The sequence below is a fragment of the Phyllobates terribilis genome, unplaced genomic scaffold, assembly GCF_046119375.1.
Source record: "Phyllobates terribilis strain yellow unplaced genomic scaffold, ASM4611937v1 Scaffold_5__5_contigs__length_657084704, whole genome shotgun sequence".
Classification (NCBI taxonomy): Eukaryota; Metazoa; Chordata; class Amphibia; order Anura; family Dendrobatidae; genus Phyllobates; species Phyllobates terribilis.
Window position 1 is genome coordinate 246,161,346 of NW_027362765.1, and position 72,089 is coordinate 246,233,434.

A 72,089-nucleotide genomic window follows, 5' to 3' on the forward strand; every position below is an offset into this window, starting at 1 on the left:
CATCATGAATCGTGGTATGTGTTAAAGGGGCCCACTTTGACTCTTTCGCCTGGGGCCCAGAAAAACCTGGAGCCGGCCCTGCCCCTGCCTATATACAAGCGTGTAAACCCGCAGCACGGCAGGAGGAGTGAGCCCTGCGCTAGAGATCCCACACAAGCGACATCTCATCCCCCTGCTACACTTTCCACCTCAGCCCTCATTCATATAAATACAGCAGCCAGCACGTCACACAGGGAGGGGCCCAAACTGTAAATAGCTCCGCCCACTGACTGATGTCTGACACCACGTGACCAGGACCTGGAATGTGAAGAGTAGAGCAGTGAGTGGGCGGGACGGTGAATTCTAATTATTGACGTCACTTGTCGGGTGTCTGACGCAGGCGCAGTCTGGATCTATCGGTGGCCGGTAGCACAGCGGGACCGGAGCCCGGTGGGGCGGACACGGACCCGCAGAAGCTTCAAGGTGAGATGGGATGACCGGGGCTTGGTGTGGTGATGTATGACAAGAACTTTGTGCCGGTAAATAGAGGCCAGTTCCGGTTATATAATAGTGCAGGAGCTGCTTATGGATGCCTGGTGTCCGCTGTCATATATAAACGTGGGTATACGTGTATATGTATGTGTACATCTGACAATACACAGCTGCACATTGTGTAATCTTCCTCTGCATCATTTCTGGGGAAGTATATGTATGTATGTGTGTGTATATATTGTAAAGCGCTGAGGAATATGTTGGTGCTATATAGAAAAAATATATTATTATTATTAATAAATATATATAGTGATTATGATTTTTTATTTTTTTTGCTACCTGATTGCCGCCCTGCCCAGAAGTCTGTGTTCCCCGTGTGTAATTGCTGGTTGTTGTATGTTGAGGTCGATATGGTCGCTATACGGGGACGATATTCCGCCCTTGCAGCCATGTGCGGCCCCCCGTATCCCCTGGCAGGCGGACACTGTCCCATGGGAGGTCACTGGCGGCTGTCGTTGTCCCCATGCGGTGCGCTCTGTAGTCGCTGAGCAGGAGGCGCGCTGTGATCATATGTAGGTCAGTGTGACTTCTGCAGATCGCTTCCTTGCAGTTATTACATAAAGATGACTGGGAAATCTGGAATCAGCATTTCGTTATCTCAGGGCACCGTCACTCACCGCCACATTGATTGCACTGACACTTACAGTGTTGAAGTGAATGACTATTTCTGAATGATCAGGGTAAGAGGGTTTTTCCATTTAGTATCTTTATTTATCTGCAGCGCTATAAATAATAAACTCAATATTATTTCTCTTCCCCCTACTCCAATGACCACTCTAGACAGGCTGCAGCGGTGACGCCACAACTACACCACACATAACCCCTGTAACCGCTTCATACACCAGTAGCCCTGTTGATGTTGACGACGCACGTTGCTGACCCCTATGACTGGCATTTAAAGGAGTTGTCCATCACCTCTAACACCTTTTTAAATGAAGTAGTCCAACTTTAAAAGAAGAAAAATCAACCCTTTAACAACTATAAATGAAAAACCTCAACATAATTTCTCTGTGAGCTACACCCCCTTGGTAAAGAACATGAAAACGTGCATGTATGTCGTACTAAATAGAAAGGTGGTGGCAGATTAAAAATTCCTGGAATACTCCAGCGAGCACAGGGAGTGAAATAAGGGCAGCACTGGTGGTCACTGCAAGAACCAGAAGTGATGATTATGTCCAGTCTTTTCCGTTGCCTAACCCTGAAATAAGTGGCCTCCACATAAGTAATACCCCACCCAGAGTGCCAGGGAAAGGATGGATAGGTAACGTTTATTTTTCTTTAATGATCCCATCCCTCTTGCCAAGTCGTGTCTGTCCCTGTGGCCACAAAAGCAGGAGGCAGGCTTCTCTCCTGCTAGTCTGTATTGGACCCTACTTATAACGAGTTTCTTAATGGATATAGTAGTATATAGGGTTAAAGCAATATATGAAATCTGCCACTGTGTAAGCCAAGGTTTCCGGAGGTGAGCCTACTCTTCATAGTGGTGGTTCAGCATTAAACACCTTTTTATAGCCTAGTCACTTTGTGAATACTGCACAGTGAGTTACTTATCCCATACCGGTCCTCACCTACTGGAAACTGTTACCAAGCTCGTTGTCGAAGCAGATTCCTAGTTTAATTGAGCCTCTACAATACAGGGGTCTTTTACTTATCAGCTTACTGTAAGTTGGCACAGAATGGAAATCACAAGAACCAGTGTTGTGTAGAGTTTCAGCAAGCAATTCTGGGGAGATTTCAGCTCTAAAGTCTGAATCGTTAATGCAGCTCTTGGCTGAAACTCATGGTGTATCTCCTGAACAGACACAAATTCTTTGTACATTCTGATCTAAACTTCTGTAGACTTGATCTATATATAAATGATAGAATGGCTTTAAGGCTCGGTCCACGCCCTGAAACGTGTCAGGAATTGAATGTTGGCACTCTGTGTTATGATTGGGGCTGACGTCTCTAGAAATGGTATAGGAGCTGTAGTCACAAAAAAAGCATGACTCCAGTACTGCACTCATGGCGAAGACGAGGGGGCTCGACCAAGCACTAGCCAAGGATCGTACTGCCCTTTTGAGGTCAATCATGGAGAAAATCTGAAAAGTGACCATCTGTTATTTACTTGGGCTCCTAAGGGTTTTTCTACACCTGTTTCCTCCATTTCTTGCCACCCTCTGTGCCTAAATAGAAGACCGAGAGGTTAATGACACCTCCAGTAGAAGGACTGGAGGAAGCAGGCAGGGAAAATCATTACCGATAAGTAAAATGTAATTAGTTATTTCTTCCCTTGAGAAGATGTGGAGACAAGGCTAATTACCAACTGTAAAGTGTCCTTAAGAAAGCCTCCTCCTCTGAATGGAAGCTTGTCCCTAATCTGGACCATAACCAGAGGTTCTCCACTTTGGTCATCCCAGTAAGCCGATCCTAAAGTTATAATCTGTGGGTTACCTGGCCGTAGCTGTTCAATTTCCCTGCAGCACCCCCACAAGGCAATTATGCATTGCACAGTGTCTTTTAATGGGTTATTTGTTTAGTTTAGGACAGGATTAGTTCTCCGGAGCGAGACACTTTTTGTAACCACTCTTCACTTTGGCCAAAAGGTGATGATCCTGAACACCTCACATTCCCCTATTAGCTCCAAAATTCCTAGTTGACTATCGGAAAACAGTTTTTTTTTTAAAAAGACCATGGTTATATTAATATGTTGTTTTGGCTGTTTGTATGGCTAGAGATGGAGATTTGTTCCTGGTGGCCATGTGGCATAATGGTTGAGGCGATATCTTCTATAAGTAACAATAAGGCTGTGTTCACATCACGTTTTATCCGCACGTCAGTGGCTCCCTCAAGGCTTACATCTGAAACACGGGTTTCGATATTTGTACTGACAGGGCCATTGACTTACTAATGCAGCCGGAGTCACTTTGTCGGACATCGGTGGAATGTCCGTCCACTGGGCATAGTAAGTAGACAGACATAATTTTCTCCTTACGACACACAATAGGGCATTGCCACGAGGTATGTGAAATATCGGCTGGCTGGTCACAGCCTCTCATGTTGAAAATCGGTTTTTGGAAGTCGAGACAGCATTTTTTTCACTCTAACCTCTGCTTTTATGCAAATATTCCTTCATTTAACCAGACTATAGGAAATGTATCTCATTTCCTTGTTCCATGTCTAGGACATGTGATGAGTGTGATGGATAGATTAGCGACCCTGTTGACTAAATAATATTTTAATCCAAAAGGCCACCTGTACTGTAAGTAATTTACTATAAAGTGCTGTGTCATTTTAATATAAGCTGTCATGTATATAGTCGGGCAGCACCTCCGTTATGATTCCTAATAATTGAAGGATGTTTACTGGTGCAGATAGTAAGGTGACTTATTTCTTGGGTCCGCTTTACCGCGTCTTTTAGATATCCTTTGACCCCCTTCTATTAGAGACAAAGGACAGTACATACAGGTCTTTAAGTTATCCTACAGATGATGTGTTCCACCATGACAAGCCCTTCTCGAAATGAAACTATGCTGGTGAACAGCTGACTACCGGCTGGTACCTCCAGACCGTTCTTGATGGTTTTTCTCAGGCTTTCATATGAGTTCAGCCTTTAGTGATCATATACTATCGATAATAGTTATGTCATTTAAAGGGGTTGTCCACTATTGGACAACCACAGCTTCAACATTTCGGGAGCCTGATTAAAATAAAAACAATGGATACTTGCCTCTTGAAATTGGTGAAATGGCACTGATGCAGGGGACGAGTATCCATTGGTTTTATTTTACTTGAGCACCTGAAATAATTAAGCTTGGGTTTTCCAGTAGTGGACAAACCCCCCCCCCCCTAAATTTTTATATTTGAAAGTTTCCGTTTACCGTTTTGTACTTCTACAGCGATTGACATTATTAATATCGGAGCTGGACAATTCCATGGGTTAGAAGAGCCAATATACCTTACCAAAGGTGGCACATTCATGTACGTCCTGTATTTTGAGATTGGTGGATCTTCACGTAATCTTCCAGATTTTACTGCCCCTCTCCCAATCAGTTTGTCAGGTTTACTGCAGTGTACGGCTGGTTCACCCTCCTGCCTTTTTCAGGACAGGTCCATTGTTGCCTGATAGAACAACTAGGTGTTATAGCGCTACTACTACATGCCACTGTGTGTTATTCTGTAGGTTGATGTATAACCAGCGTATACCTTTTATGATGAAGAAATTATCTTCTGTAAGAGTAGTAGATAAAGGTACAGAACACTGTAGATGATGGGATCTAGTTTAACCAGCCTGTCAAATTAACTCACCTCTAAGCCTTGGTAGGAACAACACAAAGATAAGCCCATTGGTAAATTGACTCCTGAGTAAAATCCCGCTGTTTATCGTATAAGCCAGACAAGACTGCTAAAGAGCTTCACCTGATACCTTAATTTTTTCCTTTTCTACCATAATCCCTTTTTCAGTTGAAAGACAAGAAAATAAAGGGTCTGTTTTGAAATTAGAAGAAAGGATCTGTTTATTGATTTTCAGAAAGGCGCACCTCTCTTATCCATTGGTTTCTGGGTTACTTTAACCCTTCTGAAGTTTTGCCTTGGTGTGACTCATATATGAACATGTATACACACTGGTGCTTGTGTCCTGTGTCCACACTGGGTATTGGATCTTCTCCGTTGGATGACCACAAATTTGCCCATATACTTTTTGCCCTTAGAGAATATCGCTGATGTACTTTTAGTGTTAGGATGAAATACATCTGAATCCTGGAGACCCAACTTCTGGACCAACACCTAAGGGAAAAAAAGTGCTGTCTATTCATAGTATGGAGTAGAAGGTAGATGAAAAAGGACTGCTCACTTTTACAACTTGTGCAATGGCCACAACATAGTATACGTTTGTATGATGTATAGGAGTCTTCTTCAAGCCAGTGCTGTTGTCCTATGGTGTCCTTCCAAATGGTACCTAGTACACGTAGAGATTCGACCATAAAGAGGAAAACTGTTCAGCGTGTGTTTGTCGTCGGTACTGAGAGATGTATTACAAGCTGGATTTAGTTGGAATAACTAAAGGTTACGCGTTTCAACACTGAATTGGGGCCTTCCTCAGGCCACGACCTGAGATGATGGTGTTTCCTGTCTCCACGGTCAATTCTCTAGTATCTGATTTTTCTTACTTTAGATGAGTGATATTATTTGGGGACCAATTTTTTAAAATCAGATAACCCCTAGTTTTTCACTATCGTAAAGTGCTGCTATTTATGGACCCCCTCCACTGGATCCATTAAATCCTTTATGCCTCACTGGTGCCTTAGGAAATATCTGATGGACCTTTAGCGGAATCTCCAAAAGCCCGTGAACATGTGAATATCCGGGGCTCTGTTCATACTGGCTCCCTGGATGCTCTTTGATCCGACGCATCCGATTATGATCCGTCTGCTATCCTCTGTATTGACTTCTTGACAAGTGTGAGCCTCCCCTTACATAATCCGTCCTGTGCTTAATAACGCCCTCTCTGTTTTGGCCATGGTGGTGAATTCTCCATCGTTTGCACAGTACTCCCTGAAGATGGCTGTGTGTGTTATAGGGGTGGGGAGCCGCATCTGTGTGTGTTCTGGGCAGGGTACATATGTGTACAGGCTTGCACGGGGCGGCTGCTCGCGGCTAGCAGGGCTCCTGATGTTTTGGATAGATTCCTCTTATTTCTATGTCAATAATGTTATCTCTTCTCTCTGCAGATGTTTTACATGAACCCTGCACTTTCCAGAGCGCTGTGCGACGTCTCCATATAGTCTAGAACTCTGCGCTTTCCTTTTTCTCTAGGTAAGATATATATGGTAACAGCTAATTAACACTTTCAAGATTTTGGTGCTGAGGATGATGTGATGGCTCCATATCTAACGTTTCTGGTGCACGTCACTTATACTGTGAGTCGGACCTAACCATGCGTTTCTGTGCATATCAGCAGTCATTCGTGTCATCCCATCCACAAGCGCACTGCTATAGTCACTGTTTCCATTCTACCATGAAGTAACAAGCGGTGTCCTACCTATTCACACACAAGGGGGAATGCCTCCAGGAATTTTGTATTTTATGTTCTTACGGTGGATCTGTCAGCCTAATGTGCAGCCCTATGTAATGGTGGCGTACTACAGCCACAGGTTAGTACTTCTGGTAGCCACAAGGCAAAAAGAACTTGTGCTGTTTGGCCAACAAGAGCGCTCCCAGAATATAGTGGATTCATAGATGGCTCTCATGGACTTCAGGGTGGATATGGTGTATATGTGCGCACACAATATCCACTCCGAGGGGCACGGGGCGCCCTCCCTATAATATACCGTACTCATGTCTGTGTGTGCTGTGTTATTTTACCGTTCACATTTTTTGTGCTATTTTCGCTGCTAATAGTACAGACTTGTCACTAATATTCTGCCCTCACGTACTAAACAGACATCTGCTTTAGGAGAAGCATGGGAGGGTTATCCACACTTTATTAATGTGACCCAAAGTTTGTAGTTTTGTACGCCAATGTAGCTGGAGTAAGATGCATTAAATTGAGACGTGGGTCTCTTTATGATTTTTGGCGTACATTTGTTTTAATTTACGCCTTTTTTGTGGTGTAAATACTGAATAATTTTTCGGTCTGTGCTCGGCTATGCGTTTTCTCACTAAGCTCTTCACGTTTTGCAAAGTTGTAGCTGGCGCAAGAATGGCAAAACTTACAACATTTCAAACAGTTCTGCGACGGATTGTTGGGGCAGAGTATTTGTTTTTAAAGATAAAATGTCACACAATTCATGCTGCCCAAGCCACGGGCAACTGCAATCGTGCAGCCACACGTGTTTGTTTTTTGTTTAAAAGCCAGCTGCCGACTATGGGTAGACCAGTCCTGCGCCACATCCAGCCAGCTTCTCCCTGCACAACTCCAGTTGATTGACAGGTCTCTCATGTGTTCACATCGGGAAAGACCTGTCAGTTGCCTGTAGCGTGGTGTAGAGAAGCTAGCCGGGGGCAACACAGGACTAGTCTAGTCTTTCCTTCTAGTGCTCAGCATTCAGAGAACTAGTAGATCTGCAGCAGATAGTGATTTTATCAAAACTGCAGCAAAATAAGTGAAACATTACTAGAGTCATGGTCTCTGCCCCTACATCATGCCGATCTCAGATGGGATCCATCCAATCTGGGCCCTTCCCTCCACATTAGCATTACAGATCTGTGTCCTGCCTTGAACTCAATGCTGATGATTCTTACCAGCACTGATACCTTTTACTAAACCCTCAGCTGTGGCAATGAAGTTCCAGGAAAGCCCCTGAATGTACATCTTTTACTAACAGCAAGTAGATATCTTGAAACTGCAGATGAATTGATGATTCCTACTTGATCAGAAAAAAAGCATTAAAGCAACATGTTAAATTTCTGCTGTTTTATGGTATTTAACACTTCTGGTAAATGTTACTAAAATGACTCCGATTAAAAGCTGCATCTGCGACAAAACGGCACGTCCTGGCCTTAAAACTGATTTTGTGAGCAGGATTATACAAGCCTTCGATCACTACAGTGACATATCTGGCTGCTGCTGTATATTGATAGCAGTGCTGAGCCCACGTAAAATACCGATACATCGCAGCTACCCAGAGTGACTGTGTCCCCGCAGCAGATTTATCCCTGGGACAATGTTTTCCCCATTCATTATTTTCTATATAAGACTGTTGTGCAACCTCTTGTTTGCTAATCCTGAGATTTAGGAAGGAAAGCTTTTCCTAGGAATGAAACATTCATGAAGCTTTCAGAACGCCATGTACTTTACTAGAAATACGGAAACAAATTGTGCTTTCTTTTTTTGAGGCTGTTAATCACCTGAGATGCCTTTTTATATATGAGAACAATCATCCAGCCTACGCGGCATTTACTGGGAGACCTGAATAGAAAACGGTGTTCTCACATAAGCTGCAGGTGTATGTCGCCTGCTCCATCAGGTCTTGGCAGTTAAATGTTGGGGTCAGGGATCACTGGTACCTAACCTGATTACTGTGGATCTGGCCGCTGAAACTCCCAATGGTCTCGTTATCACTGGACAAGCAGCAGATCCTCTCTGCACGGGATATGGGGTATTGTATGGCGACCATGTAATACCTGATTAAGCTGGAGCTACATGGCAACAAGTCGCATGACCAAAAACCATCTGTGCAACTTGTCTGCAACTTAGTGTCTCGTGACTACTTTACAGATGTGATTGCGGTTATTAAAAAGGAATCACAGATGAGTCTCTCAGATTAGTCACATGTGACTTACAATTGAAGTTTATGGCAAGTGAGTCATGTATGACAGAAAATCCAACATGTTTGGAAACATTTGCTACTCTAACGGAGGAGCTCGCAAGTCGCAACGTGGCACCATAGGAAAGCATCAGATGTGATGTCACAAGGCAACAGTGATCCTTGAGTGTAGCACGGCGCATGTCGCTGTGTAGCCTTGGGCAACTGCAGTCCTCGGACAAGTTACACGACTGAAAACATTTGTTCATTTTGTTAGTTACTATAGCTTAACTTTTTTTATTTCATAGCAAAATCACAGCTTTAAAATAGTCACTTTGCATGTCACGTGCAACTGGCGACCAGCCAAGTCTGGCATATTTGGAAACGTTTACCGTATACTGCTCGTACTTTTTTTTTTTTTTTTTAGATGATAAAATATAACTTTTAACATTTACTCAGAAGGGATAGCTGCCGAGGAGTGGGAGCGCCATCTGCGTAGGAATTAGGTTGCCAACCTCCACTGATAGGCAAGGTAGACCAGGAGCTTTAATAGGGATAACACAATTTAGGAGCAGTTGCCAGATAGTGATTTGATGAGCTACATCCTGATCTTGTATATTGAAATCCCCCCATGAATTTTTGGTATGCTTTGATAATGACTGTATAGTGATATCCCCTTGTGAATGCTTGATGGCATTCTCTGATACTTATACCTCTGCATGGCAGTTCACTTTTGCATATGGTGTATATGGACGCATAGTCAACTGGCATGATTTTGGTCTGCTACACACTCTCCGCCGCCCCTAAAACATTAGTAGTCCCTGTGCATGTTGTATTGGAGCCTACAGCCCCACAAACCTTACAGAAGCAGGGCTTCTTGTGCATGAATTTGTTGATATTCTGAGTTTACAGCACTAGAACTTTAGGTCGGTCCCTGTAAACCACTAGGGCTTGATAGGGCCAAGAGGGATTGCCGCTGAGGAAAGTTGGTTGCCACTGGCATAGCAATAGGGTGCCGACCTCTGCAGACAGGTAGGGGGCGAGTGTGATAACTTTATAAGGACATGGTTTAGTCTGTTTTATGTTGGGTCTTTGAATGTTGATATTTTAATGAGTAAATATTAAGTTTTATTTTATTATCTAAAAAAGAAAAAGTACGATCAGTATACGGTGATCTCTTTTTCTAGAGAGTGCGTACTACATTTGATTTGGAAACGTTTGCAACTTTGTGCCGCAGTAAGTTACAGGTTGCAGTGCCAATTAATTTTGGCCTATCGGTAGCCCTAAGACTACTTTGCCACCACGATGAGCTTTTAGTGAGTTTTTGATGTTGGAGATTTTCTGCACCCATTAATTAAAATAGGTTACTTAGATTTTTTTCTAAAATACGCAACACAAAATACTCCATGGAAACGTAACCTTAGTGATAATCTTTGATATGTCTTGGCATCTGTGTAATCCCATAAAACGGAGCTATGTAAAGCAAGGCGTACCCTTAACAATAGTCATAAAACTCCCCAAATAGATTAATTATTCCACAGCTCAATAGTGAGCAAAAAACTGCAACACTGCGCTAGGGATATACAGGTGCATCTCACTAAATTAGAATATCATCAAAAAGTTAATTTTATTTCAGTTCTTCAATACAAAAAGTGAAACTCATATATTATATAGAGTCATTACAAACAGAGTGATCTATTTCAAGTGTTTATTTCTGTTAATGTTGATGATTATGGCTTACAGCCAATGAAAACACAAAAGTCATTATCTCAGTAAATTAGAATACTTTATAACAACAGCCTGAAAAATGTTTTTAAAATCCGAAATGTTGGCCTACTGAAATGTATGTTCAGTAAATGCACTCAATACTTGGTCGGGGCTCCTTTTGCATCAATTACTGCATCAATGCGGTGTGGCATGGAGGCGATCAGCCTGTGGCACTGCTGAGGTGTTATGGAAGCCCAGGTTGCTTTGATAGCAGCCTTCAGCTCGTCTGCATTGTTGGGTCTGGTGTCTCTCCTCTTTCTCTTGACAATATCCCATAGATTCTCTATGGGATTAAGGTCAGGCGAGTTTGCTGGCCAATCAAGCTCAAATCTGAGAGCAGAGCTAGCTGAGAAATGCCCCAAGCTAAAACCTTTCCATAGTAGATCCCTACTGTATCCTTATTTCTCCCTGTTCGCAATTTAGTTGACTCTTCGGAGGACGTAGGTGAGAGAAATGCAGTGCAATATTAGGCTTGGTGCACGCGGTGTCTTTTAGATGCCGATTCAGCCGCCGCCCGGCGTCCTCTTGAAGTGCCATCACCAGCAGTACTGCCGTTGTTCTTCCGGCGGCTCTGCTACAGGCCTTTTTTACTCTATACTGTGAAGTATAGAGCAGGTCACTTCTTTTAACCACATCCGGGTCTTTGAAATGACGGGACATGTGCTGCACAGCGATGTCGTTTTGACATTGTAGTGCATTCTGCTCATTTTATGGGGGGCTTTTGCATAACTTTTTCAGCTGGATTCCTGGCTGAGTCTGCCTGAAAAAGATGTTGTGTGCGCATGCCCTTAAGGAACCCACCTGAAAAAGCGCTCAATAATTAAAAATAATGAACATATGCACCGCATTGTCAGTACAACTTACCAAGCACATGTTGTGTCTTTAACTCCTTTTAATCACTTTGGGCTTTGAAAGCCGTGAAGCGACTAAAAGAAATGACCTCCCCATTCTTCAGATGGCTTCCTGAGGCATCTTTCTTCTAAAACAATGCGGGTACACCGGCGTCTAGAACACATGGAGTGCACATACCCTTAGGGAGCAAATGGAGAGGAGAGAACAAAAGTTTAAAGTAGGTTAAGGCCTTATTCACGCACCATTGTATTTTCACGTGTGTAGAAAGAGGCCTGTTTTTCTTCATTGTCTTGAATCTGTATTTCTTTGGGTTCATCTTTAGCATTTGTTTGTTGCCAATCTGACCCCTGTTAGTATACGATCACCAATGATGGAACAGCTCTTTAATTTCTATGAATAAGTATGAGGATGTGATCGAAAGACATATTCTTTCATATCACACTAACCAGGGATGTCAAACTGAAAGACAGAGGGCCAAAATGAAAAACTTGAACAAAGTCACGGACCAACCAGTGTACAGAATAATGGGGACCCCCCCATAGTCCTCCGTGCAGAATAATGGGACCGCCCCCCCCATAGTCCTGTGTACAGAATAATGGGGACCCCCCCCCCCCATAGTCCTCCATACAGAATAATGGGGACCCCCCCCCATAGTCCTCTGTACAGAATAATGGGGACCCCCCCCCCCCATAGTCCTCCGTACAGAATAATAGGGACCCCCCCATAGTCCTCCCTACAGAATAATGGGCCCATATAGGGGTGGCCGTTCTGGTGTCGGGGGCCACATATAACCACCCCAGATTTGGCCCACAGGCCGGAGTTTGACACTTATGCACTAACCTATTTCTCTTCCACTGCAGGTTCCTGACGTTCCACAAGACCCCGTCACCATGGTGCAGAAATACCAGTCACCCGTCCGGGTGTATAAATCCAGCTTTGAATTAATTATGGCGGTAAGTCTTCATGCTATATCTACTCGTCATGTGGTATTTGCCTATTCTGGAGGTGCCAGCAGCTGGCATAGACTGTCTGTATGGACTTTAATCAAGTCGTTCTGCAGATTCTCCAGGCTCCCTGTATTAATGTACATTTAATTGCATGTACTATTAACGTTTTCTGGGAGATGTCCAATATTGTGCACCATGAGCTGACGATTACTGTATCTACTACTGCCGAGTTATTTCTGTCCCAGCTCAAAATAATACAGGCCTTTAGGGTCTACATCCAAGATCTGCCTGCTTTGATGTCATGTAAATCCATCGCGCAGCCAGGAAAGTAGATTTGCAGAGCTTTTCACTTGGGTTTGAGACTACAAGGCTTTTTCCCTGTAATAATTTGCCATGAAAATCCCCTGCAGCTTTAGCAATGGGATTTTTCTCTACGCTGTACTCTTTAGGTGCCAGTGAAATGTGCTGCCTTACTAAAATAGATTTTGATAATAGCCACTTTTTTCTGCTTTCTATTACATTTGTTGTAAGAAAAGGGGGTTTTGACTTTTTTTTTTTTTTGTTCTTTTAGCCTCCCAGTAACAGTACTAATTTTCCTATTGGACTGCATCTGATTTTACAGCTCAGTCTTTATGTAGTTTCTTAAAATGTTGTCCCATTTGGAAAAATTCCTCTCTAAATGAGCATTCTGTTAGCGACTGGCTAACTGCAGGTCCTGCAGCCGAAATGGCCAGTGATCAGCTATTCTTGCCAGAGCATTATGAAAGCAACTGTGACCTCTGTTGGAGAAATGGGGGATATGTTGGCCAGATTTCTCCAGAGAAGGGTCTCATTTTTGCAGTTATTCTTCACTTGGTGCTTATGGACGGATTTTGTAGTAATGGGGCTCGCTTCATTTTGGCATATTTACGCCTATGGTTTCATCTTGTATGTAGCATGTGCCACACTCATTAAAGAGAATCTGTCAGCAGGTTTTTGCTGTCTTTAGATTACATGGCATGCTGTAGGGGTTAAAACACAGATTTCAGTGATGCCTCTCTTATCAGACGCCATGGTTTTGTTGGCTTGCAATGATTGTTTTAGCACCAGGAGCTTATCATTGCTGGGACACAACAGCGGTGCCTGCTAGTCCAACACGCAACCTCCTGTGATGGGTGCCTCACTGTCTATGGACATTGCATTGTATATACAGAGTCTGGTGTGGGTGGGGTTAGCTTCCTCAGCTCTGCTGCATTCCTAAATCTAAAAACTGATTGTGCAAGAACGGCTGCACCCAGTAATCTAAGTGATATATCATTAGATTCAGCTTCTCTTTGCTACCTCATCTGACAGCAGTACAATGTAGGCAAAATCCTACTGACAGATTCTCTATAACAAAGTCACCAACATATTTTCTTACCCCTAGTACAGGGTCTGATTTTCTGCAGCTATCACCACACTTCTGTATCTCTTATAGCATGTCTTATCTTGTGTCTTATCGGCCTTTTACTTCCTATAGTTCTAAGCATAATGGCTTCATGTGATCTGTATAAAATAACTTTGCTGCATAAATGCATCTTTCCTTTCCATAAAGTGATGGCACAGGGTCCTACACTCAAACTAAAATAGTCACCAGCGCAACCAAGTATATCGCTTGGCTCCTAAATTTTTAGATTTAAGAGACCAGGTCCCCCAAGTAATATTTGATGGCATATCCCAGGCAAAAAAAAACTTTGTTGGGAGTCTCGCCTTTTAAGACCCTTAGCAATCCTGAGTATGAGTCCTATATTTAAAAAAAAAAAATAGCACTCCCAATTATCCAGAAGTGCTGGAAACTGCATTGCTGCCCCATTCAATTGAATGGCAGTGTTCACTGAATCTGCACTGTAGCCCTGTTTATTATCAGGATTGTGGTTGAAAAACCCTTTAAAGAGACTGTATCATCAGGTTTTTGTTACCCCTCCTGAGAGCAGCATGATGTAGAGGCAGAGACACAGATTCCAGCAATGTTGCACTTATGAGGCTGCTGTCTGTAGTTTTGATAAAATCACTTTGATCTGTAACAGATCTACTAGTTCTCTGAATGCTGAGCTCTGTATAACCCCACCTACATCACTGATTGGCCGCTGTGTACACTGTGCATAGGCTGAAAGCTGAAAATCAATGGTGTTGGGGGCGGGGTTATACAGCGCTCATGAATATGGAGGACTATATATCAACAGTCTTACTAGACCTCTGTAACGGGTCTGGGAGGCGGAACCTCTGAGCTACTATACAAGGGGGTGGTCCTTGTAAGGGAGCATGTGGCGACCAGGCAGGCAGTCACAGCAGATGACCGGGACAGTCTCTGGAAGAACGGGCAGGAGGTCACGGCAAGTGACCGGGGCAGTCTCTGGATGAACGGGCAGATGGTCACGGCAAGTGACCGGGGCAGTCTCTGGATGAACGGGCAGATGGTCACGGCAAGTGACCGGGGCAGTCTCTGGATGAACGGGCAGATGGTCACGGCAAGTGACCGGGGCAGTCTCTGGGTAAAGGGTTGGTACGACCTGTGGCGGCTGATGGTAGACGTGAGCTCCCAGGTGAGCAGGCGAGAGTCTCTGGATAAACGGGTGGTCACGGCATGTGACGGCGGAGCCTCCAGGAAGACCAGCAGACAGGCGGCAGATGAGCGCTCCCAGGTGAGCGGGCAGAAGTCTCTGGACAGGCGGGTGGTCACAGCACGTGACGGCAGAGCCTCCAGGTAGGCTAGGAGACAGGCAGCAGATGAGCGCTCCCAGGTGAGCGGGCAGGAGTCACTGGACAGGCAGGTGGTCACAGCACGTGACGGCGGAGCCTCCAGGTAGGCTAGCAGGCAGGTAGAAGATGTGCGCTCCCAGGTGAGCGGGCAAGCTGGTCCTTAGACAGACTGACAGGAGTTGTAAGGCAGACTGTCGGACCTCAGGCAAGCAGGCAGGTAGCTGATGTGCGCTCCCAGGTGAGCGGGCAAGCTGGTCCTTAGACAGACTGACAGGAGTTGTAAGGCAGACCGTCGGACCTCAGGCTAGCAGGCAGGTAGCAGAATATCAGGCAGGAATAAGACAGCAAGCTGACAGGAATCTGGCCGGTATCTGGCAGGTAACTGGCAACGGGACCTGAGGGCTGAAGCAGAGTAGTGAACAGTGCAACAACATTGCTCGGGCACCTCCATTTTGGAGGAGGTGCCTTATATATGGTGAAGTCCTCCGGCCATTGGCCGGGGACTCCTTAGGACGGCGCGCGCGGCCCCTTTAAGAGGGAGGGAGAGCGCGCGCGCGCGCGCCCTAAGCACAGTGGCCGGGAAGGAGCGCGCGCTGCCAGCAGAGCGGGAGGAGGACGCCGGGCATGGAGCAGAGAGGTGAGGGGAACAGCGTCCCTGCCTAGCAGAGGGCAGGGACGCCGGCGCTACAACCTCTAGTGATCATCTCCTGCTGATGAAATGCTGTTTTTTTTTTTTGTTTTTTTTTAATAAAAATTACAACAAGCAGCCCAGTAAATGACACATCGCTGGAATCAGGGTCTCTGTCTCTGCATTATGCTGCTGTCAGATTAGGTAGCAAAAATCCTGTTGACAGATTCCCTTTAATACTCTCTGTAATTGTAGTGGATCGGACTAGTAAATAATGCATAGTCTCCCATTAATGTGTGCAGTCATTCCTATATCATCAGGGCAGGGAGGAACAGTGGATGCTTTCCAGTTGTCTCACACTCTAATTTGTGAAGCATTTAAGTTATCTTTGTCAGACGAATATTTCCCCACACACATCATAGTAAATGGAATGCTTTATGTGGCAATTGCACATTACACGCTTTTTATGAGTGGGCCATTTTCGTACTTGGTATTCATAGACTGCATTAGTCCTGCATTCAGTTCGGTATTTTGCAGGTGCCATGGCTGGCTTTACTTCCTGCACTGATGCACTGCTTTTCATACATTGAGAAATTGAGTTTTTAAGGCTAAATTATTTCCTTTATTAGTACAAAAAATCTAAAAACAGCCACATAAATCCTAAAAAATAGAAACCCTCCAAATGCTGAAAATAAGGCCAGATCTTACCCATACTGCTGGACAGTCCCCCACCAGATGAAATGGAAACCATGCTACTTCCCCCTTGATAAAGCCATTGCTTAAAAGAGCGAAACGCGCGTTGGGGTTGCTATTTCATCTGATGGGAGACTGGGAGTAGTATGGGTAAGAGCCGGCCTTATTTTCAGTATTTGGAGGGTTTCTATTTGTGGAGAAATTAAATGCGCTATAATGCTATAAGGACATATTATGTAGAGAGAAATATTCCTTCTATTTTCCTCCTTAATTACCTATTCACTGTGTGCCCATTTGCTGACATTCCCCCATCCATCATTTCATCTTTGTAATATTGTTTTGCCTTGTGGTTCTTCACCTGTTTGTCAGTCTTTTTTAGGATGTGGCTATTTTTTAGAATTTTTGTACTAATAAAGGAAATATTTTAGTCTTAAAAACTCCATTTTTCCTCCTCCTTTCTATTTGACCTAGGAGTGTGTTTTGTCCATTTTTGTTATGGTTTACTATGGCCTGAAATTTACGTACCATAACGTGGCTGGTCTTTGAGTTTCTAATTTCTTTTCATGCATTGTAATCTGATTGTGGTATGTGCAATTCATCATATTGGCGTTTGAAATTCTTCCGAATCTAGAAATGTTTGTGGGTGGCTCAGGAAGTGCACTGTGGGAGGCCGGGTTTAGTCTGAACCCAGTGCCTGTCAGCTGCTCTGCAGGCGCTCGCTAGAACAGCCTGTTCTCACAACGCTTTCATCTGTGCTTCCTGATAGCAGACGCAGCACCCTCTAATAGGCGAGGTCACATGATCTTTCATACCAGGAGATTTGGCAGTATGGGTGTAGTTCCTGTTCTCAGGATTCCTATCTGGGCCATCATTGCTAATATCCTCATCTCGCTGCTTTTGCAGACCTAATACTTTCAAGAATATGCAGTGAAGTCCGATACTCTGGTGCTCTGACCCCCTACAGATCACCCATTGCCATCCTTGCCTTAGGGGCAGCTCTGTTCTAAGTGGGGGGAGAAGGGCCTTGAGCATGGGACTCTCCAGCCATGTAGAGCACATGGATAGGTATTGTCTTGATGGGTCAACTCCTTTAGAATTTGCTTATTCCCTGGCATGGGGCACGTTTAAAATGTTTACCCAGCACAGCTGATGTTGGCATCTCACCATTGGCCTGATGTGATAGACTTTTTTTTTTTTAGGAGTGCACTGATCCCTTGCCACCACTCTACCTGCCTTCCAGAGGATGGTTCAGTCCTGACTGACATTTTAAACGTGCTTCATGATTGCACTTCTGGACCAATCTGCAGCATTGGACAGATCCGGTGATCCATCCAGCTTCAGCGCACTGCTTACAAGCTCTATAGAAAAGAGCTTGTTAGTGCTGTGCTCCTTACTTAGGAAACCTCCTAAACTATAAAGGAAGACTATTACCTTAACAATTCTTCTGGAGTACCTACAGGATTTTTAGTAAGAAGTAAAGTGCCTTGTTTTTACAAGCACTTTTAAGACCTGTGCACACATTGCCGATTTGTCGCTTTTTTTTTCTGCGCAGATGTGTTACAAAACCTGAAGGTTTTTTTTGAAACCTGAAGTCTCATGCGCACGTTTCTTATTTGTGACTTGCAGAATGTCAATTCTTTTAGCACTTTTTCTGCAGATTTCATTCATACTAATGAGTGGGGAAAAATCTGCACCATAAAAACCGCACATATTATATATACCCTGTGTTTTTCCTGCCAAGAGATGCAAAAATTTCTGCACCAAATACTTAAGATGTGCACATACCCTTATTACCCATTCAAGAAGTTGAGGGTAACCCTTTTAGATTGTGCAAGCAGCAGACATTTTTGCAGCTTTCCCATGCATTTAAATGGAGCTTGCAGAAATCCAAACACCATTCCGATATATGGAGTTGATTTTCAGTTCCAGAAAATTCTAGAACAGATCTGCAGCATGTGAGCTTGTCCTAAAAATATGCACACCTTAGCAGTATATATAATTTCCGCATTTGCATCCCACTCTGGATATGTATAGTATTCTGCACATTTATGCCCTTATAGCTATATAGCTCTGCAGTGTGGATACGACTTTAGCAGTAATGCTCCCAGATTCTAAAGACCCGTCTTGATATTGTCTTGGCGTGGACTTGTTGAGGTTCTGGAAGCCTAGGTGCATTCACTCTGGGTGACGTCTGCAGTGTTTCTTGGCTGGAGCCGCGTGCAACCATCTGCGGCTTGCCCGTGTTAGTCACGATTTCTCTAATGCTCTGTTTTCTTCCGCTTATTGCTGACAATAGGAAGTTTCAGGGTGGGTCGAGCTGATGGGAAAGCTTAGCTGACTGACAACACAAGCTGAGCACTTTGGCTTCCGGCATGAGGGCTCCTATGAGACTGCTCTATTGTGAGCTTCTGGCAGCTCCGCTAGTAAACATGGGAAGTGAACCATTTAACCTGTTCAGCACCTCTCAAAAAATCATATATAATAATGTAGACCATGTCCTTGAGTTATTGACCAGGATTCTGTGGTTTGGGCATTCCTGTTTTAGATTGAAGTCATTCTGATGCCATCTAAGCCTTGGTTCTCCCTGCCGAGCACTATGTCAGGATATCTGTCAGAATCTCTGAAAAAATAGATTCCGAGCGGAACCCCGACATAGCCAATCACTTAAATGAAGCTATGCGAGACACTGTATGGCAGTTTTTGTCTTTTTCAAGGCCTATTTGTTCATGTTTGAAGAAGATGAATACTGTCAGGCCATCCAGGCTTCATTTTAGTGATTCATCTCAACTAAAAGCCTAGACCCTTAGATCAGGAACAGAAGACATTTATTGGACATTTCATAACTTTCCCAAATTCTTATGAAAACATTTACAGCACATCCTTTATTGTACTACTGTACCCAATTTATTATATATTTTCGGAGTCTGTCCATTTTATACCGACTCCAACTCCACAGCCCTGTTTTCAAGAAACAGATGCTTGTTTCGCAGTTTGGAGAAATAAGTCAGGATCTTTTGAAATCTCTGCTAAGGTGTCTGTGTTATATCTAAGAGATGGGGTTGATCTATTCGCTAAACTTGCTTAAAAATGTTATATGCAGCACTTGTCTAATACTGTGTACGTCCCTTCATGCCACCAAAACTTGTCTAACCATAAAGACCTGGACACAACAAGGTCTCTGTATGTGTCCTGTAGTATCTAGCTCTGGTATGGCAGCATCATATCCTTTTTAAAGGGAATCTGTCACCAGGTTTTTTTTTTCTCTCATCTGAGAACCGCATGATGTAAGGGCCAAGACCCCGGTGTTGCATAAAGTGGGCTCACTAGGTGAGGTGGATCCTCTAAGCCCAAGGTCCAGGTAGGCACACGGGCGTCAGTGCAGCAGGTAGGTGTAGTACGTGGGAAACGGCAGAGTTACTGGAGGCAAACAAAGTCTTACGGGGGTCCTGGAAGCCGCAAGCAGGCAAGAGACCTCCTGAAAGCCGCATGTAGAGGCAAGTGCTCTGGAGACCACTGACAGGTAGCCGGGGTTACTGGAGGCCTCAGACGAGTGAAAACCACTGACAGGCAGCAGCGTTACTGGAAGCCACAGACCAGTAACTCTGGGACTGGAAACCACAGGTGAGCAGGAGACTGCCTGGAACCTGTGGACAGGAACTGTGCATAGACAAACTAAAAGAGTTACTAAAAAGTCTTAATACAATGCTAAGACCCAGGTGTGTGTCTTGGGAGGCCTTGTATAGGCCTAGAAAATGCAACAGGTGGGAGAATACCAGGCTCCTTGTAAAGCCCAATGTGACACTCAAAGTCTAGCGGACTGGGGTGAATGAAGCGCTTCACAGTTCCGGAACAGGTGCTTAACACCCTAATTTCAGTGATGTGTAACTTGCTGGGCTCCTGGCTGTAGTTTTGATAAAATTACTTTTTTTTTTTTTTTTTTCTTTGCAGCAGATCTACCAGTTCTTCGGATGCTGAACTCTGTATAATCCCGCCCACACCACTATTTTGCAACTTTCTGCTCATGCATAGTCTACACAGAAAGCTGCCAATCAGTGGTGTGGGCGGATTATACAGAGCTCATAAATATGGAGGAATACCTTGCAGCGGGTTTACTAGTCCTCTAGTGATTATCTTTTATTATAAAAAGTACAGCAAGCAGCCCAGTAAGTGACACATCGCTGGAATCAGCATCAATGCCCCTACATGTATGCTGCTCTCAGAGTAGGTGGCAAAAAAACATAAGTGACAGATTTCCTAAGTCCTAAAAGCTGTAATGTGTAATGTCACAGATAATAGATCTGATTAAGAGACTTGGCCTCCAAATTCTCCAGATCTCAAACTTGTTATCACCTTCCTCATTCCTGAGCAATGTAGCCGGAAGCTTTATACTTCTGCAAGAGGACACTGTCTAGGAAATGCCGCTGCCACAAAGGGGTGCACTAGGTCTGCCACAGAGGGGTGCACTAGGTCTGCCACAGAGGGGTGCACTAGGTCTGCCACAGAGGGGTGCACTAGGTCTGCCACAGAGGGGTGCACTAGGTCTGCCACAAAGGACGATCACTTCCACTTTGGAAGTGAGGGGTGCTTATGACATTGCCACCTCACAGTCCTGCTCATACGCATTTCATGTAAGTGTCCTGTTCATTGCATGCGGTAGTGAGCAGCTCTGGACAATGCCACTTAACCCCTTTAGGTAACATCCATGTGAATGGTAGTACTCCCTCAGTACATTGCCCAGGGCATCACATTACCTTGGGATTTGTATTGGTCACATAATACACCTTGATTCCATCTCTGCCTCAGGAAGCGACACATGCACATGTCTACAAGATGTAAAAAAGAAAAAAAAAATAGCGTGATTCTTCAGACATGGCCATCTTCTTCTGTTCCAGTTCTGATGCTAATGTGCCCACTGTAGGTACTTTCAGTGCTATGCAGGGGTCAGACTGAGAACTGACTGGTCTGCAGCTAGGCGGTCTCATACCCAGTAAGCTGCAATACATTTTGTATATGTTCACATCTTTCTGTCATAAGCAAGAACTTTCATCAGTTTGTGCTACAGGTAGCTGTTCTGTGGGACCAGACGTGCTAGCCTTCTCTCCTCATGTACATAGAGGAGTGCTAGGTACCCATGGTCCTGTCGCAAACTCACCAGTGATCCTTCTTTAGGCCACTTAGGGTAGGTACTACACACTGCTTTCCAGGAACACCCCAGAACACCTGCCAATTTGGGAACTCTTTGACCCAGTAATCTAATGGTCCCAATTTTGCACATCAGGATCCTTACATGTGCCAATTTTTCTTTAAGTACTGACTATTCTCATGCTGCCTAATATCGTATACCCCAACCCTTCTCTGGTGCCGTGGTCACAAAATAACCATATTCTCCACTCAACCTGTCAGTGGCTTTAAAGAGGACCTGTCACCAGGTCAAAAGTGGCAGTTTTTTGCTCTCATTTTATTCCTGTTATGCCCCTGAGTATTAAATGTATTTTTTTTCCATTGGCCTTGTTTCCAGAGATATGGGTCTTTATTTAGCGCAAACTTTTATGCTCTTTAACAGGAGGGCATCAAATCTACTTCTAATCAAGTTCCGTCTGCCTAATGTAGATATTTTTGTGGTCTCCTGTTGCAATGCAGTTGTCTCATGTAGATATTTTGTATAAAGTTATTACTTTTCTGCAGTCTCTTGTTGCGATTCAGTTGGTCATCTGAGTCCATGGTTGTTCTATCTTGCAGAGTTTTGCGAGGAGCTTGGCAGTCATTGCATGGTACTTGATGGTCCTGATGATCTCCAGTTATCCAGATAATGGGAAGCAGAAGTGCATAGTCTGGATTCCTTGTACATCACGAGACAAGTGATAAGCAGGGTGGTTCATAAGCAGAAATTGGCACTTACACTTCATTCCTGTCCATTGAAATGTCTATAACAGTTGAAAGAATTCTAAGAAGATAATTGACCCAGTCTGTGTGCCTTAATAAACTGTTAGTATGAATAGATCATGTGCTTGCTGTGTGCATGTATCTGAAATGGTGTACTAGAAACTATCTGCAATCCCAGTTGAGGCACACAGCTGCTCCGCCGTCTTGCTGTATGGGGAGCCTGGACTGACCTGATTTAGGGATATAAGGAAAAAATTACGGTCGTTTTTTCCCTTTTAATAAAGGTTTCTGGAGATGGCAGAAAAAACGAGTGCTCATCTCTCCTGCTGACTTTGGGTTGTGACTGTACACTTTATTGTTTTGCATTTTTGGGGTCATTTAGATTAACAGATTTGCGGCATTAAACAGGCGCCGATTGGAAAATATTTACTGATGAACGCTCGTTTTATAGCCTATTTACACATGGAGATCGCGCTTAACATTGCACTCTGAACGATCTGTAATAGATCATTCCATGCACATGTGCTGCCGAGAACCATATCCGCCCAAGCCCTTTTTACATAGGATGATGAGCTGCCTAGAACTATGGTCTTTTGTGCAGCACAAATGGTTACTCCCGCTGTACGAGTGCTTTCCTTGTTCATCAGAAGTTCGTCAGTCTGCTTACACTGTAAGATTGTCATGAAGGAACATTTGTAGAAATTTGTTTCAGTGCAAATGCAACTAATCCCCACTTTTAATGAACCTCCTGACTCCTCCACATAGAATGAGTGCTATATGCCCCAATGTGACATTAGTCACATCTTATCAGAGCACCATCTTTCTTGATGTATAATAAAGCTGGATAAGGCTATCATTTTTTTTTTCCTTTTGAGATTATTTTTTTTTTATCTTTTGTAATCTACAGTTTTGCTTATCTCAGCATTTAAAGCAGCTGGTTATGATGAAGATGCAAACATACAAGATGCTAATGCAGCGCTCTGTTCTTAATCTTGAAGATGCTGGCTTGACTTTCGCAAAGATTTTCCACCAACTTTTTTTTAACCTTTTTTGAGCTTTGCTCAAAGACATGTTGATTTCAGATGAAGTCTGTAATGTTTCATGTCCCCACGCAGCCATCAAAGATGACCATAATGCTGAGTATGAATAGGGGAAAAATGAAGTGTAAATGTGTATCAGTATAGTAATTTGCGGATGCATGCAATTTATTATGACTGCCTAAACATCTAAGGCAGTGATGTCAAACTCAAACACAGAGGGCCAAAATGAAAATTTTGGACAAAGTCGCGAGCTAACCAGTATACAGAATAATGGGCCCCACATAGTCCTCCATACAGAATAATGGGCCCCACACAGTCCTCCATACAGAATAATGGGCCCCACATAGTCCTCCATACAGAATAATGGGTCCCACATAGTCCTCCATACAGTATTATGGGCACCACATAGTCCTCCATACAGAATAATGGGCCCCACACAGTCCTCCATACAGTATTATGGGCACAACATAGTCCTCCATACAGAATAATGGGCCCCACACAGTCCTCCATACAGAATAATGGGCCCCACATAGTCCTCCATACAGAATAATGGGTCCCACATAGTCCTCCATACAGTATTATGGGCACCACATAGCCCTCCATACAGAATAATGGGCCCCACACAGTCCTCCATACAGTATTATGGGCACCACATAGTCCTCCATACAGAATAATGGGCCCCACACAGTCCTCCATACAGTATTATGGGCACCACATAGTCCTCCATACAGAATAATGGGCCCCACACAGTCCTCCATACAGAATAATGGGCCCCAGATAGGGGTGGCAGTTCTTGTGTCACGGGCCAAATATAACTACCTTGCGGGACCGATTTGGCCTATGGGCCAGAGTTTGACATGTATGATCTAAGCTAAATAGGTAATTTTAATGTTTGTCTTGCACATAAGTTTCTGTTTAACTGGTGAGTCCTGTGTCCCTTTGCCTCTAACTATTCCCAAAGTTTACTATAAATAAATATCTATGGTTGCAACCCCCCCTATAATCAATAATTAGGGGAAAGACACTACACAAGAAAAACGTGGCACTACCATATTTCTCTTTTCAATCCACTGAAGTGCATTTTCTGAGGTCTGATTACGCTATTTGATTCCACAAAGAGGTGCTCAGCCGATTTAAAAAAACAAAACAAAACAAAACGTTTTGTTTCTGGAATGAAGGATTTTTGGCGGCACTCCCCAAATGTGATTAAAACTCCTCTTTATTACATTGTGTTAAAAGCGAGGTTACAGGCAAAGGAAATGTCTGCAACACGTGCAGGTGATGGCTGTTTTGCACTTACTGGAGAGTCTGCGTGCCTGAAAGTGAGTGGAACGACAATACCCATACAATGCCCAGAATACCTTTCCATCAATCTTAAGTGGTCGCTTTAGTCCCTTTTGTCGTTAGCTACATGCGGTTATGGTAGTCTTTTATAATCAGATAATCATCATTGGATCTGTAGCTTTTCTCTCCCATATCATGTCTTCTTTTTTTTATCACAAAAAGTTATCCAGGTTGGCCATAAAGAACTATTAGTTAAAGTAGGCCCTTCACCAAATTTTTCATATTGAACTGTACACACAATGTAACACAATGTAACACAATGTAAGTGGCGCTGCAGGGCGTACTAAAATGTATTTATTTATTTTTGGGGGGGATGAGGTGGGAGTTGGTTGTTTTTTTTTTTTTTTTAAATTTGCCTCTCTGCTGCAAAGATATTAGCAGTCAATGCATTTGGCACCTAATCAGTTAACTTTTAAGTCGAAGTGGGTGTTATCATACACTGCTCAAAAAAATAAAGGGAACACTTAAACAGAATCTAACTCCAAGTAAATCAAACTTCTGTGAAATCAAACTGTCCACTTAGGAAGCAACACTGATTGACAATCCATTTCACATGCTGTTGTGCAAAAGGAATAGACAATAGATGGAAATTATTGGCAATTATCAAGACACCCTCAATAAAGGAGTGGTTCTGCAGGTGGGGACCACAGACCACATCTCAGTACTAGTGTTGAGCGAGTATGTTCTGTTAACCCTTTCGCCGAGTATGCTCTGGCCGAGCACCGAGTATTTATAGCTGCTCCGGTGATGTGCTTGAATCACTCTGTGTGCATGATTTGCTACTGTTAGACATTCCTCCCATGTAATAAAACTGTCAAACCGTCGCAAATCAAAGCGATTTAACCTAATCACCGAGCTGCTATAAATACTCGGAGCTCGGCCCAAGCATACTCGGACAGAACATACTCGCTCAACACTACTCAGTACCAATGCTTTCTGGCTGATGTTTTGGTCACTTTTGAATGTTGGTTGTGCTTTCACACTCGTGGTAGCATGAGACTGACTCTACAACCCACAGAAGTTGCTCAGGTAGTGCAGCTCATCCAGGATGGCACATCTATGCGAGCTGTGGCAAGAAGGTTTGCTGTGTCTGTCAGCGTAGTGTCCAGAGGCTGGAGGTGCTACCAGGAGACAGGCCAGTACACCAGGAGACGTGGAGAGGGCCGTAGGCGGGCAACAACCCAGCAGCAGTTGGAGGAAAAGGAGGAGCACTGCCAGAGCCCTGCAAAAAGACCTTCAGCAGGCCACAAATGTGCATGTGTCTGCACAAACTGTTAGAAACCAACTCCATGAGGGTGGTATGAGGGCCCGACGTCCCTAGATGGGGGTTGTGCTCACAGCCCAACACCGTGCAGGACGCTTTGCATTTGCCACAGAACACCAGGATTGGCAAATTTGCCACTGGCGCCCTGTGCTCTTCACAGATGAAAGCAGGTTCACACTGAGCACATGTGACAGACGTGACAAAGTCTGGAGATGCCATGCAGAGCGATCTGCCTGCAACATCTTTCAGCATGACCGGTTTGGCAGTGGGTCAGTAATGGTGTGGGGTGGCATTTCTTTGGAGGGCCGCACAGCCCTCCATGTGCTCGCCAGAGGTAGCCTGACTGCCATTAGGTACCGAGATGAGATCCTCAGCCCCTTTGTGCGACCATATGCAGGTGCGGTTGGCCCTGGGTTCCTCCTAATGGAGGACAATGCCAGACCTCTTGTGGCTGGAGTGTCAGCAGTTCCTGCAAGATGAAGGCATTGAAGCTATGGAATGGCCTGCCTGTTCCTCAGACCTGAATCCGATTGAGCACATCTGGGACATCATGTCTCGCTCCATCCACCAACGTCACGTTGCACCACAGACTGTCCAGTAGTTGGCGGATGCTTTAGTCCAGGTCTGGGAGGAGATCCCACAGGAGACCATCTGCAACCTCATCAGGAGCATGCCCAGGCGTTGTAGGGAGGTCATACAGGCACATGGAGGCCACACACAATACTGAGCCTCATTTTGACTTGTTTTAAGGACATTACATCAAAGTTGGAACAGCCTGTAGTATGTTTTTCCACTTTAATTTTGGGGGTGACTCCAAATCCAGGCCTCCATTGGTTAATAAATTTGATTTCCATTGATGATTTTTGTGTGATTTTGTTGTCTGCACATTCAACTTTGTACAGAAAAAAGTATTCAATGTGTTATTTGAGTGTTCCCTTTATTTTTTTGAGCAGTGTATTTTTCACTGAGGGGTGTACTTGCCCAGTCCTCAGCAGGCCATTAGACAGCAGAAGAAGACTACTCCCCCCCCCCCCCCCCCCTCCCACTGTAGCTTAGGTTTCGCAATGATTGAGATGTAATGATACAGCTCTGATCTCCTGGTCTAACCTCCTGCATGATTAGAAATGATTAACACCTTTCAGATAAGGTCCCTGTGGGTGGAAAGGCCGCACAGCTGAGTTTAGCTGTGTAGCATTACAAACCCTTCTATCAGGTCTTCTCTCTCGTAGCACTGTCAGCTCTGCTTTAATGCCCCTCACTCCCCCCTCCCCCACCACCCCATCCAGAACGGTGTCAGTAATCTCACATGTCTATTGTGGTCAGAAGTTGCTGTCATAGGCTATAAAATCCTGTCAATAGCTTCGGTGCCTATAACTTCAGCTGAGCATTGACCAGTTCAAAACTTGAGTGGATACCTTTAATAGGCTGTACCCGGACGTTCATCAGGATTGACACACCTCAAGTCTCCATAACCTATAGCAATTGGATTACAGGAAGAAGAACAATACGGGTGAATAATCCTTGTCCAATCCAGGCTCAGTCTGTTTGCTAAGGAATCCCTTCCTAGTAACTGTCCATTCAAAGTTATTGTCAGGCATCAAGTCCCCAGGCAACCAATCTGGCCTGCATTGCTCAAGCTTTAAAACCTTTCAGTAAGACCATCCACAATACCCTGTACAGTTGTTATAGTATAGCATGGGGGAAAACAGAGTGATGTATGCAATGAAGAGATTGAAGTGCTTGTCTGAGTGCCAGGACCCCTTGGAACAGCTGATGGTGAGGGTATGGAGTCAGACCTCCACTGATCTAATACTGATGGCCTATCCCGTGGATAGGCTACAAATATTGTAAACCCCAAAAATCCTTTAACAAAACCAAATTGTGGGCAGTAGCTATTTTTAGACATATTTCATCACTGTATAGATGGGTCTTCTAGATGACTGCCCCCATGGGGCATAATGTCCTGTCCTATATATAACCATATTCTTCCCAGGAGCAGACACTGACTTTCATCTCTTGCTGCTCTCTTTGCTCTGTTCTTTTGTGTCCCAAAGCGGTGTACAGCTGCGTTCCCTCTCTGTTCTGACCCAATTCAGTCAAAGGAGAATAAGTGGCTGTAGTGACGTATGGTGAACATGGCGAAGCGAGCGTTTTAGGATCACAATAGAAACTACTTGGATAATTGACTTCAAGGAATAGCTTCTGGATACAGTGAGACTGGACTTCTTCCCAGAGGTGCCGATGCTATGGCTTCAAGCTTTGTTAGGTCTGAATTAAATCTAAGCTACCCACCCTGGTGTTGAGGAACGGTCATGGTTTATCAGAAGTGACCCTATTCTTTGGCCGCTCGGCAGTACAACTAAACTGTTCAGTATTGTGCCACATCTTTAGCTTTCCATTTCATTTATACAGTAACTAAGAGCCCAGGGGACATTTTGTGCCCACCAGCAATAACATTGACTGTTCCAGGTATCTGTACTGCAATGTGTTATGCTACACGTTTGAGGAACAGGACTCATTGACCACTACAAACTAGTGCTAAGGAACAGTGCCCAAAGCAACCAATAAATTTGCTTCTTTACATTAGAGACCTCTAAGCAGCTCCACTTTTTTCTTTTGCACTAAAACCTCTTTTAAGGTGCCCATACACCATGGATAACGCACATGACTGATGTGCTCACTATAGGGAGAGCAAAGTAAGCCAGACACATCTGGTAGTGGCTCATCTACCTAGACACCTAAAGGATGGGGCGTTGGAATTAAAACTTCCTGACCCTTCTTTATCCCAGCATAATCTGTTGGGGAGAGTCAGAAGGCCCCCATACACATCAAAAGATCATCCAATCCCAACAAACTCTGCAGGGGGGACTTTATTTTAATGTGTATTGGACCTGTAGACCTAAAATCGTAGATATTTAATGAAGACTAATTGCATGTTTGCTTCAGCAAAGGCTCATTTATTGTGACTAATGTGCTATAAGGCTGTGTGCCCACGTAGCGTTTTTCAAGCGTTTTTGATGCGGAATTTCCGCAGCGGAAACGCTTGTAAAACGCTTGGTAACCCGCACCCCATGGTCCCCAAGGGGATTCCGCAAGTTCTATGCACATGCTGCGGATTTTTCCGCAGCGTTTATGCTGCGTTCAAAAATCCGCAGCATGTCAATTAATTTTGCGTTTCCGCAAGCAGAATTGCCTTTGTCCAATGCATAAAAAACGCAAGGCAATTCCGCATGTGGAAAACGCGTGATAAACGCGCGAAAAACGCGCGATAAATGCGTGCGGAATTCCGCATGCGTTTTTCCGGGAGAGGACTTGCAGAAATGAAGCAGAAATTTTATGCTTCTTTTCTGCAACGTGGGCACATAGCCTAAAGCTTTTGTGAGTACTGCAGTTATCCTGTTAAACACACTGATAACTCAGGTTTTCATATATCCACCATAAAACAGAGCAAATACCTCTTTAGCTAGCCTTTTTTTTTTTTTTTTTATATCCCTCACTGTGGTTTAAATATGAAGTACATTGGCTTGTGTCCTCCTGCTGGGTATTGAGGGGTATGTTAGTGTATGCTCTTCGGCGGATTATGTTGGGGTACCTTAGTTTGTCATTATGAAAGGTATACTGGGGTACCTTAGTTTATGTACTCTTGCAAGTTATACAGGGATACTTTGTGTTATGCCACCCTGTGCCGCAAGTGGATTAGTGGACCCACTGTGCCACAGGGCCAGGTCTGCCTAGGTAGGGGCATAGCTAAGTGGCCACCTGGTGTTGACTGTAGCTCCAGATGGTGGAGACAGGCTAGGCTGCAGGTAGCTGCCAGGTACCACTCCTAGTCAGATGCAGGTACTGCAGCAGCTGACACAGACTAGGGCTCCGTTCAGACTAATAGATACATTTCAGGATCGCTGACACAGAGACTTGGATAGGGGAATGTTTAGACACTGGCCGCACTGGGACCAGGGGACAATGTTCAGGGCACTGGCCGCACTGGGACCAGGGAACAATGTTCAGGGCACTGGCCGCACCAGTACCAGGGGATGATGTTCAGGGAGCTGGCCACACCAGAACCAGGGGATTTCTGTAACAGGACTGGCCGCACCAGGACCAGGGGACAATGTTCAAGGCTCTGGCCCCACCAGGACCACGGATTCGGGTTCAGGACCTGGCCACACGAGGACCTAACCACTCGCTAGCAGGTGAGACAATATGCAGAAGCAACAGCATTCATGTGTAACTCCTTAAGGGAGAGGGAGTCTTTTACACAGGATGACTCCCAGTAATACGCTGAGAGCCATCCAGTAGGTGAACTCATTATTCTAAATGCTTCCCAGCTGTTCACTGGGGGAATTTTACTATGTGCGTGCACTGCCCCTTTAAGAATGGTGAAGTGGTCCCGCGCACACACTAGGTCAGCTGCCAGGAAGTGTGGCAGGCACAAGCAGGAAACATGCCAGCAGAAGGGGACCATGCCGCGGGGCCAGAGCAGTGAGTATACCAGCGTACCTGCATGGAGGGGTATGGGAAGCCATGCAGGCTGGCAATGGTGTTACACTTTGGCTTATGTCCTCCTGTAGAGATTAGTGGGGTATGTTGGCTTATGTGCTCCTACTGGTTATACTGGGATATCTTGGCTTATGTTCTCCTGCAGGGTATAGTGGGTTATGTTGGTATATGTCCTCCTGCTGGTCATACTGGGATATGTTGTCTTATGTCATCCTTCAAGTTGTATTGGGGTATGTAGGCTCATGACTTCCTGTAGAGCATACATGTCAAACTCTGGCCCGTGGGCCAAATCTGGCCTCCAGGGTGTTTTTGCCCGTGACACCAGAACCACCACCCCTATGTGGGGCCAATTATTCTGCATGAAGGCCTATGTGGAGCCCATTAATCTGTATACTGGTTGGCCCATGACTTTGTCCAAGCTTTTCATTTTGGCTCTCTGTGTTTGAGTTTGATATCCCTGCTGTAGAGATTAGTGAGGTACGTTGGCTTATGTCCTCCTGCAGGGTATAGTGGGTTATGTTGACATATGTCGTGTTACAGTGGCATGTAGAAGATTGGGCACCCCTAGTTAAAATTACTGTTATTCTGAACAGTTAAGCAAGTTAAAGATGAAATGATCCCTAAAAGGCCTAAAGTTAAAGATGACACATTTCCTTTTGTATTTTAGGCAAAAAAAATAGCCTTTTTTTTTGTTTGTTTGTTTTTTTAAATTACTAAAAGGAAAATGGGCCAGTGCAAAAGTTTGGGCACCCCTGGAGATTTGTGGGCTCAGATAACTTTGGCCAAGGTTTCAGACCTTAATTAGTTTGTTAGAGTTATGGCTTGTTCACTATCATCATTGGGAAAGGCGAGGTGATGCAAATTTCCCAGCTTTATAAAAACCCAGCGTCCTCTAACCTTTTGCCAAAAAACATCAGCCATGGATTCTTCTAAGCAGCTGCCTAGAAAAATGAAAATGGTGGAGTTGCCCTTCCCTCAGTTCAAAATGTAATTAAGAAATGGCAGTTAACAGGAACAGTGGAGGTCAAGATAAGGTGTGGAGGACCAATCAAAATTTCAGTGAGCTGCTTGTAGGATTGCTAGAGAGGGAAATCAGAACCACGGCTTGACTGCAAAAGACCTTTAGAAAGATTTGGCAGTCTCTAGAGTTGTGGTACATTGTTCACTACTACTGTTCAGAGTCACCTGCACAAATATGGCCTTCACGGAAAAGTCATCAGAAGAAAACCTCTCCTGCATCCTCACACAAAATTCAGCGTCTGAAGTATGCATAAAGAACATCTAAACAAGCCTGATGCATTTTGGGAACAAGTCCTATGGACCAATGAGGTTAAAATAGAATGCTTTGACCACAATGATCAGAGGTATTTGTGGAGAAAAAAGGGCACAGAATTTCAGGAAAAGAACATCTCACCAACCATTAAGCATGGCGGTGGATCATTCATGCTTTGGGGTTGTGTTTCAGACAATGGCACGGGGAACATTTCACGGGTAGAGGGAAGAATGGATTCAATGAAATTTTAACAAATTCTTGATGCAAACATAACACTATCTGTAAAAAAGCTGAAGTTGAAAACAGGATGGCTTCTACAAATGGCTAATGATCCTAAACACACGTCAAAATCCACAATAGACTACTTCAAAAGGTGAAAGCTGAAGGCTTTACAATGACCCTCAGTCCCCTGATCTGAACATCATTGAAAATCTGTGGCTAGACCTCACAATAGCAATGCATGCAAGATGACCCAGGAATCTCCCAGAACTAGAAGAATTTTCCAAGGAAGAATGGATGAAAATCCCTCAAACAAGAACTGAAAGACTCTTGTCTGGCTACAAAAAGCGTTTACAAGGTGTGATATTTTCAAAAGGGGTTGCTACCAGGTACTAACCTTGCAGGGTGCCCAACCGTTTGCATCTGCCCATTTTCCTTTTTGTGGTTTATTTAAAATGTAAGAGATTAAAATGTGTGTTTTGTGGGGGTTTTTGGCCTAAAATACAAAGGAAATGTATCATCTTTAACTTTAGGCCAGGGGTCTCAAACACGCGGCCCGCGGGCCGCATGCGGCCCCTGAGGCTGCTTTATGCGGCCCGCAGGCACAGACCCCTTGACGATCCCGACCTGGTCCAGGAGGAGCCGCCGACAGCAGCGCTGAATTGCCGCACAGAGACTGTTTCCCAGCACTGCATTTCCAATGCCAGCCGCTGGCCAATCAGAGGCCAGCAGCTGATATCTGCGTGTCGGCGCAGCGAGTATGACGTCATTGCCATATGCAGATGTCAGCTGCTGGCCTCTGATTGGCCGGCGGCTGACATTGAAAATGCTGTGCTGGGAGACAGTCTCTGTGCGGCAATGCAGCGCTGCTGTCGGCGGCTCCTCCTGGACCAGGTCGGGATCGTCAAGGGGTCGGACTCTGTGGTGCCTGCGGGCCACATCTGCAGGAAGGACGCCGAGGGAACGGAGGACAGGTGAGAATCATCTTTTTTTTTTTTTTCTATTTTATGTGTGTGAAGAACCGCACAGGGGGCACAGAGCCACAACATGGGGACCGGGATGGGGCACAGAGCCACAAGATGGGGACCTGGATGGGGCACATAGCCACAGGATGGGGACCTGGATGGGGCACATTGCCACAAGATGGGGACCTGGATGGGGAACATTGCCACAGGATGGGGACCTGGATGGGGCACATAGCCCCAAGATGGGGACCTGGATGAGGCACATTAGTACAAGATGGGCACCAGGATGGGGAACGTTGCCACAGGATGGGGACCTGGATGGGGCACATAGCCACAGGATGGGGACCTGGATGGGGCACATTGCCACAAGATGGGGACCTGGATGGGGAACATTGCCACAGGATGGGGACCTGGATGGGGCACATAGCCCCAAGATGGGGACCTGGATGAGGCACATTAGTACAAGATGGGCACCAGGATGGGGAACGTTGCCACAGGATGGGGACCTGGATGGGGCACATAGCCACAGGATGGGGACCTGGATGGGGCACATTAGTACAAGATGGGGACTTGGATGGGGAACATTACTACAAGATGTTTTCCATTATTACTATATGATGCTAATTGTAAGACAATATTACTGTATGTGGCCAATTGGGGGAAATAAAATTGTAAAAAAAATAAAAAATAAAATAAAGCATGAAAAAATATTGGGCACTAAAAATGCTGTTTTATATGTAAACTAAAGTAAACACAAAAAAGTGCACGTTTATTATCGCCACATCCATAACGACCCAAGCCATAAAAAAATAAACACGGCAAAAATGTTCAAAAGGTGTATACAAAAAAAATGGTATCACTAAAAATGTCACATTGAACAAAGAATGCGGCCCCCCAAATTCAAATTTTTTCCATGTGCGGCCCATATACCCAGCCGAGTTTGAGACCCCTGCTTTAGGCCTTTTTAGAGATCATTTCATCTTCAACTTGCCTAACTTTTCACAATAACAGTAATTTTGTCCAGGGGTGCTCAAACTTTTACATGCCACTGTATATTGAAGTATGTTGGCTTGTGACCTCCTGCTGGTTTATGCTGGAGTATGTTGACTTGTGTCCTTCTGTAGAGAATAGTATGGTACATTGGCTTATGTGCTACTTTTGGTTATACTGGAGTTTGTTGGCTTATGTCCTCATGCAGGGGATAGTGGGGTACTTTGGCTGCTGTCCTCCTGCAGAGATTAATGGAGTTTGTTGACTTCTGTTCTCCTGCAGGTTGTATTTGGGGTTTGTTGGCTTGTCGTCCTGTTGGTTACACTGTGACACGTCGGATTATGTTGTCCTGCAGGGTATAGTGGTGTAGATTGGCTGATGTCCTTGTCATAAATGCGCTGCATCCTGCTGAGACCTTTTGGGGTATCTGGGATCAGAAGGATGCAGCAATTGGCAGATCGCAAGTCCTCTCGGCGTTTAACTTGAGTGGAGCGGATTGATTTTCATTTGGTGTGGAAGGGGTTAAGAATTCCTTTTTGATCCTGCTGGCAGTCCATATGCCTCTCTCAGATGCTGCATCTTGCTGCCACTGGCTCCTAGCTCCTGTGCTGGTTAAATGTTTCCCATGCTGACCTCCCCTGGAGAAGTTGTTCCAGTTTAAGCTGTGGACTTCCAGTTGTTTGATTTCTCCCTGTTTGTTTCCCTCCTTGTTTTTCTTTACTATAGTAGTGAGAGTAGTGTCTTGTTGCCCTAATCACTAGTTAGGGCTAGCTCAGGGCCAGCCAGGGCTTAGGCACGTGGTCGTGCATGGAGTGGGAAGGACCAGTGTAGGGACAATGGGGAGCACAGGGTGCATTCTCAGGTGAGTATTAGGGAAAGGGGAGACTCCTAATCGTCAGGGCACCCTTTACCTTCATTCCCTCTTGTGCGCCGCACGCTGGGCATTTCCTTGCTCCGGCGTGACGGTCCTCCTGCAGGTTAGTGCGCTTACTAGATTTATGCCACTTCATTTTTTGAATACCAAGTAAGTTGGCTGTGGTTTTGGATTAGAGTGCCTCTGTTTTCTGTGCAGATGTTTCTTGGTATTATCACCTTGATTTTTACTACATGGTGTTTTTTTCCCTTCCTCTCCTCTGTAGGCCTATGAGCGTCGGTTCCCCACTTGTCATCTCATTCCTATGTTCGTCGGTAGTGATATCATGAATGAGTTCCTCAGTGAAGACGGAGCAGTGCATGTGGTGGAAAGACGTTGTAAGCTGGATGTGGATGCTCCACGACTACTTAAAAAGGTCAGTCTAACTTATACGGTCATCTGTGCAAAATGTGTACTCTCCCACTAAATGTTTTATTGTTTATGAAAGCCCTACAAGGATCCTGTAAGATGAATTTGAGCTGATGGCTACATTTGACTTTAAAAAGGGTATTTCCATCTCCAAGATCCTAATATGTTGAAGGTGTAATAATATTAGCAAATACAATTAGAAATGTAGTATAGTTCTTCTGATTAGCTATGTCACTTACCTCATGTGTAGGGCATTGCAGTACCTTAGATATCCATGGCTAATGGCCACTTGCATAGGGACAGTTTGTTGTTAGTGGTCTTAACATGGATATCTAAACTACTGCAATGCCCTGCACACGGGGTAAGTGACATGGCTAATCAGGAACTATACTACGTTTCTAATTGGAGGTATTTGCTAATAATATTTTTACACTACTACATATTGGGATAGGATCTTTTAGATGGAAATACCCCTTTAAGCGCTAGGATATTTTTTGGCACGTATGTCGTGTGGCTACCGCTAAATGGTGTGACAGTAACGTTGCTCATTCTCTGCCAAGCAAGGAGTTGTTCCTGTATTCTCTATGCAGGTGAGAATGGTTGAATGGTAGATATATTTGATTGTGTGCTGCTTTGGGAGAGATCAATTTTCTTTATGCATTTAATTTTTTTCTTCACATCGAAAGAAATCAAGCCATCAGTGTATCACTGAAGTCAATAAAAGACTTTCTTCTTGTCTTTTAGATTGCAGGAGTAGATTATGTGTACTTTATCCAGAAAAATTCCTTAAACAGACGAGACCGCACTCTGAACATTGAAGCTTACAACGAAACCTTCGCCAGCCGTATTGTAATCCATGAGTATTGCTGTTACACTGTAAGTAGTGCCATGATAAGAAAAGGAAGGTACATCCAGCTCTGGGTCCTCATAAAAATTCTTCATTATTGCAAATCCATAAAAACTCCAGACAGAGTAATCACATACGCGTTTCAGACAGTTGCGTCCTTTAGTCATTGCATATATACTCTAAACTAGAACTAGACAAACTATATATAGGTCATGTCCTGAAGCAATGCAGCTCTAATTACTCATTCACCATCTGTTCACCATTTAACCCTGCTGGGTGAAGTTTTCTCATGGTCAAAATCTCTATAATGTGCAATCACTGCAAACAACATACATATATGTATAACAACGTGTATATAGAATTAGATCCAATAAAAACACATACAAAATGTACAAATAAATAAAAATATATCCACAATCAAAGAGTCAAATATACAAATCTTACTCATAATGATGTATATATTGGTGCCATTATAGTTGCACTTCAAATTTGCCATCAAACCTATATTATACAGTAGTTCTACTTATAGGGGTTGTCTAGTTTTGAGTGCAAAGTCTGCATTCACTCTATATGCCTGCATACTTATCGTGACAGCGAGAGCACTGCATGCTGAATTCCCCGATTATTGCTGGTGCGAATAAGTGGTCACATGCCTACTAGTCTCATCCAGCTTCTCTCAATAGAAGTGAATTGAGAGGAGCTTAACACGTCTAGTCGGCACATGACCGCATGTATAGAAATCGCATGTGACCGCTCACTCGCACCAGCAGTATTGGGAAACTGTGACCAGGTTCGCACTGTACCCTGTCACAATTTAGAAATGTGCAGTAACATTGAGTGACTGCAGACTTTGCTCTCAAGCCTGGACAACCCCTTTTAATGAGATCGGCCAGAATTGGCTCGATTGAATCTGGTTGTACTGTGATTCCATACATATTTCATGGGTAAGCGTATATCTGGGGGAATTTTTTTTTCTTTTTTCGCTAACTCCAAATAATCCCTTTCATGCTTGATGTGAAATCTGACCCAAGCATTGTCTGCATGTGCTTTAACCCTTTCGCGACCTTGGGATTTTCTGTTTTTGCATTTTAGTTTTTTTGCTCCCCTTGTTCCCAGAGCCATAGCGTTTTTATTTTTTGGGCAGTATGGCCGTGTGATGGCTTATTTTTTGCGGGACGAGTTGTACTTTTAAACGCCATCACTGGTTTTACAATATCGTGTACTGGAAAACGGGAAAAAAATTCCAAGTGCTGTGAAATTGCAAAAAAAAATGCAATTCCACAGTTTTTTTTTTTTCCCCACGTTCACTGGATGCTAAAACTAACCTTCTATTATTATTCTCCAGGTCATTACGAGTTCGTAGACACCAAACAAGTATAGGTTCTTTTTTATTTAAGTGGTGAAAAAAAAATCCAAAGTTTGCTAAAAATAAAAAAAATATGGTGCCATTTTCCGAGACCCGTAGCGTCTCCATTTTTCGGGATCTGGGGCCGGCTGAGGGCCGGGGTCACTGATGGGCAGGGCTAATGCCGCTCTTCCGACGCGGCGATGTTAAATGCCGCTGTCAGAGATTGACAGCGGCATTTAACATGTTAACAGCCGTGGGTGGATCGCGATTCCACCCGCGGCTGTTGCGGGCACATGTCAGCTGTCATAATCAGTTGACATGTGCCCGGTTCAGTGCAGGCTCTGCTCCGGAACCCTCACTGAACCGGGGGTGATGGCCTGGGGCGTACTAATGCGCCCTGGGCCATTAAGGGGTTATAGGGGTTGTCCGGCCTTGGAGTACAAGTCTGCAGTCACTGTATGTGACTGCAGACTTGTGAATCCTCTCAGTGCATGCACTGTGAGGAGTCACTGGCCTCGGTAGTAGAGGATGCGGGACCACAAGTATGTGATTTGCATACATACTGTCACGTGTCGAATAGATATTTGCACGTCTAGTCAGAATGTGGCGAAGTATACAAATCGCATACTTGCAGTCCCATGACCTCCTTGCGCTGGCACCAGGGAATGCTCACAGTGCTGCTGTGCTCGCGATGTGAGGACTTTTAACTCTGCAGTCGCATATATTGACTGTAAACTTGTTCCCTAAAGCCGGACAACCTCTTTGACCATGGCAATGCTTTAAAATGTTTTTGTGCAAGATTTGAAGAATATGTGAATAAAACAACTATATGCTGTACGTGACACATCCTTCGTTTTCTGACCACCAGGTACACCCTGACAATGATGACTGGACCTGCTTTGAGCAGTCTGCTAGCCTGGATATCAAATCATTCTTTGGATTTGAGAGCACAGTAGAGAAAATTGCCATGAAACAGTACACCAGCAATATCAAAAAGGCAAGTGACTACCAATCATGGTAGACCCTGTGTTACAATTCAACACCAGTGCATCTATGAGGTTTGTTTTTCACCTTCAGGGTAAAGAAATTATCGAGTATTACTTGAAGCAAATGGATGAGGAGGGCATTACAAAGCTGCCTCGATGGTCTCCAGCTCCCAAGCAGCTGCCAGAGTGTCCGACATCTACCTCAACTCATTCTGTCTCACCTGCACAAAATATACCAACCCTGACTTCTAGCGATGGGCAAAGTAGCAGAGATGGTCCTCCTACGTCATCCAGCCCTCCAGAGGTGCTCAGCAGTACTCCAGATGGTGCGTGTTGTGAGAGCTGAAATGTTCATTTTCAATTTTGTGTTTTGGGTCAGCCTTACCTATGCTGTGTACACTTCTGCACCAGCACCACCGCTGCCACATATAAGGCCCCCATAACGTCATGACTTTGCGTTGGGCGTAGTCACTAGGCCTCTTGCGATACTGCGGGTCTAGTAAGCGGTGAAGGCACTTAGGATGCCAGACAGAGGATTGCACTGCCATAGTCCATCTGCCACAGAGGACTGAACTGGACACTGGACCCATGTGTTTTTTTTTTTAAAGTCTTGCTCATCTTTACTTTTGCTGTAGCTCATAAAGTCGAGTATCAATATAGACGGACTTGTTCTAGAGGATTTTTTTACTATTTACTTATTTTGGATATATGCAAAACAAAAATACGGTAGTTTTACTGTCTTGTTTGTTTCGATGCATCTAAAATAGGCATCAACATTACAATTTATAAAAATATTCCACTTTTATTTTCTATTAATGTATAGCTTTCCTTGAAACCTATGAGACTCCACACAAATAGAGTAGTCTGACCTTCCGATCGGGTCGCTGTCTGTCTGAATAACCCATCCTCTGGACAGCTGGGAGTACAGCTGCTTAATTGGTGTTTGCTGGTAGTCTTGAGACACCAGGTTTCCAAAAAGACAATTGAAAGTGATTAATCCAGGTGAATTGCACAGCTGCTTCCTATTTCTTTTTTACATGGTTTTTAACAATAGACTTTATTGCGGAGAGTTACACCACCTTTAAATAATTTTGTAGTCCTATGATTAATTCTACCTTTTTATGCTACAAACATAAGTTGTAAGCATTGCTCTAAAATAATTCTCTACAGTTATCACCGTGCTCTAGGTTGTTATATCGAAGTTTGAGGATCTCGATCGAGGGTACTGTATCTCAGACTAGGGACACTGCTGATTGTCATGTTTAAAGTGGATCGTTCACCAGATTTGCAATCCAATCTGTACATTATTAAATAGATCTTCGACCTGATGAGGCTGATGCACTTACTTTGAAGGTCTGACTGGCAACTGGCTCAACATTAGAGCCGCCTGTCGGTCAGTGTCGGGGGCGCAATTACAGCTGCCACTCGCTATTTACTGAGCTGTGGCTGAAGCCGTGCCAGCCCATGCGGACGACTGTAAGCCCTAGGCTGCACGGAGGAATAAAGTTAGTTTCCCCCCAGCAGCAGGGCTCTCAGTGCAGGTGCCGGGCAAACCTGCTGATTAACACCATATCTGAAGGTTAATAATGTGTTTTGTGTTTTGGGTTTTTTTCGACGACAAGTTCCCTTTAACGTTCCAACGTTTCATGTCTGGTTTTGTGGTTCTATGTAGATAAGTTGGAAGCGGATTACATCAAGCGTTATCTGGGAGACCTCACACCTTTACAGGAGAGCTGCCTCATCCGCCTGCGACAGTGGCTGCAAGAGACTCATAAAGGCAAAGTAGGTGCTTTCTTTTCAGATCATTTTTACATGGAAGAATTATGATGGCATCCTCTTAATGTTTTGTGGTATGACTGTTGCATAAACATTGGCTAATCTCTATATTCTTTATGTAGATTCCCAAAGATGAGCACATTCTAAGATTCCTGCGAGCGCGGGACTTCAATATTGATAAATCCAGAGAAATCTTGTGCCAATCACTCACCTGGAGAAAACAGCATCAAGTAGACTACCTACTAAGCACATGGAGCCCTCCACAGGTTCTGCACGACTATTATGCTGGAGGCTGGCACCACCATGACAAAGGTTTGTACCTTGCCAGGTAATCATGTTTAGAAGATGTGAGACATTACAAGTTAAAGGGATTTTCCCATGAGCAGATCAATAGAAATGTCTGCACATACCACATCTCCTGTTAGGGGAAGCAAAAGAGAGTAGACAGACAGCATGGGATCCCAGCTGATTCTTTCTATGAGGTAAAACAGGCAGGGAAATGTTTTCCCTCAGAGAAACCAGCAGCTGCAATCCCGTACTGTCCTGTCTGTATACTCATTTGCTTCCTCCCCGGCCCAGGAGCTGTGGTATGATCAGACCATGTTCCTGCACGGTCAGACACAGCCATTACACAGTACACAGCAGGGGAACATTTATAAGATTATCTCTGCACAGGAACATTTTATTTAAACACATTCAATTGTGAAAGTTATTATTATTCCATGATCTACTGATTAAAATGTACTTTATTCATGGAAAAACCCCTTTAAAAATAAAAAGTAGTAAGTAATTCTATTATTCAGAGGTACGACAAGACCATTTCTAATGTCAATTTCCTACTGTTGCAAAGTCCAATCCTCCCCTGGGTGCTTGGTATAGTGTACAGCTACCTGCTCATAATCTGCGATAAAAAGGGAATCCAGTACATCCTTCTGGAATCCTTTTATAAGAAACTTTTACTTTTTTTTTTTTTTTTTTTTTTTTTTTTTTTTTTTTTTTTTAGAATATTCACAATGACACAAAATATAACATTCTATCTTCTTTTTCTGGCACTTGGTGGTATTCTTGATTTGTTTATTAACATTCACCATGATTGCAATTTTAATGGTAACATTTCTTAAGAAGAACTCCGGAGGGACGTACTGGATTCTCTTTTTGTTGTGGATTATTCTTGAGTAGTTTAACAGCAATTGCTTTATTGGACCGCAGATGTGAAATTAGTTATCAGAATTGAGAACCAGCCTTTGATGTTGTATAAGATTAGAGAAACATGGTTGCTTTCTTTCAGCGTCATCATCTCTCATGTCTATGGGCTGTGTCTGGTTGTGCTGCTCAGACTCTTACCATTGTCCCTATAACATTTACCACCAACCAGGTAACGAATATCTGATCGCTTGGGCCCCTGAGCTGTACTCTACTATTCCATCACCCCTATAGACATTGAGTGGAGTGGCATGGTCACGCATGAGCTCCCCACACTATTCAAATGCCTTCTCTTTGTGGTTTTGAGATCAGTGAGATCCCCAGCCATCAGACCTTTTATCATTTATATTGCTCTATGATTTGCAGCAAAAAAAAAAATACATTTTATATGGAGTCTATGACTTATTTCATAGTTTTTGACATATTCTGACCTATTTGGATAGGAACAGAAGCCTCGCCAATTCCAAGAAAGATATGGCAGTAGCACATCTTAACACACTAAGTTCTGAAGTTATTCTTGACTCCTTTAATATGTGTCTTCCATTGCAGATGGTCGTCCATTGTACGTTCTAAGGCTTGGACAGATGGACACTAAGGGTTTGGTCAGAGCCCTGGGTGAAGAGTCCCTACTCAGACACGTAAGACGACAGTGACACTCTATAATATCAGCACCTCCGCACACAAAGGAATAGAAAATTCTCAGACTATGCTCCTGGTCATCACCCCATTGCTCCCACAATAATTTTGTGGAAAGTTTTGACACAACTGGAGAGTCATAATTTGGAGACTACTGCATTGATGGCTATGGAAGCATATGCGCCTTATTAATTTACACAGCTTGCAGGCAAAGGCTGCGTTCACACATCAGTATTTGTAAGCTAAAGCCATATTTTAGACACACTCTTAGTTTTGGCTAATAATTACTAATGCAAACACTGCTGTGTGAGTGGCCATAAGCTGAGTAGCATCAGTTCTCATCCTTGGTTCACACATGTTGGTTCTAGTAGGAACCATCAGATTTCCATTGCTTTTTAAGAATCCATAAAAGAAACAGATCTCTCATATCCATCATGGATCCTGTAAAGCCGTGATGCTAGTGTGCTTAAAGCTTAATCAGTGTTAGCTTGGTTGTTGCTGTTTTTTTACTACCTCTTTATATTCAGGGTATTACTTTATTTGACTTTATTGTGAATTAGGTGCTCTCCATCAATGAGGAAGGACTGAGGCGATGTGAAGAGAACACCAATATATTTGGGAGACCCATCAGGTAAGCTTTGTTTGTTATTTTTGTCATGTACACCACAGGGAGGCTTACTCTGACATTGGTTTTTGGTGCCTGAGGGTTGGAGATCAACAAGAGAACCTGTCACCAGGTCTTCCCTATATAAATTGTATCCACCACCTTTCAGTCATCTTTAATAGCACTACTGCAACCTCTTCATAAGAGCCCAGCCCCCCCCCCCACATATCTAAGAAAATGCCTTTTATAATTGGCATCGTATGCTAATCGGTGTCGGGCGGTCAGATGGGCTTCTCCGGACCGTGCTCAGTGCCTTTTACTTCCCCTCATTCGCTGTCCTGCTGCATTGATTTGACGTGGCTGACATCTCCTGCATCATCCATACGATCTGTTCAACTCTCACATCTGGGATCAAGATCAAGGTCTGAGAGAGCGCGATGATGGGGACAGAGGTATTGTGGAGCGTGGTATTAAGATAATCATTGGACTGCTTGGTGCGGATTACATTTTGGTGCCAAAAGATTATAAAAGGAATTTTCTTAGGTATGCAAGGCTGCTATGTTCTTATGAAGGGATTACGGGAATCCCATTAAAGACGGCCAAAGGGTGGTGCATACAGTGTGTTTGTGTTTTTTTGCTAAGGGGAAAACCTGGTTACCTGTTCCCTTTATGCCTTTGAAAGGAACTTTTATTGATTAGAAGGTTTTCCCAGTATAATCTTTAGGAATCCTTGTAAACCATCAGCTGCATGATGGTGTAGAAATAATGCAAGTAACAAGCTCTCTTTAACAATTATGAGAGTATAAGTCCTTCAGTCGGCATCATCGCAGGTCATTTTGATGATGCTGATTTGGATGAGAGCTGCTAACGAGTCTTTTTTTGGCCTTTGTAGTTGCTGTATACTCCCATACACTAGTTCAGTAGGTTACCACTAGGTGGCTATATTGTGCTCCTATGGCATATAGTAAGTTACTCGCCTTTCTCCAGTGTAGCTAACATGATCATCTTTTGGCTCCAAAGCACCAAAATTTAGGAGCCAAACAATGTTTCCTTTAGGCACCAAATATCTGAGAACTGAGCGACCTCATACTAAATGTTATGATGACATCTTCCTACAGACTGAAGTAATTTATGTACTAGAAGTTTGTATGATGCCATCTTTATTGTAGCTCCTGGACATGTTTGGTGGATTTGGAGGGGTTAAATATGAGGCATTTATGGAGACCAGGTGTCAAAGCCTTACTGCGGATCATTGAAGTTGTGGAAGCCAATTATCCTGAGACCCTTGGACGACTGTTGATATTGCGGGCCCCCAGAGTGTTTCCTGTCCTGTGGACACTGGTAATATTTTCTAAAGCGATTATTATTATTTTATTATTTATTTTATTTATTTATTTTTTTGCAACCTAACATTTTACTGTCCTTTTTATTTTTTTTAGGTTAGTCCCTTCATTGATGAGAATACTAGAAAGAAATTCCTCATTTACGCTGGCAATGATTATCAAGGTCCTGGAGGGTTAATTGACTACATTGACAAAGAAGTAATTCCTGACTTTCTTGGTGGAGAATGTTTGGTAAGTAAGAAAAGGACCTTACACTGAATTATGTATTAAGAATAGCATCATAGTTTGATTAGGCTCTGACATTCATATCAACCACCGACTTGCAGTGTGAAGTCTCAGAAGGTGGGCTGGTACCCAAAGCCTTATACAGGACTCCAGAAGAACTTGAAAGTGAGGATATCCGATTGTGGACAGAGACCATCTACCAATCAGCTAGTGTCTTTAAGGGTGCACCACATGAGGTAAGACAGATAAGCTTATTACCTGGATCCAATTTTTTTTCCCTATGCTTTAATGGGAATCTGTCACCAGGTTTTTGCCACCTAATATAATGTAGAGACAGAAACCCTGATTCCAGTGATTTGTCACCTTAAGGGGCTGCTCAATTTGGTTTTCATAGGTTTTATCAAAACTACAGCAAACTGCCCAGTAAGTGTGAATATATGCTGCATATTTCACCATTTGCAATGTACGGCTAAACCACAGCATCTTCACACATCTTCAGTAACCAATAAATACTTCTATGGAACGTATACTTATTGGTTACCTTTTGAGTTAAAAATGTTGTACTAAGTTTCGGGCTGCTATCTTTATGCTTTAAGTTTCAGACCTCCTAATATGTGGTTTTCAATTTGCTCATTAAGACTTATGTGGGCTTGTCCCTTACAGTAAAACATGGTTGATGTAAGTTTTTTTTGCATCCAAGATGCTGCTGCCTTTTTTCTCATGTACTAGCACAGCTTCATTCCTGTACTGCCTTCCCCCTCTACAACCCATAATGGATTTCCTCTCCCTTGTTCTGACAGACATTGATGCTGTGGAGTTTGATTCCCCACCCCCTTCCTCCCTACAGAATCAGCCACGAGTGCTCTTATGCCACTTCTTACAACGTATGAGGTTCACACCACAACCCTACATAGGCTTTTTAGAGTGTGCATTCATTATCTGTGATCTATCTTCCATGATGACTTTGGTGTTTTGTTTCCATACACACACTGATCTGTCATGTACAACTTTCCTGCTGTTATCCCTAACACTGAAAGAAGAGAAAACAGGCAAAGCAGAGAGCACAACACAGCCCGAATCAGTTTGCTATTGGATCTGTGACAGAAGCATCGGAATAGCCAGCTATGTGAAGGTGTAACAGACTGTACTGCAGCAAAATATTAGGGATTTTTAAATGCAGACTGTAAAGTTCTTTTATTTTGCATGTTGTAAGAAAATTAACAGAATAATTATGCCGTAGAATTTTACATTTTATTTTTGCAGTGCATTTCATAATTTTTAGACTCCATCCAGTGACATTTATGGGGAGAAATCTGTTAATCAGTGGCTAGTGGTAAGATGGGCCGGCATATTCTGAATACAGTGGACTCTTCACTGGCTTATGCTGCAGAAAATGTAAAGTTCTCAAAATGCTGTAATGACATTCACCAATTAAAGCGGCCTGTCTGTTTCTACTTCATGCTACCCTCAGACAGGCCAGCAGGTTCTCTTAACCCTTGTTTTGTACTTGAAGCTTCACAACATGACATTTGTCCTTTTTGTATTTCCTTCTTTAGATATTAATCCAGATAGTAGATGCCTCTTCTGTCATCACCTGGGACTTTGATGTTTGTAAAGGAGACATTATTTTTAACATTTACCACTCAAAGAGGGCACCACAGGTCCCCAAACGAGATACCCTTGGAGCTCATGGCATTACATCTCCTGTGTGCAACAATGTGCAGTTGATTGATAAAGTTTGGCAGCTAGGACGAGATTACAGCATGGTAGAGTCTCCGCTGACCTGCAAGGAGGGAGAGAGCGTACAGGTAAATTGAAGTTTCCTTTAATTTTTTTTCCATTATTTGCTACCCCTTATATAACATTTTAACCTTTCTCCAGGGATCTCATGTGACCCGCTGGCCGGGTTTCTACATCCTGCAATGGAAGTTTCATAGCATGCCAGCCTGTGCCACCAGCAGCCTCCCACGTGTGGATGATGTTCTTGCCTCCTTACAAGTGTCTTCACACAAGTGCAAAGTCATGTACTACACGGAGATCATTGGCTCTGAGGATTTCAGGTATAAACCAATAGTTTTGTGTTTACCTACGTAATCTTTTAGGTTGTAAAATATTGATTAGCATCCACTGTAGCTCTCCCAGTTGTTCTGGAGAAAAGACTGGTTCTCAGGAGCAGCGCATGTAGAGTTACAAAAAATGGCAAATAAAGACACATGGATGCCTCCCCACCACCCATCTTTCACTGAAGAAAGACACCATGCACAGTCTGAACTGCCTTGTCAAACTGGGCTTCAAGGGAACATCCATCTTAATTTTGAAGCTAGCCCTAATTAAATGGTTTTTGTCTATGGTATCTGTGGAATTGCAGTTCAATGCCTATAAAATATTAAACCTATCAGCTCCTCTGCAAAGTTATATGTCCCCATAGTGATGGACTAAAACTGATCCTGCAGTCACGTATCGAACCTCTAATTTTTGCTGAACTACTGCATGTTCTGAAAATACGGAGAACAGAGTCCATGCTACTTAATAAAAATATAATTTTATTGTACAATTTTTTTCAAAACAGATATCCGGCAATTTGTAGAGGCACGAGTGAAGGAAAAAAAAAATAGTATTAGGGCTTGGGGTTACTTCCAGACTGCATAAGTGAAGACAACATAAGCTCCACTTATTCAAAAAGTGAAGCTCCTATTATACTGAAACAATTACTTAGTAACTCAAGTATTCTGTTATCAAATGATTATTACAGCAGAGCCTATTAATAATGAGCATTGCTTATATGCTTGTATTTAAGGAAATGTGATCAAAAAATGAATGTACCAATGACCAGGGTTATATATTAAACCTTGAAATTGATCTTTCCCTAAAACCGAGCTGCAAAAATTGCAGCTAGAATGTGGCATGCGCAGCACCATAGCTAAGATGAATCAGTTACATTGGTGCTGTATAGCCCACACAGGCTTAAAGCAATAGAGTGGAGACAAAATGTCAACATATAAAATAGTAATTACCCATTATTCTTGCATTGGCAGCACACCAGTCTAGATTCACCAACGCGCGTTTTGTGGTAGTTGCTTCCTCGGGGCGTGCTACTGCATGTTAGTTGGTGTCTGACTTTCACATCCAAAAAACACCATGAAGTCTAAGATGCAAAAAAAGCACATTATACCCATAATGTTTCTGAAAATAGACTTCTAATATGTTACTAAAAGCGGATCTGTCGGCTTAATATCCTGCCTGATGCTGCCAATATGGCACAAAATCATTATATAATAAAATATATAATTTAAGTCCAGTGTATTCATGACAAGTGGTCTCTTCGTCTGCTGCTCACCTCATTCACAGGCTGCTGTGTACTTGTGAGGGAATACACAGGACTCTCAAACTGTGTTTCCTGTGTATTCTTTAATTTCCCTGAGTAGCTAAATGACGCAGCATGTTTGTGCCAATGTGACATGGGTGTACAGATCTGTAGCTATAATATACTGCTTTGCAAAGTGGCAACATATTGTGCTGACAGATCTTCTTTAGCACTCATCACCTTCATACAATTTGTCTGTCAAACGGTAGGATATTGAAGTGGGAACATGCGTTAAGTCATTTAAAGGGATTGTTTGGATACATAATATTGATGACCTTTCCTCTGGATAGGTCACCATTACCAGATTGACACTCGGCACCCCCAATCACCTGTTAAGCTCTTTAATAGGAGCTGATATGCACAATGCGGCTCCATTCAATGTGTCATATGGCTTATATCAGCTGATCATTGGGGAGTGCTGGTTATTGGACCCCACTAATCGGATATTGATGACCTATTTTAAGGATAGGTCATCAATATTGTGTGACTTGACAAGCCCTTTAATGTATTTTGCAATAAGATTAATTTTTTTTTTTTTTTTTTTTCTTCCAGGGGCTCAATGACAAGTCTGGAATCGAGCCATAGTGGTTTCTCACAACTCAGTGCTGCCACCACCTCCTCTAGCCAGTCTCACTCAAGTTCCATGGTGTCCAGGTAGCTGGCTCTACACCTTCTATCTCCACAATATTCCTGATAACGCAGATCCACCACCTTCCTTTCTCTGACAGACTCTACCCCTTTCCCATACATTATGCCATTTGACCATATACCATTACTCCTTTTATTCACTTACGTGGGTGGACAGTCCTGCCCTGTCACTCTGGGGGCCATATGTTGGATAGTACATCACTTTTGCTAAATTCAGTGTCTGTTTTTGGTGGACGGTCTGTTATGTATAACCACAGTGTACCAGGTATAGCATGGCACTACAGTGAGTTACTGTGGTGTCTGCATAGTAAAGGTGCTCCTATGTTATTCTAAAAGCTCTATGAAGTCTTTCAGATTTTTGTAACTTTTGTTATAGGCCACCCTTTCTCAGTAGCATCCTAGGTTGTTGTGAACTGTGGCACCTTTATAACTCGTTAGCCTTAACTAAGGATGGCCTAATAACCTGTTTTTTATGTTCTTTTTCCATGTGCATCACTTGTGTATTCCATCTCCACCTCTCCACAGCCCCTAATGTGTTTCCATCCATGGTCATTTGGGCTCATGCATTTCCATTTTTAAACGTTAATTTTCCGCTTCCATTTTTCTCCCCCATAATTAAGAACCTGTATAACTTTTATTTTTTTTTCTTTGTTTCCCCCTTTTTCCCCACCCATTTTTTTTTTTCTCGCTTACTTTCCATTTTGGTTGTTATAGAGACCCCCTCCCTCTGTCTGACTCCGTGCTCCCCTCTCTCACTCATCCCCAAGACCTGAAGTCCAATCCGGATGGGCTCCTGCGCCTCTCCCCTTCATTCTGGGGACAGCACTTTTCTACTCTCTACACCCTCAGACCCCCAGTCTTCCTGCGTTGGCCCCCTTCTTGGCGCCTCCCATTCATCCGGGAGGCCGTGGGAACTGCTGCCATCGAGATGGAAGGCTCCGACTCTACCTGAGGGCGTGAATGACGATTTAGGGATTCACAGAGCGTTGATGGTCTGGCTTTCAACTCCATACCTGATTAATGCAAGGCTAAGACAGTCTTGGAAATCTTTTCTATTGCACTATTGCATTGTGGAGGAGTTGGCATGCACTGCTCACACAACTGCTTCACCATATCCTCTGATACAGAGCTGTGATATTCTTTCGCAATAGGTACACAATATCATTTCCACCGGCTGGAAAGTTTGGAGCAGCAAATGAAATTCTTTCTGAAATTTCATCCTCACTGACTTATCTGAGTGGCTATTTAGGTGTCTGTTGCCAAGAATCTGATGTTTGTCATGCGCTTTGGTGGGGTTTGTAGAATTCTCTTATAACTTGCCACTATTGGTTCTTGCACAGCCTTTTCCAACACCTTCACCGATACTAGGGCTGGCTTTCTTTTACTAGCAGTGAAATGTTAAAATGTCTCCGGTATTTCCATCTAGTTAAGATGCTGAACATTATCGCTCTTTGGAATAGTAGAGAATGTATATGATGTATCATAAGACATCAGTTTAGGCAGCCATTTTTAGGCCTTGCATGAACTAACAGATGATCATAGCTCTCGTCTTTTGGCTGATTGCATGGGATGAGATAGAGTTCTGGGGTTCTGCATTCTGGTCCTGCTGATTTACAGGTGGACCGCTGGGATACAACTATATGCTTGGATAACATAATCCTAATTAATAAGACAATAGTTTCCTTTCATTTCCACAGTGCTGAACACCCCTCAGTATGCCTGGTTGGAGTCATAGGAGTGAAGGCATAGGCACCTTTTAACAATGGGTAAACCCTATATCACATTAGTCAGAGCCATCATGACATTTTGTCTTTTGAATTCCAGTCTTGATGTAATTGAAAGATTGCCACTGCCACTGGAAAATGAACTGCCGTGGAAGGAAAGTTCCTTTAAAAATGAATGTCGCCAAACTCAGGATCTCCTGTTCTTGCATCTGGCCAATGACTGGACGTTGGGGTCTTCAGACCTTTACCTACATAGCATGCAAAGTGGCTTATCACTACGAAAGGTGGTCACTCTGATCGTGGGAGTTCAATCCTGAGAAGGGAGGGTCATGGCATTGATTTAGCGCTGCATTCTGGCCACTTATCTATGAATGGACCTGCAGACAGACCCATTCATTTGAATGTGCAAAAAAAAAAAAAAGTGGAGAACTGACTTGACCCTGTTGCCCTTTCGGACTTTGTCTCAGAGGTCAGATTCTTACTGACCCAGCCACTGATCATAAGGTAATCCTATTCCTAGTTATAAGGAGCGCCAAACCTTTTTGTACATTAGTATTGTGGAGGTTCTAGTCTCTGGACTGTCCTTTATAGCTGTAGCTTGAGAAGGTGCACCTAATTTCAAAACAGTGTAGGTGTAGACGCCAGAGCTCTTCTAGCATGTCTGTCTTAGGAATGTTTTGTAGTCCCCATAAAATACCTGTGGTGCATCTTATGCTAGAATACTGTGGGGCCAATATTTTAATTTTTTTTTCTGGATGCCTCTGTATGGAATAGTGCAGTCGGCTATGCTTTTCTATACAGCAAAAACAAACACACACACACAAAAAAAAATCATGACATATACAGAGCAATGAAGGCCAAACTGACCTTTGTCCAGTGAATGGGGGTCTGCCTGGCCAAGCTGACAATATAATATAATATATAGCCTTGTAGAGGTTATGGCACCTATAAAAATCGCACCTTTACTGTTTTAATCTCTTCTTCCGTTCAGCAGAAGCTAAACACCAAAGGGCAATTTTTATATATAAAAGGCTATATCTCTAAGGGCCCTTTTACACAGCTTTTTCTCCTACGCACAGTGGACCTGTTGGGGTTAACATCCAAATCCCCGGCAACACCGGATTCAGGCATATCTGGATTTGCTGGGACATGAGCTCCGATGGGGTCAATGAACATAGGAGAAAACTCTGTGTGAAAGGGCTCAGAGATTTTACTGTCAGTTTGGGCTGACTGACTTCCTTCCAGGAGAAATAACAAGCAAATGGTACAACACTAAGTTGTAAAAAAATAAATATATTCTTCTGTTTTTTGTTTTTTTTTTTGTATGGGGAATGCAAGTATTTTGCTATGACAAGTACTTCAGGAGAGCTGATCTGCAACAAAGAATGTCTGCAAACAAATTGTGTTTTAACTTTGTCGTACACTGACAATCTAGGGAGTTGCAATTGTAATTAGTCCCAAATAGTGTTATCCAAAGAGGAAACCAAGATATATATGTAGGAGTTATAAGATTTCCTCCCCCACCCACCCCCATTACCAGAGAAAGATAATCTCTGCATGTCCTGTTCTAGTTGGTAATATTTATGACGTTGCAGTTAGAACTATTTCTTGATCCGACCCGTCAATATCTTGCGTGTTAGTTCTTAGATTGCTACTCTTTGAATTAGAATGAGGGTAACGAACACTCCAGCCTCGAGAGGATGGTGCCAGTTTGCACAGTAGATGGCCTTTATGGCATTTGAGCGTCAATCCTGAAGGGATGAATGATAGAGAAGTTTCCCAAGGAACTGGCCTTCACCTGCGGCTGTAATGTGTGCATGTGGTATATTGGATGGGTTAAGATAATGCACAAATCCATATTTTGTACCATGGATGATCACAGAACATTAAGGTTCCACATATCCCCTGGAATGAGTGTGATTCTGAGTGGAAACCCTTCACCCACCTTTCTTTCTCCCTTCATTGTGAGGCTGTCCCTAATATCCTGGAAATAAGGGCTTATTTCCCAGATGACAGGGCTGTGCCTTGTTCACTGGATACTGTGTAGACCCCCCCTAACCCTTTTGCACCTTTTATTCATTCCACCAGGTATTAAATAGTTGAAGACCTTTTATATAGGCTAGGATTGTAACCTAGTATTTTTAGGGCATGTTGGGTTTTGGAAAAGCAGCAGATCAGACAAGTCTTTATCACTTTATCTATGTGTTTTTCATCTTTTTGTTGTTTTTTTTTTGTAATGCTTTTTTTTTCCTTCTCTTTTACATATCACTTGTAAAAGTTTTTTACTTTGAGAAGGGTGTGAATGTGCGTGTGTGACCTCTGTTCATTGTTATGACACGACATGACCTCAAGCTTTGTTCTAACAATTAATTTAACATACAGGTAGATTTTCAAAGCATTTTTTAATTGTTAACTATAATAAACATTGAAGCTGTATAATAACTGGCTGTCTGCGTTTTTTTTTTTTTGTCTTTCGAACATTTTACCTGTAAAGATCTAGATTCTGATTTCTTAAGCAGTGATCAAAAAAAGTTAGAAGTTTCTGTGTGTAAACTTGCATTTTTAACTTAGAATTAAGGAGGAGTGCTCTACAGAGTTAATTAGCTCCATTTTTTTCAATTCTTTTTCATAAAGGAAAAAGTAGGTGGTGTCCTGAATTACTGCAACCCTTTCTTCTTCGTGGCTATTGTCAACTGCAGCAGGAGTTGATGGGTAATTATAAGCTGTGTTTGTAGACACTTGTCAGCTAATAAAGTCCTGTGATCACAGCAGCATCAGCACTGATTCTAAGCCGGCAGTCTTTCCTTCTACTAAGGTACATGAAGGTCTTAGAGCACACGTTAATTATCCATTGATCAGAATACAAGATGATGTAATTGTAAATTTGTCATGGCTGCTTTAAATGCAATCTGTTATTAAGATATACAGACTAAAAAGTCAACAACCTCCAAGAATTCAATGAAAAAGTTTTTTTAATTTTATTAATCAAAGATACAAAAAGCCGTAAATAAAGCCATGCTATCTTGCAATTGGCATATAGGAAAAATTTCCATACATAATAATGCAAATTGTCTCTTCAGAGAGGAAGAGGACCAGAACTCTAGTGCCCCCTGCAGGAAGTAGCAATCCTAAAAGTGAATAGTGACCCTTATCACATGACTTGGGATATAAGCCAGAACCAGAAACTCAATTTGCAGACACTGTGTTTCGGTTCGGTTCACCCCTCAAAGTGTGAGTTCTGGTTTGGCTGGGTGAGAGGTTAGACCGGTATCTAAGGAGTAACATTTCTCCTTGCGGAGAGCGACATGTTAAGCATGTCATGGTGAGGAGACTTTTAAAGCCATTTTAGGATTTCTACTTCCTGTAGGTGGCACTCGACTTCTGGTCCTCTTCCTCTCTGAAGAGACTGTTTGCATATTTCTCAGAGGAGCATTGGGGCTTTAAAAGTCTCCTTACCATGACATGCTTAATATGTCGCTCTCCGTAAGGAGAAATGATACCCTTTACATACATAATAAAGAATGAGGTTCATAGATGGAGTTCAAAATGCAGGAGACAACAAGGAGTACATGGGTGAAGAGTTCGTAACAGCTATCATACAGCATGGGATATGTACAAAGACTAGTCACTAATATGTACTTGGTTACATACAACCCACATTGTGCTGATGACACAAAGCTAGGAGGAATAGCTAATACTAGAGAAGAGAGAGCGGATTCAAAAAGATCAAACTGTGGGGAGCAACAAACGGTGGTTTATAACATGGAGAAATGCAAAGTCCTACATCTGGGCAAAAAAAATGAATATACAGAATGGGAGGAATAGGACTAAGCAACAGCACATGTGCAAAAGACTTGGGAATAGTAATAGATCACAGACTAAACATAACAGTGTGATACAGCAGCAAAAAAAGGCAAATACAATTCTGGGTTGCATTAACAGAAAAATACAGTCTGGATCACGGGAAGTAATTATCCCCCTCTTTTCCTCCTTGGTCAGACCTCATCTGGAATACTGTGTCCAGTTCTGGGCGCCACATTTTAAAAAAGACATAAAATAATGAGCAAATTCAGAGAAGAGCTACCAGAATGGTGACCGGTCTGCAAACAATGTCCTATGAGGAACAGGATCTGGGAATGTTTAGCTTGCAAAAGAGGAGACTTAATAGTTGTCTACAAATATCTCAAGGGCTGTCACACTGTAGAGGGATCATCTTTATTCTCATTTTCACATGGAAACACGAGAAGCAATGGAATGAAACTGAAAGTGAAGATACAGATTAGATATTGGAAAACACTTTTTGACAGTGAGGGTGATCAATGAGTGGAACAGGCTGCCACGAGAGGTGGTGAGTTCTCCTTCAATGGAAGTCTTCAAACAGAGGCTGGAGAGACATCTGTCTGAGATGAGTTAGTGAATCCTGTATTGAGCAGGGGGTTTTACACGATGACTCTCGAGGTCCCTTCCAACTCTAACATTCTAAACATACACACTGCCCTTGTTTACTCTTTAGTCATAGTGACTCTTACATGACCGCCACCGAATGCAGAAAACCGCGCTACCTCCTACCTCCGACGCGGTTTTCGGCATTCGGTGGCAGTCATACTTTATGTACGCTTTTATAGCAACACTGACTATGCTTAGTATTCTGCCATGTTATGACGGATATTACTGTGTAGTTTTTGATTACCTGCTGCCTCCTCATCTGGGCATACCCACCATGTGCTTTTGTGTGTTTTATCTCCATTTTTATGTCTTTATGCTTATTTTAATCAATATTTCAATAAAGATTATATTTTATTTTGGCCGTCTGTAAAGTTCATTCTTTGGTATAGCACCGTTGATTCCATGGTGCGGTGCATGAAAAGGGGTTACACACAAAACACAGATATCACTTACAGTAAACAAACTAATAATGATAGTCTGGTATAGAGGGAAGAGGAGCCTGCTCTTGATGGCTTACATTCTACAGTCTAGATATACTTTCACTATAATACATCTAAAGGTACCGTCACACTTAGCGACGCTACAGCGATCCCGACAACGATACGACCTGTCAGGGATCGTTGCTGCGTCGCTATGTGGTCGCTGGTGAGATGTCAAACAGGCAGGCTCACCAACGATGCGGCGACCCATAGTGACCTGTATAACGATGCAACGCAAATGCACGCCTATGTGTCTCAGTTCTGAGTCGCCAACGAGGTCGTTGGTAAGGTGTCAAACACACCGATGCATGCTACCCAGCGGGACCTCAACGATCAAAAAATGGTCCAGGCCATTTCGACACGACCAGCGATCTCACAGCAGGGGCCTGGTCGCTGCTACATGTCAAACGTAGCGATCGCTGCTGAGGTCGCTGTTGCGTCACAACTTGTGACTCAGCAGCGAACTAACTTAGTGTGACAGGGGCTTAAGGCTGGTTAGAGTAGGGGAGTAGATTACACTATTCTGCCTGTTAAAATGTTTCCTGCCTGAAGAGAAGCCAAATGGAGCCAGTAGATGGCATTTGCCATTAGAAAAATCCTATTTAAATGAGATTGTTGAGCAAGCACACCAGTCTGAAGGCGCATTAGAGAGCTGAACCATAGTCTGAATTATCCGTTTAGCACAGCATGTGTCTATACCATAATCCTTTTTTATAACCAAATTTTCGTAAGGTGGAACAGTGGGTGGGATTTATCTCTTATACATCTGCACTTTTTTATTAGGGGAAAATCTTTTGAAGTTAGTTTCATGATTTGGGTTATGTTCACACGTTGCCTTTTTGCTGCATTGGTAGTAAAGAAGCAGGTTTTACTAAGGTTTTTTTTCTGTGTTTCTATTGTCTCTTGTGCACGCTGATAAAGTTTACAGCACCCAAAAAAGATGATGCAACTTCCTTAAGGTTTTGTCACCAAAAACGCAGCAAAACCTGATACCTGCGTTTTTGCACTTACCCATTGCTTTCTATGGGTGAAAAAATGCTGCAAAAACCCTGAAAGGAGTGACATGCTGCAGTTTTCAGAAAGTGAATCTGTTTTTCAAATCGGTCAGGAAAAAAACCAAGCTGTGTGCATAAGATTTCTGAAATCTTCGATTTAGCTGGTACTGTAAAACGCATCTTTAAAATTTGCATAAAAAAGCAACGTGTGAACATAACCTTACTGTGTGAAGAGAACACTGCTTTTGTATCACCATTGGCCTGTTACTTCCAGACTATAATTTAGGTTACTTCTATGTGTCAAGGGAAATTTGTTTGTGGAATCTATAAATTTGCAAGAAGTTCATCTTCATCGGGGCAGTTGCGGAGTTGATTTTTGCTGCTTTCTCCCTTTAAAATTCTTATGGAGCATTTGCTGCAAATATGGTGGATTTAAAGGGGTTGCCCACAAATTTAAAACTGTGGATACTCTGCTTCTGCAACGGCTCTGATCCAGCAATGTCTGTTGCCGGCAGTAAGGTGACACTGTTGTGTCACGTACAGCCAATGAGCGTCTGCTCAGCGACTGCAGCTAATCAATGTTTTGTTAGGGCAGATGTGTGCTCTAATAAAATTACTAAAGGCTGCAGCTGACGAACAGCTGCCCAATGTTGCATCACTGCAAGGACTAACTGCGCTGACATCACTGGACCGGCACTGCTGCAGGAAATGTGTGTGTATATACTATGTTTTTAATTTTGCTCCTGAATTGAGCTGGGGTTGTGCATTTGTGGACAACCTCTTTTAAAGTTGAGATAATTCTGACGATAAATATCCAGAAAGTTGTGAGCTTTAAGTACTGTCATATAAAAGAAGGTATATGGCCTCTTAAAAAACAGGCATACTCACTCGCTGTCATGAATGTATCCCCAGTCATCTGAGCCATCAAGGGCCTTAGCAGACAGGTGTCCAAAAAATGGCACTGCATCCCTTCCTGAGAGCTCCACAGCAGCCTGTGATGGGTCCATGATTAATTTGGGTGGATGTACCTTATTTTATGGTTTTAAGCCATCACTTGCATTTCCAAAAGTCGGCTCTAGAAGTATTTGAACAGTGACCAATTGCACTTTTATATTATAAATTTTAATTGAAATAAAGCCATGATGATGTGATTATAGTGCAGACTTTCATGTTTAATACAAGGGATTTTATGAAAATAATGCATTAAATTGTACCTGTCACTTCAAGTAATATTCCACATGTAAACAGACCGGACTGCTTATTCTGGAAAAACTGTTTCTGGCTATTATGACTTGTGTAATTTCACCAGTTTTCTCGTCTGCAGGCTCTGCCTCTACTATTATTCAGTTCTCTCTGAGCTAGTGGTTGCAGATTAGCTGCCTTGTTGTCTTCTATGCACAAAATCAAAGGGAATCCTGTTATTTCCCTAGATGGCACACAGACAGTTGCATGGTAGACAATGTACAACAGGACTAAGCAGTGTATCTGGGAACCCAGTTCTGGAAAAAACTATATTATTTGCAAGAACCAGAGAGAGAAGTAACTTTTAGGAGTGGATAAAACAACAATTTGATGCACTGCTGAGTTCAGCAGTACCATAGCCAAAGTGGATGGTCAGTGTTTGTTTCTCAAGTAACAAGGCTCTTCGCAACATCTAGCAAGACCAGCAAATTCTCATGATGAGTATTTTATTAAGTCTTCAATCAAGAGAATCCTTCTATAATGTAAATCTGTGTAGTTTGTCTCAAGATGAAAACTACAAGTGACATTGGGGACAGACATGCCCGACTTTGCTATAAAATACGCAAAAGAGATGTACAGTTCTGGAACAAATCTATGGACCGCAAAAATAAAGATTAGCTTTTCCTAGAATTATGTGAAGAGAACAGTATGACAAAGGACAGGATGGGCTCTTAAAGGGAACCTGTTCTGTAAAAAAAAAAAACAACGCTATTAACCTACAGATATGGAGTTAACCTGTAAGTTAATATTGTTCTGAAATCCTGCGCCTGCCTTGAGAAAATTAACTTTTTTATTCCTTCAGCAACTCCTGGCTTTCAGTCATAGATGCCCAGCTTCAATCACCAGTCAGTGAATAGTGAGTGATGCCTGTAACCACACCCCGTCACTGACTGACAGCCAGCTTAGTAGTAGAGGATTTATATTCTAGAAGGATTCACTTGATTGAACATTTATAGAGGTTGTCCACTACTTTAACATTGGTGACCCAACCCTAGGATAGGTCATCTATGTCTGACCGGTGGGGGTGCAACACTGGCCCCCCTCCAATCAGCTGTTCTCAAGGCCGGCCTAGGGGGCGGATGTGCAGTGCCCAGCTGTGGCCACTATCCGTAGATGGAGCAGCTACATAACTGAGCACTTCCAGCAGCTGCCAGCACCGAGAACAGCTGATGAGCGTGGGTGTCAGGTGTGGCACCCCTACTGATCAGGCATTGATGACCTATCCTAAGAATAGGTCATTAATGTTAAAGTAGTGGACAACCAATTTATTAATAATATACTCACCTCGTTATGTCATGCGATCCCTGGGAGCCAGTGCCAACACCACACTCACAGAGGTGAGCATAAGTGTTGTAATTTTACAAGTGAGAAACATAGAGATTCAGAAGGGATTGTCAGAGTAGTGAACAACCCCCCTTAAAGGGAACCTGGTTCAAGCTGCAGCAGAGACGAGACCAGTCTGGCACAGCCCTTGCTGTTTGACAGGTCTCTTTCTAGGCAACAGATCTGTCAATTACCTGGAGCAGCGCTGGGAAAAGTCAGCCTGACAAAGAGCTGGACTAGTCTTATGTCTGGCTATAGTCCAGTGAAAGCTGTGGCATAGCCAATGGAACTTGGTCAGAGTCTCTGATTCACTAAGACTGTTGTTTCTTTACCCATACTTAATGAATCGAGCTCTGGTGTAAGATGCATCTTTTAATGAATATGGCATATCTTAAAATGGACCTGCACCTCCCCCTGAAATGTTACTCAAGACGGGGGCTGGCGTACATTTCTAACAATTCACACCACTTTTGTGGCATAAATTGTAATGAATGTCAGGTAGAAATGCCATACCCTGTCCCACCGAGCTTAACCCATATTTTTAATAGTTAGTGAGTTTCCCAGGACCTGGTGTAAGAACATTATAAGTTGCAAAGTTTTTGTGCAGCTTTGAGCAGTATCCTGACCTGTTCTGTTTTAGCCAGATCACGCTTTATTCTGCATTGATGTTCTAAAATGTCAATGCGGAGTAAGCAGCTTGTGAAGGAGCAGGAAGCTGTCTGTCTGACACAGCCTGACTTCTCATAGAAAAAACAGAGGTGGTTTACTACTATCTCTGCTTTCCGGATCACTGTATACACAGCGCTTAACAAAGAGCTGTGTATACAGATGAGAAAGCACTGTTGGTGCTGCTTCCAGCCCCAGTGATCATTTGATTTTTGGTTGTAGGGAGACCACCCACCCCCTCCATCAAAAGGTCTTTTAATACCGTATGCGGGGCACAGTATGAAATGAATGAAAAAGAAAACTAAAGAAAAGACACTGCCAGTTTGAATTGTGGTTTCTAGTCCTGCCCCCCTCAGAAAAAAAGTCTTATTTATAAAAATAATTTTTACTTAAAGGGGAACACAATTTGAAATGTTTTTAGTGATCATTTGTAGCTGTAAAACAATATAAAAAACACATTAAAATTAAACATGCATTTCCTATTTTTCTAAACCTTTTTACCCGGAGAAAAATTATATCTATAAAGCCAATTGTACTGTGAAAAGAGGCAAAAATGATTTGAATAACTGCACATGTATGAAAAAAAACACAGACAATGTGCTGGTCGGCAAGGGTAGGAAAGTTGTCCGCGTTCAGACTTCTATTCATTATCCCCCCTCCAAGCCCCTCTTCAACTATGCAGTGCACTTACACTTGAATTAGTGTCTACACTGTCTTCTGGAATCACCTGTAGCGATCTGGCTGTGATTTCATCACGTCAACCAGCCACATGGGCCTCTGGCTTTCTCCAGCTTACAGCTCCTTCAGAGGGACATCGTCATATCGGGCAGGATGGGGGGAGAAGAAGCATACTGCACGTCTAAATCGCATACACATACAGTGAAGGAAATAATTATTTGATCCCTTGCTGTTTTTGTTAGTTTGCCCACTGACCAAGACATGAACAGTCTATAATTTTAAGGGTAGGTTAATTTTAACATTGAGAGAGAATATCCCCCAAAAAATCAAGAAAATCACATTGTATAAATTATATAAATGTATTTGCATTTTGCAGTGAGAAATAAGTATTTGATCCGTCTGGAAAACAACACGTAATATTTGGTGGCAAAACCCTTGTTGGCAGCACAGCAGTCAGACATTTTTTGTAGTTGATGATGAGGGTTGCCCACATGTCAGGACTCAGGAGGAATTTTGGTCCACTCCTCTTTGCAGGTCATCTCTAAATCATTCAGATTTTGAGGCTGTCGCTTGGCAACTCGGAGCTTCAACTCTCTCCCATAAGTTTTCTATGGGATTAAGGTGCTTCTTTTTTGAGCCACTTTGTTGCCTTGGCTGTATGTTTTGGGTCATTGTCTTGCTGGAAGACCCAGCCACCACCCATTTTTAATGTCCTGGCGGAGGGTAGGAGGTTGTCACTCAGGATTTTACCGTACATGGCTCCATCCATTCTCTCATTGATGAGGTGAAGTAGTCCTGTGCACTTAGCAGACAAAACACCCCCAAACATAATGTTTCCACCTCCATGCTTGACAGTGGGGATGGTGTTCTTTGGGTCATAGGCAGCATATCTCTTCTTCCAAACATGGCGAGTTGAGTTAATGCCAAAGAGCTCAGTTTTTGTCTCATCTGACCACAGCACCATCTCCCAATAACTCACAGAATCATCCAGGTGTACATTGGCAAACTTCAGGCAGGCCTGCACATGTGCCTTCTTGAGCAGGGGGACCTTGCAGGCACTGCAGGATTTTTAAACCTTTAAAACGTAATGTGTTACCAATGGTTTTCTTGGTGACTGTGGTCCCAGCTGTCTTAAGATCATTAACAAGTTCCCCCCGTGTAGTTTTAGGCGGAGATCTCACCTTCCTCAGGATCAAGGATACCCCACGAGGTGAGATTTTGCATGGTGCCCCAGATCGGTCGATTGACAGTCATTTTGTATTTATTCCATTTTCTGACTATTGCACCAACAGTTGTCTCTGTCTCACCCAGCGTCTTGCTTATGGTTTTGTAGCCTATTCCAGCTTTGTGCAGGTCTATGACCTTGTCCCTGACATCCTTAGAACGGTCTTTGGTCTTGCTCATGTTGGAGAGGTTAGAGTCTGACTGATTAATTGAGTCTGAGGACAGGGGTCTTTTATACAGGTGACTATGTAAGACAGCTGTCTTTAATGCAGGTAACGAGTTGATTAGGAGTGTCTAACTGATATGTAGGAGCCAGAACTCATAATGGTTTGTAGGGGAACAAATACTTATTTCTCACTGCAAAATGAAATTAAATTTGTCTAATTTATACAATGTGATTTTTTTCTTGATTTTTTTTTTTTTTTTTTTTGGGAATATTCTATCTCTCATTGTTAAAATTAACCTACTTTGTCAGTGGGCAAACTTACAAAAACAGCAAGGGATCAAATAATTATTTCCTTCACTGTATATGAGAAAAGCCTCGGCGCTCAATATAGCTACTTAGAAACCAAAATTTTAATACAGTCCAGGAAAACAACAAACATTTCAGCCAAAATGGCCTTCATCAGTGTAGTCCGACCGCTTGGGAGAGCATGTTCCTGCCATGTGGGCTGCAAGGTCTGACAAGTTTTCATGACAATTGTTGGCAGGGTGAGATTGTTCTGTTTCACAGACCTGTGTGAGCGCGGGAAGCGTCTGTCGGCAATCGCGCTCACACAGGTCTGTGAAGCAGAACGATCTCAATCAAAGGTCAGAGCTGTGTGAGCGCAGGGAGAAGAATCACTGACACGCTTCCGTGCTTCTCAGCAATCTGCTCCATGCGCTGTCAGACCTGCTTGAAGTGAGCGCATATGTTGTGCACACTGGGGGTGGGGAGTTGGGGGGGAGAACTCTTATGATGACAGGAACTGCGCATGCTCGGCCACTGGGAGGATGGAATGCAATAACGCCAGGGGTCATACTTCAGCAGATGAAAGCTTATTTTTTTGAATGGAGCATAATTTTTAATAACTATAAATTGCAAAACCATTTATTTCCACTTTTTCTGCTTAGTTAAATGTATTCTTTACAGTGGCGCAACCCCTGTAAAAGGGACTCATACTTCCTGTTTCAGGAAATCTACATGCTCTTTAGTAGTAATAGACTCAGATCTTATCTTTTCTATTTAAACATCTAATGAGCATGTGAAAAGTCATTGGGAAGGAAGAGGGGCCTGGTGGTGCTGAATTATAATTTCTGGATTGTGTATTATAACTGTAAAGAGGTTTCACCTGTAATTGTAATCTTGCCTCTGAAGGTAGGGAGCCTGCTGTAAACTCTTCCTGAAAGGACAGGGAGATTACTAATTTATTTTTTACTTTTTATTTTGTTTAATATAGATGTCATATCAAATGAACAAAAGAATTGACAACTCTGCCTCCTCCAACCTCACACCCGCTCCTAAGAACCATTTAGCACAAAAAAACTAATGGCATTTTGTGATGACCCATAACATCCCCTTTTAAAAGGAACCTGTCACCAGGTTTTCCCAATATAAAGTATGGCCACTACCTTTTTTAAAACCTCTTTTAGAGCATTCTAGTATACTGTATGTAAGTCCCCAATTCGCACTGAAGTAAGTATTTTGCTTTGCCCTTAGCAGGGAAGAGAGAAGTAAGCCTATGCAAGAGCGCGATTGGGAAACACTGTGCCATGGGACACGTCATCCACATGAAGCAGGGATGAAGGATGGGCATTGCGCTTCTGTGCAGGCGTACTTCTCTGCCCTGTCGTGCATAAGCGCAATGCCGGGGAGACTGTGTGGATGACGTAGGGATGCGTCATCCACACGAAACGAGAAGGAGGATGGCATCAGAAGAAGGGAGGCACTGGACCAGGACGAGCGACACCCCTTGGACTGGACCGTCCCCCCTCCCCCCAGGTGAGTATAAGAAAAGATCTTTTTCTTCTCCTGCAGGTCAGATCAGGGGCTTATATACAACATTATAGAATGCTGTATATGAGGGCAAAAAGACGCTGGCCGTATCTCATATCGACCAAACCTGGTGACTGGTTCGCTTTAAACAAGGTGACTGTACTTTATATTGGGAAAACCTGGTGGCCGGATTTCTTTAAATACTAGATAGCAGAGAGGAAGAAGCACTTAAAAAAAAAAAAAAAAATTTAAAAGAGAACATGCAAATGATAAAGTGCATACTGATCTCCGCTCAAGATTCACAGTGGACATTTCTGCATGGTATGCAAAGCAGAGCTTTCATGTAGTGCCGCCTTGTGTTAGCTCTTTTAGGCAATCCCTGCAGGTTTCCATTATGCACTCTCACTTCAGCATAAACCATATATAGTGATTAAAAATAAATTACAAACCAAGCTTATATACTGAAGACTAGGACTCCCTTAGGTCATTATGAAGCTTCTTCAAGCTGTAGAAGCGCTGTCTTCTGTTCATTGGCGTAAAGAGCAAGAACGCAGAAGAATTTATTGAGGGTGCTTTAATTTTGTACCATGTTTTCCAAGCAGCGGATAATGACAAGTAAGAGACAATGTCCTTCAACGCGCACGATTGAAGCCAGGGACTGTATCTGGCTGCCCAGAAAAGTATCTATTAGTTAGTTGCTATGGCAATTTCTGCACGAGCTCCATCTTAAGCAGAGGTATTTTTTATTTTTTTTATTTTCATTGTGCTTTAACCCACTTACAAGACATAAATAGCCAAATTTTTTTCTGCCTGAATTGTATCCTTTGAGAGAAATCTACACTGGTGTCAAAATAAAATTTGTGTATGTTGTGATTTTATGTAGCTGCTGTAGAATTTTGTGCCAATAACGTTCCATAGGAGTATGATTCCAGGATTGTTTGCCAAACAAGTGCCATATTGGTTATGGCAGCAAAACCTCTAAAATAGCCTCATTAGGAACCTAGCTTTTTGTATTCTGTAATGAAAAAGCCATATATGAGACTAGTTGGATGTAAAGTACACCATGATTGACTCCTGGAGCACTGCAAACACCATTCGATGGAGTGAATTGCATTTCATTACTTGGCAGGCTGTCGAATAAACCTGGATTTGGTGTACACTTAAAGAACCTTTCCAGTCAAAATTTGTTGTGCCAGTTGTGCAGTTTAGTGAAGGTGGTATGAAATTCAGGCCATTTTCCATTGTCAGTTACAGTCTAGTTAAATCTTAATACTGACATGATCATCCTCCTCACTATCCAACCTGTATAATGATCCTATGGCTGTGTGGATGAAAATCCCTGCAATCATGCCATGCAGTATGTATAGGGCCGCCATCAGAGCATTACTGCCCTTACTGCTGTATTGGGCCCAGTGAGCAGAAGTACAGAAGTGGTGCACGGACCCAGTCCGCCCCCTCCCCTCTTGTGCCTCTGTTCACTGTGCTCCAGGGTATGAAAAAAGTATCATGCGTGGCGCATATCTTGGCGCAAAGAGCCTTCCTGGTGCTGCAGAGTCCCTACCCCTCTTTTGTGACGCGTGGGTGACTGCACGTACACGCGCCACTCACCAGGAGTGGAGCGAGCTGTTCCTGCAGGGGATCGTGAGAGGTAAGTGTGAAATATATAAATTAATTAAATGGGCTTGGGGTGGATGATGATAAATTGAGGGTAGGCAAGAGTGAATGACTATGTATTGAGATGGGGGAGCCCAATAATGATGAATTGGGGGTGGGGGAAAGCAAATGATGATGAATTGAGGGTGGGGGTGGAAGAGAGAGAGGACATGACATGAATTGTGGTGGGGGGCATGTAAATATAATGAATTGGGGAAGCAGAAGGTAAAAAGTGGGGGGCGTTAAGGATGCAGGAGTGTGACTGGTAATGTATTGGGGGAAAGAGTACAGGTGCTAATTAATTTATATACTTATTGTGTGGGGAAAGTAGCTATTTATAGTTAGTTGGGGGAGCAGTGGTGGATTACAATTTATATTTGAAATGGTGGGTTGCATAACAACTAATTATATTAATGGTGGAAGCACGTGTATATTCAGCTGAGTAGAGTAGAAGTTTCGGGAATTTGCTCTGGAAGCGGTGCTCTAGATAACTGTGCTATTTTATGAAAAGACGAGTCCTGGCTGAAAGAAGTAATGGCGGTCTGCGCTGGATGAAGAAAAGCGAAGATGAAGGATTTCAACTAGAGAAGTCACCGGTAAGTCAATGTAATACTGACTCACCCCCTGGGCCAGTGCTGTAGTGCGGCGCGCGTGCGCGCGGAGGATACCCGGAGCCGGATCCGATGGGGGTAGTAGTCTTCGTGTGGCGGTGACCCGGTCCGCGCCCAGGGTGGTCAAACTAAGTGGCAGTTATTGGTATGATGGTATTAGTGTCCGACTACGCCACCCGTTGAATGCGGTTATGAAACCGCCGCTGCAGGGCAGACCGCTGAGGCCGGTGGTATAGGTGTGCAGCAATGTTGATATAACCCCCAACGGGAGAGGTATGGCCTCAGGGCAGCGGATGTGGGTGATGTTGGGAGTGATGGTGTGGATGTCCCAGCACTAACGGTGCGACAAGGAAGCACGGAGACGCGAGGGTACAGTTCAGGGCCTTTACTGATGGTACAAGGCAAATTCCCCCGGGAGTACTGGCTAGTAGTTGGGGCCTGGTTAGTCTGCGAGTAAGCCGGAGTTCCCCTGGCCAGGTGGAGTTGTAGGCCTTCCCGTTAGTCTGTACCCTTCCTGGCTACCCTGCTTTCGGCGGTTACAAGTAGCCCACGTCCCTGGGTATACCGTGTGGTGCTCACCCGTATGGCTGGTGACCTGGGGCCTCCTGTTAGCCTCCGCTCCGGGATGGCGGTGCTGGTCCCTTCGTTGTGACTGAGCCTCCGGGCTTTTATGGCCAGAGGACCTGGAATCCCCTGCCGGATGGATTCTGCTGCTGGGTATATCTTAGTCCCCACAGCCTCGGACTCCTGTGTCCGGTTTTAGTACCTTCTCCCAGGGCGAGCTCTGCACAGCTCCAGCCCCTGGCGCTTCTCCTTGGCTCCTACAGAGCTCCTGATGTCTATCTGTCCCTGTTTCTGCGTGTCCAGACCAGACTCCGTCTCTGTCTGGAACTCCTCTCTCTAACCCTGCCTCAGCCCCAGTTTATGTAGGGGAAGTTCTTCCCCTCCCAGGACTGGGCAGGAGGTGTGGCATGCTTAGGAATCCTGCCCAGGAGACCTCCCACCTGCTCACAGACGTAATACTGCTATTACTGTGGAAACCAGACCCCTGGGGTGCCACAATACCTGTACACTAACACTATATACAGAGCTCCTTTATATAATGTCACTGATGATGACTGTATTGCCTGTACACTGACACTATATACAGAGCTCCTGTGTATAATGTCACTAGTGATCACTGTATTACCTGTACACTTACACTATACACTGTATACTGTGTACAGAGCTCCTGTGTATAATGGCATTTAAGGTAGTATTAGTATTGTGTTTTTTTATTAATGATCAGTGTTGTAGTATTCGGTCACTATGTGGTGGTAATATGTGGTCTGGTAACGGAGAGGCAGTATTTGTCCCTTGTACATGGTATTATTCAGTCACTATGTGATGGTATTATGTGGTCTGGTCATGGTGTGGTGTTTTGTCACTGTATGTGGTATTATTCCGTCACTATGTGGTGGTAATATGTGGTCTGGTCATGTGGCAGTATTTGGTCCCTGTTTGTGGTATTATTCAGTCACTATGTGGTTGTAATATGTGGTCTGGTCATGGTGTGGTGGTATTTCTCTCTTGTATGTGGTATTATTGGTAATTTTAAAAAATGTATGTGACATATTCCCTTAAAGAAAAATAAATAAATATATCTAAAAAGAGTATTGGATATTTTAAGAAATGTTTAATTGGTTACAGTAGGGCCTGACCAAAAGAGCCTACCTTGTCATGATGGCAGGCTGAAAAAATCTTTTGTCCAAAACAAAAGCTGATGGCTATGTATGTGATATGGTGTTCGATGGGAACTGTTAATGTGTGATTGCAGAAGTGGAGTTTTTTCCAAGAGTGGGCAGTGGGACTGTGGAAGGTTTAGGGATCGAGGCAGAGCTGAGGTGGAGACTGGGTGGAGTCTCAAGGGGGCCCAAAAATTTTGCCAGTATGGTGCCCTGATATTCCTCGTGGCAGCCCTGAGTATGTAGTGAAAATCATTTCTCTAACCAAGAGAAGCAGCTTCATCATTAATGGACAATGTTTTGGAATAATTTATCCAGGTATGCACTTTTGACAATGAAGTGTCCATTGTAAAATGTAACTTATTGACTGTGCTGGGGTATTTCTTGGTGCCATGATGCAATACCATCAGGGTGGCTTCTGGTTCCAAATTTGTTCTGCAGCGGGACAATGAAACCAACTATACAGCCAATGTCATTAAGAACGTTCTTCAACATAAAGGATAACCAGCAGTTCTGGAAGTGATTATATTGCCCCGACATCATCCACATCATCGAGTCTGTCTGCAATTAAATGAAGAGTCAGAGGGATTTCTGAAACACTACATCCACAGAAGATCTGTGGTTAGTTTTCCAAGATGTTTTAAACAACCTCCAACTGAGCTATATTCATATGTTGCTTTTTTGCTGCAATTTTTATGCAAATTAAAAGCTGCTTTTTCCTGCTTTTTCCTGTCCCTAAAGGGATGAAGAGGTTTCCTTTTGAGGGCTGTGGCCGGCGATTAGCTTCTCCAGTTCACATACCTTAGCCGGGCAGCCGTGGACCGATCACCCCGTGTCTTCCTCCATGCTGCTGCTCCTGCTTCCTGGCGGGATCGCACCATCCTCCGGTGCTTTTGCAACGCTGGATGGTGAGAAGAGATGGCTGGCGGCCTCCCGTAGCTCCCCAGCCAGTTACACATGTTCCCACCCCTCTACCTACATACCGCTCTCCTCCGGAGCCTCTCCAGCAGCATAGAACGCACAGGGGAAGTGGCGCGCACCGGACATTGCAATGGGTGCAACGTCCCTTCCGGTTGCGTTCCACGGTGGAACGCACCACCATTTTGGAGTGAAGTTTGAAAATTCAAAAAAGAACAGATTGGCTGGACCTGACGTCAGGAGAGGGGGGCCTCCTCCTATTGGATGAGAAAGGTGCTGGATCTCAGTTTCCTGTACAAAAGGACCCAGATGGAAGACACCATAAGGTAGGACTGAGGTTCTAATGATGGTTGGGTCTACCCCTAAAGCTGCATCTGCAGAGCCCAGTGCAATCCCTGGCCCATTGAGTATGTCAGGTAAGGGTAGGTCCCTCTTGGTGCAGGATCCGTTCTTATGTCTTCCCCTTGTTTGTTCTAGCTTGACAAGGATCCTGAACCAAAATCAAAAGAAAAACCTGCAAGTCGCAAGTGTGCCATTTGTAGTAAGAAGCTCCCATTCGCCCACAAAAAGGCTGTATGTTAGCTGTGTACGGAGAAAATTTATCCATGAGGAGCAGCCCTCCTTAATGGATGAAGTCAGAGGAATGGTGCGCCAGGAGATCCAGTTGTCCTTGGCCACCTTCTCACAATCTTTTTCTGGGGGTCCCTCAGTATTCAAAAAGAGGAAATACGCCCCAGAAGATACCTCAGACTCGGAGGCAGAAAATTCAGCCCCAGAGGAATGATTGGAGGAAGGCGAAGTCACTCCAGGCTATAATACTGATCAGGAGGATAGGAAATTTTTCTTCTCCTCTGATGACATGGAGGAACTTTTACTTGCTGTCAGAAACGCAATGGGAGTAGAAGAGGAAAAGACGTCACGCACGGTCCAAGACGAGATGTTTGTGGGATTAAGATCAAGGAAGAAAATGGTGTTCCCCATTCATGACAATGTCCAGAATTTAATTCTGGCTGAATGGGAATTTCCAGAAAGGAAGCTGAACATCCCATCTGATCTAAAGGATCGCTTCTAGTGTTGAGCGAGTATGTTCTATTAACCCTTTCGCCGAGTATGCTCGGGCCGAGCTCCGAGTATTTATAGCTGCTCAGTGATGTGTTTGAATCGCTCCCGTGTGCATGATTTGCAACTGTTTGACAGTTTTATTACGTATGAGGAATGTCTATTTCTTACACATTCCTCACATGTAATAAAACTGTCAAACAGTTGCAAATCATGCACATGGGAGCGATTCAAACACATCAACGAGCAGCTATAAATACTCTGAGCTCGGCCCGAGCATACTCGGACAGAACATACTCGCTCAACACTAATCGCTTCCCCTTAGATGAGGACATCTCTAAATGCTGGACAGAAATACCTAAAGTCGACATTCAGGTGGCCAGAGTAGCAAAAAAGACTACCCTACCCTTTGAAGACTCTTCTCAGCTTAAGGATACTCTTGACCGTAAAATGGATAGTGTACTAAGAAAGTCATAGGAGACTTCAGCTGCCGCCCTAAGAAGGAACATTGCTTCCACCTGCGTCACAAAAACCCTTTTCCGCTGGTTTTATCAGAGGATCATATCCAGGGTGGTACCCCAAGAGAAGATCTTCTGGCCTCACTGCCCCTCTTACAAAGGGCAGGGGGATTCCTGGCGGACGCTTCTGCAGCATCTGTCTGGATTGCAGCAAGAACTTTGGTTCTCTCCAATACCGCAAAAAGGGCACTATGGTTAAAGATGTGGAGTGGTGACATCCTATCTAAAACCAAATTATGCTCCATTCTCTTCAAGGGGGAATACGTGTTTGGTCCAGTACTGGACAATTTACTGGAGAAAGTATCCGATAAAAAGAAATCTCTCCCAGAACCAAAAACACCCAAAAAGAAGCCATTTCGCCCCCTCAAACACAAAATCCCTCATACAGAGGTAGGGGTAAATTGGGTCGCTGGAGCTACCCCAAAGAGGGAAGAGGTAAAAGCACTGTTCAATCCCAACGTTCTGATAGGCAATGACGCCAGACAAGTGGGGGGCAGAATCTCAGGATTCTTCAAGCAATGGCGGAGAATAACATCAAACCACAAAATCCTAGACTTGGTCAAGACGGGAATAAAAATAGAATTTTCCTCCTTTCCCCCTCAGAGACTGGAAGTAATATCTCTCCCATCTGCAAACCTCCAGAGGGTTCTAAAATCAGAACTTCAGCAGATGCTTTCCTCAGCAGTAATTGCTCCCATCCAGGGCCGGCTCCAGGTTTTTCTGGGCCCCGGGCGAAAGAGTCTCAGTGGGCCCCTTTAACACATACCACGATTCATGATGCAAAGATACGGCGGAGAAATATATATATATATATATATATATATATATATATATATATATATATAGTACAATGCAAAGATTTCACTTCTTACATTACATGAGTGATATCTATTGTAAATTCCACAATAGCTCAGAAACCGGTGAATCGCTCCACACAGAATACTGGCCCCCATATAAGGCTCCATACGGAATACTGGCCCCCATATAACGCTTCATACGGAATACTGGCCCCCATATAAGGCCCCATAAGGAATACTGGCCCCCATATAAGGCCCCATGCGGAATACTGACCCCCATATAAGGCTCCATGCGGAATACTGACCCCCATATAAGGCTCCATGCGGAATACTGACCCCCATATAAGGCTCCATGCGGAATACTGACCCCCATATAAGGCTCCATGCGGAATACTGACCCCCATATAAGGCTCCATGCGGAATACTGGCCCCCATATAAGGCTCCATACGGAATACTGGCCCCCATATAATGCTCCATACAGGATACTGGTCCCCTTATAAAGCTCCATACAGGATACTGGCCCCCATATAACGCTCCATACAGGATACTGGTCCCCTTATAACGCTCCATACAGGATACTGGCCCCCATACAATGCTGCATGCAGGCTGTTACCCCCCACATAATGCCCCATACAGGCTGTCCCCCCCTTATAATGCTATAAGGCTCCATACGGAATACTGGCCCCCATATAAGGCTCCATACGGAATACTGGCCCCCATATAAGGCTCCATACGGAATACTGGCCCCCATATGGAATACTGGCCCCCATATAAGGCTCCATACGGAATACTGGCTTCCATATAAGGCTCCATACGGAATACTGGCCCCCATATAAGGCTCCATACAGAATACTGGCCCCTATATAACGCTCCATACAGGATACTGGTCCCCTTATAAAGCTCCATACAGGATACTGGCCCCCATATAACGCTCCATACAGGATACTGGTCCCCTTATAAAACTACATACAGGATACTGGCCCCCATATAACGCTCCATACAGGATACCGGTCCCCTTATAACGCTCCATACAGGATACTGGTCCCCTTATAAAGCTCCATACAGGATACTGGCCCCCATATAACGCTCCATACAGGATACTGGTCCCCTTATAAAACTACATACAGGATACTGGCCCCCATATAACGCTCCATACAGGATACCGGTCCCCTTATAACGCTCCATACAGGATACTGGCCCCCATACAATGCTGCATGCAGGCTGTTACCCCCCACATAATGCCCCATACAGGCTGTCCCCCCCTTATAATGCCCCATGCAGGCTGTCACCCCTCCTCTTTATAATGCCCCATGCAGGATGCCCCCCCCTCTTTATAATGCCCCATGCAGGCTGTTCCCCACCTTATAATGCCCCATGCAGGCTGTTACCCCTCCTCTTTATAATGCCCCATGCAGGCTGTCACCCCTCCTCTTTATAATGCCCCATGCAGGATGCCCCCCCCTCTCTTTATACTGCCCCATGCCTCCATACATTAAAAAAAAAAAATCAAATACTCACCTCCCGTCTCCTCACCTGCTACCAACCGCCCGCTGCCCGCTGTCCACTGCTCGGGTCCGGGACTCCAGCATTGTCGGCGTCTTCCCGCTCAGCGCTCCCTGTGACGGCTCAGGGGAGGGCGCGGTGTAAAGGCATCACCGCGCCCTCTGACCTGAGACGTCACAGGGAGCTCAGAGCAGGAAGACAGCTGATCTGCGGAGGCACGGGGAGAGGTAAGTATCCGGCTGCCGGGGCCCTGAGCAAACGGCGGAGAAGGGCGGGCACTGACACCGCTCTCCTCCGCCCATAGCCCAGCGGGGTGCGCGACCGCCAGTGGGCCCCTCTGCCTGCTCAGGGCCCCGGCATTTGCCCGGGTGCGCCGGGTGCTGACGCTGGCCCTGCTCCCATCCCAGAAGCAGAACAGGGCAAGGGCCATTACTTAAGATTATTCCTGG

The 72,089-nt window shown here is 43.7% G+C and overlaps 1 protein-coding gene across 3 annotated transcripts; it reads left to right on the forward strand.

Moving 5' to 3' along the window:
- The first annotated feature begins 310 nt into the window (after positions 1 to 310).
- On the forward strand, positions 311 to 54,432 carry SEC14L1 (SEC14 like lipid binding 1). 3 transcript variants are annotated; one of them, XM_073683977.1, is made up of 18 exons: positions 311 to 462; positions 6,243 to 6,327; positions 12,239 to 12,331; positions 34,982 to 35,131; positions 35,869 to 36,000; positions 38,188 to 38,316; positions 38,397 to 38,631; positions 39,978 to 40,087; positions 40,204 to 40,393; positions 41,834 to 41,922; positions 42,481 to 42,551; positions 43,694 to 43,865; positions 43,964 to 44,098; positions 44,194 to 44,328; positions 45,649 to 45,900; positions 45,974 to 46,152; positions 48,009 to 48,110; positions 52,463 to 54,432. In XM_073683977.1, the coding sequence occupies exons 3-18, from the start codon at positions 12,269 to 12,271 to the stop codon at positions 52,470 to 52,472; spliced, it is 2,154 nt and encodes a 717-aa protein (XP_073540078.1). In that variant the 5' UTR covers positions 311 to 462; positions 6,243 to 6,327; positions 12,239 to 12,268; the 3' UTR covers positions 52,473 to 54,432. The 3 variants fall into 3 exon arrangements, with proteins under 3 accessions (XP_073540078.1, XP_073540077.1, XP_073540079.1); XM_073683976.1 differs by lacking the exon at positions 52,463 to 54,432 and adding an exon at positions 48,819 to 52,270; XM_073683978.1 differs by lacking the exon at positions 52,463 to 54,432 and having other exon boundaries at positions 48,009 to 48,958.
- Positions 54,433 to 72,089: the final 17,657 nt, after the last annotated feature.

What these genes read in the sequence shown, in the direction of transcription:
- SEC14L1 (XM_073683976.1), top strand. Translation starts at nt 12,269, where the DNA reads ATGGTGCAGAAATACCAGTCACCCGTCCGGGTGTATAAATCCAGCTTT. An exon ending in CTGGCACCACCATGACAAAG is followed by an intron (nt 40,394 to 41,833) that starts GTTTGTACCTTG and finishes CTTCCATTGCAG; the next exon opens with ATGGTCGTCCATTGTACGTT. An exon ending in TTAAGGGTGCACCACATGAG is followed by an intron (nt 44,329 to 45,648) that starts GTAAGACAGATA and finishes TTCCTTCTTTAG; the next exon opens with ATATTAATCCAGATAGTAGA.